The following is a 61,858-nucleotide window of genomic DNA, read 5'->3' as shown; positions in this document are numbered from 1 at the left end:
CTTATTCGAAAATCAAGTGTTAAATTTCTGTTCTAGCATAATACTTGTAATCTTGTAAGTTCTAGTCAACTTCTCTGTGGATTGACCTCAGACTCCTGAGATTTTATTACTTGAATATAAGCTGCACTTGGGTTGTAGACCTAGAAAGTCACAATCAAGTTTTTGGCTCCATTGCCGAGGAATGTAAGATTTAGATCACAAGTTTATATGTATTCTTTTTTCTGTACATTTATTTGGCTGGTTCTACCACCTAATTTAGTTATGCATATTTGGCATTGTGATTTTAATTCTCGTCATTTAGTTGGTAATTTGATTGAGACACCTCCACATTCACCAATCATGGATGAAATTGAAAGAGCTCCTGATGAAAATGAGATTCGACAATTGTAAACCATGCATGATTACGTGCAACCTCCTCAAAACTCAACACCCTCTTGCTTTGTTTTACCTTTGAATGCAAATAATTTTCGGTTCAAACTTGGTATGATAACTTTACTTCCTAATTTTCATGGCTTAGAGTCTGATAGTCCTTACTTATATCTTAAAGATTTTGATGAAGTATGTGCTACCTTTAATGATCCACCTTGTGCTAATGAAATTGATAAACTCAAAATATTTCCTTTTTCTTTAAAAGATAAGGTGAAAATTAGGTTTAACAATTTAAAACCAAGATCAATTGGTACTTGGCAAGAAATGCAAACTAAATTTTTAAAGAAATTTTTTCCAACACAAAAGACCAATGCTTGTAAAAGACAAATTCAAAATTTCTTGCAAAATTCAAATGAACCATTTTTCAATGTTGGGAATGTTTCAAATATTTGTTAACTTCTTGCCCACATCATGGTTTTGAAAATTGGTAGACTTTAAGTTTCTTTTATGAATGTTTAACTCTCGAAACAAACAATTTGTTGAGATAATGTGTAATGGTGAGTTCCTTGATAAAGAACCTGAATAGGCCTTTGACTACCCAGATCATTTGGAAGGAAATTCATAATCTTGACACATAGTTAACCCTTCTGAAGGTTACATTAAATTGAATCTTGATAATAATAAAAGAAAATATCATCTTAGTCAATAAGATGATCTAAGTGCTAGGATGGCTAGTTTAACTAGAAAGGTTGAAGCCATGGAGCTTAGGAATGTACAAGAAGTTAAACCAGGAAAAACTAAAGAAATTTATGGTATTTGTGAAATCAAAAGACATTCTACTTTGGAATGCCCAAACATTTCACTTTTCAAAGAAATGTTGCATGATCAAGCAAATGTTGTGGAAACATTCAAAAAACCTTTTCATTCTCCATACTCAAGCACTTACAACCCTCAACGGAGAAACCACCCTAACTTTAACTGGCAGGATAATAGTCATGCTCGTTTCCCTCAAACCCAAAACCTTAAAACACTATGATCCAATTCGTCTTCGCGTGTTAAAATTTTAGAGGAGACATTGCAAGAATTCATACAGACACAAACAAATGCCAGTAATTAGACTTCACAAGATATAAATGAAATCAAGAGCACATTTTCTATGGTAATAGCCTCATTGCACATTCAAGAAAAAGGTAAGTTTCCTGTTCAACCTCAACCTCAACCTAATCCTTCTACTCAATGTCATGTTTCTTGTCCAAAAGAAATCCAAAAAAAAAAAAGATGTAAATTATATCACGACTCTTCAAAGTGGGAAGGCCATTGATAAAAGCATTCCTTCCAAAGCCCAAGAGCCCTCTCTTACTCCACAAATTAGTGGTCAGGATGATGGTAAGCCTAAATGTTCTGACAACCTAGACTAGGAAAAAGTGAGATTTCTGCTCATTTCCCTCAAAGATTGTAACCAATAAGGAATTTGAATCAAAATGCTAAAATTTTAGAAATTTTCAAACAAGTCAAGATTAATATTCCTTTATTGGATACGATTAAACAAGTTCCGTCATATGCTAGGTTTTTGAAAGATATGTGCACAGTTAAAAGGAAACATAATATGCAAAAGAAAGCCTTTTTAACTGAACATGTGAGTTCAGTCATTCAACATATCATTCCACCTAAATATAAATGTCCTGGTTGCCCTACAATTTCATGGATCATTGGGAACACTATAATAGAGCGTGCTTTGCTTGACCTTGGTGCTAGTGTCTATCTTTTACCTTTCTCTGTTTATTAGCAGTTAGGTTTAGGTGAACTTAAGCCAACATCTGTCACAGTTGAGTTAGTTGATCAACATGTCAAAATTCCTCGAGGGATAGTAGAAGATGTGTTGGTTCAAATTGAAAAAAAATATTTGTAACACCTCAAACTCAGCCTAGACGTTATGGCTGTATTTGGCAATGTCACATGATAGTGTTTTTGAAACCTCGTTGTTACGATGAAAACATTCATGTTATTATCTTTAGTAAACCTTTGTTAGAACTTAGGAAGTTTACTTTATTCATTTAGAACATTTGTTTTGAAACATCCATCATTGCGGAAGTTTTAATAAAACAGTCTAAGTGATCATGCGTTTGGAAACTACTTTAACTTTTTGAAAACTGAATTTTCTACGACCAGCAAGTATAAATCCATAAAGTAAAATAAATAAGAACCCAAAATTTAAAACCTAAGTCCCAGAGGGTCCTTAAATTACAACCCAAATAATCAATAATAATTAAATCATAAAACGTAAATTGAAAACCATAAGTCCAAAAATTATTGTGGTCACCGCTGAGTCCTCCGTCGCAGCGATTTGTCTAAGTCTGGGATTTCCTGTACATGCTAAACAAAAAAGGGTGAGTTTATGTAAACTCAGTGGGTAATCTTGCAGAAACAAACAAACAATCAGTATTCACAGTGCATAGTGGAACAGTCTTGGGCCTAAGCCCTTTTCAGTATCAATGACAATTTGGGTTTTAACTCATCTCAGTACAGTGTCAAAAATGCAGTAGGGCCTTAGCCTATCACAGTATCAGTAGCAGAGACAGTTATGCAGTAGCAAAATCCTACCCAACCAGCCTCTACACACTATCTCCATCCAAAATTACACTCCATGTGGGGATATAATCAATCCACCCATCCCTACACTCCAAGTGGTACTTAATGCGGCACAAAACAGTAGTTTGCAGCTGAGCTGCTAGTAAATTAGGCTTCAAGCCTTTCAGTACACTTCCTCCGAGTAACAACCCCCAACCCAATACAATGCAACATACAATGGATGATATGCTATTATGCAATTTGAGTACATATATTCGGTTCAGATATTAACAGGCTCAGTACAAATCTCATTTAGTCAATTTCACACATTTAGGGGTCTAAGTAGCGCTTACCGACCTTATAGTAGGTTCACAGTCAACTTGGGTGACCCGTGCAACCTTAGAAACATTATGGTAAAAATGGGCCCACAAGCCTGTGTGTGCCCGTATGGCCCACTCGGCCCAAATTGGCCTTGGTCATGTCATCCATTTTTAATGTAACCCATGCTAGCTAGATATTCATATATGTTTTCACTATTTACTTATATGTTCATTCAAAGTTGTCTACTTGAGTTATTGTGGCTAAATTATTTATATCTTGAGCTACAAAATTCCAAATTAAGATCTACTTGATGTTTTCGAAACTAGACTCAAATACCTTTCTACCATAAAATTTTAAAATCTTATATTTTATCAAATAAGTACAGTAAAATCTTCAAATTTATCCCCATTCTGCTGTTTGACAGCTTCAACCTTTCCTTACTAAAAAATATTTATCTCTTAGTACGAAATTCAGATGATGTTTTCGTTTGTTTCTCTTGAAAATAGACTTGTTAAGGATTTAAAAATATAAAATTAAGCCTCTAATTATTTTTTTACAATTTTCAATAATTTTTCCAAACTCAGAAAAGGGGAACCTGAACCCATTCTAGCCCTGTCTCACAAAATTCATTATATCTCATAGCTTAAAATTTCATTGCTTACACAGTTTCTTCCATGAAAAACTAGACTAAATAAAATTTAATTTCATATTTTATTCAACCTCAACTCAATTTCTCCTATTTTTGATGATTTTTCGAAGTTAGACTACTACTGCTGTCTAAAACTATGTTAGTGCAGAATGTTGATTTCCAAGTTTATAACACCCTTATTTCCTTTCTCTACAATTTTCCACATCATTATCTCTTATTTCTCTTATTTTTCGACAGCAAGCAATTTCAACTTTTCACCGAATCCTATTTTCTGCGTTTTAGGTACACTCCTGGTATCGTTTCTGATGCGTAAACACTCCTACGCCTCCAAAACCTCGCTTGAGTAAGAACGACTTCGCACAATCACAGCGTCGATTGAAAACCACCAGCCCCTTGATTAACTCCTAAACACCAAAAAGGAATCCCTCTTTCAAAGATTAACCAAGAATGATTAACAATAGACAAAACCGTTACTTACCGAACACACGTAACCAACGATGAATAACCAAATCAATTGGAAAATAAAGAAAGAAATGGAAGGGGAAAAATAATGGAAATTTCGGCAAAAACTAGGGGAAAGAATCGGTAGAGGAAGGAAAAAAGAAGAAGAAAACGTCAGAAAAAGTTTGGGTAATTGGAGAGAAAATCGAAACTCTATTTTTTTCTACAACAAAAAGATAATCAGATTATTTTCTGATAACCTCTCCCCCAATATCTCCTAAAATCACTCTCTATTAACCCACTAAAACACAACTACTCAGAATTTTTCTCCAACATAACTCTTAGCTGAAATTGGAGCAAAAATATTGTCTCCACGCCATCACAGAGAATTGAACACAAGACCTTCACACTAATACTCCACTTATCCACCAAACCAACAGACCTATTTTGTTAATTATCTGCCACATTTTACTTAAAGCCTACTGCCAAAAGATAGGCCTTATTCATAAAAATACCAAAATTTGCCCAAGTCATGGCTTGAACTTGGGACCTCTCACACACCCAGAACATTTAACCACTGAAGAAAATACACAGTTATGTCACACCTTCGTAAGAACAAAAATAAAAATTCTGGGGCATTACAATATTTTCCAGTTGATTTTATTGTTTTGTACACACATCCTATCTCAGATTCTACTATACAAATCCCTATTTTTCTAGGTCTTCCATTCCTTGCAACTTCTAATGCTTTGATTAATTACAGGAAATTTGGAAACATGACATTAGAATTAAATGTGTTTAATGTTTGTAAGCAACCTGCTGAAGATTCTGATGTACATGAATTGGACTTCATTGAACAACTTGTCCATGAACATTTCATCAATTCCAAACTATTCAATCCTTTGGAAAATTATTTAATTGAATTTGAAATTGATGACGAAACAAAAAAATCCATGCATTGATTCTGTGTTAAATTCTTTTCAGGGATAAGATAAGAACTTTTATTGGAAAAAAAGTTTGAGGAACTTCTAGCAAATACAGATGTTTTAACACCATTAGTTGATCAACTACCATGTGATCTAAAATATTCATTTTTGGGTGAGAATGAAACTTTTCCAATCATAATTTCCTCAAAACTTGATGCACACCAAAAAGGTAGGCTAGTGAAAATTTTGAAAATGCTTAAAAATGCATTAGGATGGACCATAGCTGACATAAAAGGAATTAACCCATTGATTTGCATACATAACATTTATTTAGAGGAAAATGCTAAACCTTCTAGACAAGTGCAATGAACGCTTAATCCTAATATGAAAGAAATTGTGAGAAATGAAGTTATTAAATTCTTGGATAAAGGAATCATTTACCCTATTTCTAACAACAAATGGGTAAGTCCTACCCAAGTTGTACCCAAGAAATATGGGGTTATTGTAGTCAAAAATGAAAATAATGAATTGGTCCCAACTAGGACTGTTACTAGTTGGAGCATTTGCATTGACTACGGTAAACTTAATTCAGTTACTAGAAAAGATCCTTTCCCCTTACCTTTCATGGATCAAATCTTAGAAAGAGTTACAGGGTATAAATTTTTTTAATTTTCTATATGGATATTTAGGGTGTAACCAAATTGCAATTTCACTTGAGGATCAAGAGAAAACCACATTCACATGTCATTTTGACACTTTTGCATATCGAAGGATGCCTTTTGGATTATGTAATGTACCAACCACGTTTTAGACATGCATGCTTAGCATTTTTAATGATATGGTTGAACGCATTTTAGAAGTCTTCATGGATGATTTTTCTATTTTTGATGATTCATTTGATGATTTCTTATCTAATTTAGAAAAGGATTTAATTAGATGTAAAGAAAAAAAATCTTGTTCTTAATTGGGAAAAATGTCATTTCATGGTTATTAAAGGAATTTTTTTGGAACACATAGTTTCTTCAAAAGGGATTGTGGTAGACAAGTCAAAAATTGAGTTAATTTCCAATTTGCCAACACCAAAATTTGAAAAGGACATTAGGTCATTTTTAGGACACGCAGGATTTTACAGGAGATTCATAAAAAAATTTAGTGCTATATCTAGGCCTTTGTGTAATCTATTATTAAAGAATAGTGTGTTTGAATGAACTGGAGAGTGTGAAATGGCTTTTGAAAAACTTAAAATTATGCTCACTTCTGCTACTATAATGAAACCCCCTGATTGATCTTTACCATTTGAAGTAATGTGTAATGCTAGTGATATGCTGTTGGTGCTGAGTTAGAAAAAAGGAAAGATAAGAAACCATATGTCATTCATTATGCAAGTAAAACTTTAAGTAGCGCTCAAATGAATTATTCTACTATTGAAAAATAATTACTTGCAGTAGTTTTTGCATTGGAAAATTTTAGATCTTACCTTGTTTGATCATCTATTGTTGTCTTTAGTGATCATGCAGCTTTAAAATATCTTCTCTCCAAAAAGGATGCCAAACTCTAGTTGATTAGGTGGATTTTTCTTCTTCAAGAATTTGACATCACAGTTCGAGATAATAAAAGAGTAGAATATGTTGTAATTGACCATTTGTCAAAACTTGTTTTTGATGAATCTTTTCAAACTTCCCCAATTAATGATATTTTTCCTGATGAACTTTTAAATATCTTTGTTATACCATGGTTTGCTAACATTGCTAATTTTCTTGCGATAGGAAAAATTCATTCTCAGTGGAGTTTACAAGATAAAATGAATTTTTTTGAGGTAAAAAACATTTATTGGAGATCCGTATTTGTTCAAATACCACTTTGATCATTAATTTTTTTTTCTTTCTAATCCATACGATGCTCATTTTTCATCCAAGAAAACTACTACAAAAATTTTACAATGTGGATTTTCTTGGCCAACCTTATTCAAGAATACTAACAATTTTTGCAAATCATGTGAAAATTGCCAAAAATATGGATCCATTTCAAAACGAAATATGATGCCTTTGAATCCAATTTTGGTGATTAAAATTTTTTATTGTTGGGGTATCGACTTCATGGGACATTTTCCATCAATTTTGGCTGCAATAGATTATGTTCCAAAATGGATAGAGGCGATTCCATGTCGAAATAATTATCACAAAACAATGATTAGGTTTTTAAAAGAAAATATTTTAAGTCGATTTGAGATTCCTCGATCTATTATAAGTGATGGGGGCACACATTTTTGCAACAAAATTTTTGAATCATTAATGATGAAATATACCACTACACATGCAAAGTTGCAACCCTTTATCACCCTCAGACAAATGGACAAGTAGAACTTGCAAATAGGGAGATTAAGAACATTTTGAAACAGTTAATCCAACTCACAAAGATTGGTCTTTGAGACTTAATGATTATGGGCTTACCAAACTACTTTCAAAACATCATTAGGCATGTCTCCCTATCGATTAGTTTATGGAAACCTTGTCATTTACTTGTGGAAATTGAACATAAGGCATATTGGGCAATTAAAATGCTTAACTCCAATCTTTATGATGCTTCTAAGTTGCGAAAGTTGCAAATTAATGAACTTGAAGAACTTAGAAATGATGCTTATGAGAATTCAAAAATAAAGAAAGAAAGAACCAAAGCTTTTCATGACAATATGGTGTTAAGAAAGACATTTGATGTTGGACAAAAGGTTTTGATCTATAACTCCTGACTTCACTTATTTCTGGAAAACTAAGATCAATGTGGAGTGGTCCATTTGTTATAAAGCATGTGTACCCTCATGGGGCAGTTGACATTGAGAATCCAAAGAACGGTAATGCATTCAAGGTAAACGTACAAAAACTCAAATTATTCCTAGAAAATTAATTTGCTCAAGATGAATTTATTTGTCTTTTCGATCCTTGTTACAAGAATGTTTAGATGTAAATATATATTTTACTAATTAGTAGTTCATATTATTATAAATATTATTATTTTTATTGTTACTATTTATTTCAATTTTTTTACCCTAGTTAAATGGCGAATAACGGTACTTCGTGGCTTTATAGTCGGTCCCATCAGCTACCCATAAAACTGATACGGTATATTCTTACTTTTAAATTTTCTTTAATTCAAATCCTTTCACTCTTCTCTCTCATCTCGTTTACTTTTCTTTCAAAGTACTCTAATCTTTTTCTCAAGCTGTCTTTGTTTTCAAAATGGATAACATTATTTCAAAGTTGCACAAACGATTTTCTTGTCTCCCCAGAAATATGATAGAGAAGCTTTACAATGTTAGATGCTAGAGATTAAGCATGCTCGTGCATAAGGACATGCCTACAGACATTTAAGTGATAATTGAAGGAAATGTACTATTTGAGGAATATCTTCCTTTTTTGCATTTACCTAGTACAAGTAGGAGCAGTTATGCAAGAAAGCGAAGAGTAAAACACCTTGGAGTGATTTTTCAAAAGTGTGCAAGATCTGTAACGGTCAGTGTTGATATATTGGGATGGCATCCATAAACCGAGAAGATAAAATAATATTCATTAAGGACAGATTGTGTAAGGAGAATTTAGGAGATATCTGAATTCTCTTAAAACCCATTCTAGTGGAGCTGTGTAAAAAAAATCATGATTTATGATATCAATTCCAATATGAATGGAATCGTCTTGGGAATCTAAAGATAAAAGTCCCTGTTTGCCAATTTATAAGAAAACTGGATGACAAGTTGATCCTCGACTCATAGAAGGCATTTAAGCCGTTACTGGATGTAAAACCGGAGGAAGATGTGAGCCACAACCACAACTATTGTAAATAATTCTCAATCTTTAATCTTCATTTGAAATAATCATATATTTTGTGCATTTTACATAATGTTTGTATCTATGTTATTTATCTTGATCTCAACTATTTGGAAAAAAAATAAAAAAATAAATAAAAATTTAAAAAAATAATAAAAAACGATTGTTACTATTAATATTTTATTTCTGCCTATTTTTAGATTTTATGTCGTGCCTGATAATTTTTTTTCTTTTTCGTATTATTGTCTCGAGATTCATGTTTTTTTTGTACTTGATAATTAATTGTGGCATGTTCCTTTTTGAATTTTTCTTTTCGAGAAAAAATTGCCTCTGACTTGTTTTATTTTTTTCCTGACATCTTATTTTATCTTTCTATTTTATTATTATTCTATGTGGGGTCCGAAATTTATATAATTCACTACACCCTCGTTCATATTCAGACACTCAAAAAAAACATGGCAAGTACTTCAACTCAGAAGTATGGAAAGATTTGTGTTTTTTTTGTTGATCTTATCTAGGAAAAGATAAAACTTTTACAGATATGGCTATAAAATTGGGGGAAGTGCTAGCCAATGAAAAAATTAAGTTAATCTATGGAGGAAGAAGTATGGGTTTAATGGGATCAGTAGCTACATCAACATAATGTTAAAGGGATTTCAGTTTTGGGAATAATCCCAAGAATGTTCAAAGAAAATGCATTATTTGGACCAACCATGGATAAAGAATTACTAGTTTGGAGTGTTCCTGAACGGTTAGCAAAATGTTTGACACTACTGATGCATTCATTGCCTTACCTGGAGGTTTTGGTACATTAGAGGAAATATTTTTCGTAACCTCTTGGTCATTTTTCTTCAAACATAAAAAACTCTTTGTTTGCTTAATGTTAATGGTTATTATAACAAATTTCTCTAATTTTTAGATAATGTTGTGGAAAGTGGATTTGTGTTTTCAAAGGCAAGGAATGTCTTGATTGTTGCTACAACTATTGATGAACTATTCGTTAAGCTTGAAGCTTTTGATTACCATCAAGATCTAATCACTCAACAGATTGTTGAATCAAGGAAAAGGAAAAGAGATTCTGACAAGCAAGAAATGGATTTAACTTTGTCTTTGTGACATTATCCAACTTTTGGGTTTAACTTATATTTACATTTATATATATACATATTGTCGTGTTTCAGTTGTACCAATCTTGACCAACTATCATAGGTGATATCCTCTAAACTTCACTTATGATTTTGACATTGAGGACAATGCCCTAATTTGGCAAGGGGTAGGGAATACTTTTGTGAAAATCCTAAGTCTCTTTTAAAAAAAAACACTAGGGGTTCTTATTGTAATCAAGGTGACAGAGTATGTAAAATAATTTTGAGACTGCACATTATTAGAATGGCTACCTTTATTATTATTTTTAAATATATATATATATTTGTAAAATGCAAGTAAGGAGTGAATAGCATTCTTGAATTGCATCATTTTATGTTCAAATGGAGGATAAGGTGTAATCTTGACACCTATTTTTCACTTTTTAAAAAAATTCTTTGTCAGTTTTGTTTTCTTTATGTGTGATGTCAGTAAATGTTATGCATGATCATTTAATATACATAGTACTTTTGATATTTTAACATGCTTGCGAAGTACTAAAGTATGTAAGCTTGAATAATTGATGATTAATGAAAGATTAGTTGCTAACTTATTATAAAATGTGTTTAATGGGTTTTGTGTAATTAGGTTTTGTTAGGACTTAGTATTTTCCTCTTTAAACTTTATTTAACAATATTATCTTTTGAGTTTTCTTTAATACATTGTCATCTTAGATGATATGCATGACTTGTAATGGGTTGTAAGTAATATCTTAATCATGATCTTAGAATCAATTGGCTTATTACCCTTAAATATAATGAGTAGTTCCAAATGCATGATAAATGAAGATCTAGGCAATTCCTTTTGATCATTTGAGCCTTTCGAGCCAACCCTTGCATAAATTTTATTAGTACCCTGATTTTGAGCCTTTTAAGATTTTTTTCTTTTAATGTTGTTATCTTAGCTTATAAAGCCTTAATTTCTAAATCTCAATCCTTTTGTTTACCCTAAGTATTTAGTGCTTACAAGACGTATTCCTTTAACTTAAGTATTAAATGGGATAAGTAGAAATATTAATGTGGATATTTTAGGGTCAGAAAATGAATAAAGCATGGCTTCACTATACTTTGTATATACATCATGAAAAAAATAAAAGATAAGGACTATTTTTTGTCTACCTCTTTTATCCATGCTTTATTTGAAAGATGGAGAAATAAGGAGATAAAAATAAAAAAAATAGATGGAGATGAAAATATAATTAGTGCTCATACTGAGGAAGTAGGGAATGATACTTTAAGCTTTTTATGATTCGTAAGTAACTAATGCTTAAGAGTTAAGTCTAAATTGACTTTTCATCCTACCTTAGCCCTAGCCTAATGTTACAAGCCAAAAGACCTAGTGAACTTGTTATGCATATTGGAATCAGATTAAAGGAGAGGGGAACTATTAATAGACTTATGAAATCATGATTATTATGCATAACTTACAACTTATTACTATTTAATGCGTGGATAAGATTGCACACAGGTAATTGCATACAAGCACGGAGGTCCAAGATTTCTAATTTTGCCTAATTATATAAATATTCATGTGATTATTTATATTTTGACTAGCATATATGATTTCTATTTTCATCATGACTTCTTGTTTTATAATACTTTTGGATTTTATTCACATGTTATTTTAATTTGTGTACTATTTTTGGATAATAGCATTTTTCTTTTTGTTTTGTTTCTTAAGGACAAGCAAAAATGTAAGTGTGGGGTATGATGAGTCATCATTATATGATTATTTTGGACTATATCTTACTTACATTTGCTTGGTTTCTGAGCATTTTATATGTTTTAAATTTATTTTAGTGATTTGACTTTTTTTGTTTGTACTGTAAATATCGTGTATTTTTAGTGTTTTTTATGTATTTAGTTTCAATAAAATATTCCATGTGGGGTTTGCAGGTAAAACAAGTTTGGGAAGAAGACATCAATACATGAAACTATGAGATTAAATGCACTACGCCTAAAGTTGATCCAAGATGATGAGTGAAAGCTCAAAGCTCGAAAGATTAAAAATTTGTAATTTCAACACATTCAGAACTTTCAATCGGAACACTACTTAGTGTTTCGATCATGTCTTGAGCTTCAGGACTCCATTTTGGGTGTACCTTATATCTTCGAAAAGAGGAATTGAATATCTATTCAAATATTGGAACACCAATACCAAAATGCATCAAGAAGAAATCCAAAAGTAAAGATAAAGTTACAAGTTTCACGTTGATGGATAGTTTTGAAGTATTTTCGTGTTTGGCTCATATCTCCTAACACAATTGGATTTTGGACTTGAAATTTTTACAGCATATAGACAAGATGTCCACCATCAATCAAATCTATTAGACTATTCCCATTGAGAGTCGTTATCTTGGACAAAAGGAGTCATCTTTTAACATGTGAAAAATGCCTCAAAAGATGATAAAGAAGTAGGCCGATAAATTTATTATTAACAAGTCCTTTGTATTGCCATTTTCCTCTTCACAAATCTTTGTAAATAGATTTTTGTTTTAACATAGGAGGCATCTTGAAGTTGAGTTCAAGATCATTTGCTTGTTAAGTTTTTGTTTGTTTCATTATTTGTGTACAATTTCAAGTTTCTTATTTCTAATATGTCTATTTCACCTAAGTTTGAGTTGTTTACTTTTGCTATGTTATTTTAAGTTTTCAATGCTGAGGTGAAAGGGTGAAACTCTTGGGAAATATTAAGGTAAATTACATACTCATCATTTGAGCTAAAATTAATTATCAATTACTTGTTATAATCATACTTGTAAAGTAAGATATTTTATTTGTTATAGACAATATATGGCACAATGAATGCTTGGATAAATTAGCATTGATTTGCTGTAGACATAAAAATTAGCATAATAAATATTTGAAATTTTTTTATAAGTCTTGAAGTTATCAGGTGATTATAATACCATATGGTTGGACTGAACTTAAACAGTTGAACTGTCATATTGCACCATCATTTGCTTATAGATCCATTTGTTCAACTCTTAGACTTATTGGACAATCATTTTGGACACTTCATTAATGGACATAAATTTTCTCATGGATTCATTTGCTTAATTAGTGGGCATACATTGCTAGAATTTAACACCCCATACCCCACCAAAACATAGAGGTTGTATAATTTTGAAAGAAACCAACTTTTAACGAAAAGATATGTCACTTTGAACGGCTCTTGAAAAATCATAGAAATTTCCAAATCACAACTTAAAATAGTTTTACCAAAAATCAAGTCCAATTTGCTTAAGTGTTGCGAGAAAAATCTCTTAGTAAACTTCAATTTATTAAGTTGCGGAAAACCTTATAACTTATCAATTTTAAAATTGTGATTCATTTTTAATTATCTTAAGTTAGGCGTCACTCAAGGTAAAAACTTTTGTGAGATAAATACCAAATAATCCAAACATTCTAAATAAAACTTAAAATGTCTCAAAGTCCAAAAAATCAATGAAAAGTCTAAAATGTCCATATTAAACAAAAAGAAAGTCCAAAGTACTTAAACCAAAAGAAATGTGAAATTCGAGCTCCAGAGTCGCTTTCCAATCCTAAGTTGAAAGATCACTTGAAACGAACCAAAATATAGGCATGAACTTTAAGCACAGTGTGTGATTTAACCCATAATTTCAATACAAGTAATCACAACCATTAATTTGTCTCATAGCATATCAGATTTCATATCAAGATATATCTTATTATAACATAACATGTTGTATCATATCATACCATTTCGTAACATAGCGTAACATATCATAGCATATTATGTCTTACCCCCATCTGTTACACACCATCTTCATCCAACCAATCACACCATATAAGACTAATAGAGTTCATCCATCCAATCAGACCAATAGGTGGCGATGTGCCACTCATATAATTGTAGCTAAGCTGCCATACTTAAATTTATAGTCTAGCCGCCATAATTGCAGTATAAATTGCCATATAGCACTTCCTCCATCATATCATAACCTACCCCGAAACACAAACAAATCATAATCATATATCATACTTACATATATCATAAAGCATATGGCATGCATACATACATATTTTCATAGAACTCATAACATAGCACATGATTTAATGGTAACATTTCCTACTTAACATATCTTCTAAGCTTATTCGTATACTTTTACGTACTAAAACCTAGGCCTTTCTAGCCCCATACGATGTCTGCGGACCCAAATTTTGAGTCCCTCAAATAGCCCCTAATTAGCCCTAAAATTTGGTAAAAAGGCCCACGCTGCCCAAAAAACTAACTCGTGTGGTCCACATGGCCTACCCACACGATCTACAAGGTTTCACATGACCATGTGCTCCACATAGCTTGTAAAAACACACACGGTCGTGTGGCGCACACAGTCCACCATACGGCCATGTGGTCGCTGGGCAGTTTCGAAACCAACCCCTGTTTTCACAATGTTTTCAAATTCTGATGAGCTTTTTGAGTTAGATCACACACCTGATAACGAAATTGATCACCTACACGTGAGAAACTCACAAAACCTACATTTGTTCCACAAATTACACCAATTAACCATCACAAGATCCAGTCTAAAAGCATATAATAATCAACACTTCAGTCTCTAAAATCAAAATCGAGTCCTTACCACTCGAGTAACAACGCCCAAAATGTGACTTACTCTACTGGAGGTAATCGATCTTTGTTCCCTTCACCTAACGAAAACACAGTAACGTTTAAACTACTAACACACGAATTAATCATTACACGACCCCCAAAGTTGACTAAAAACAAAACAAAAGAAAGCAACATAACGGAAAATAATTCAATCGAACTTACACCCCAATTACAATGATCCAATACGATTGCCGAAACAAACACAAAAGAAGACATAATGACAACAAATGAACAAAAATGATGGAAAGAAAGATAAGATCACTTCTATGAAGAAAAAGAAATAATAAAAGAAGAAAGCAAAGAAAGTGAAAAAAAAAAACAAAGAAACAACAACCAGAAGGGGGTATGGACGGTTAGGAGTAAGAGCTAATTTAGGAAATTTTGAAATTCAATTTTAGAGTAAAATATAATAAAAAGATATCCACTAGATTTCCTAGAGTTTAATTTAAACTCTAATGCCCAACCAAAAGAGTAAAACTAATCAAAAATACTTCTCCCTTACGTACAACAAAGCTCGAACATAGGACTAACAAAGCTTGAACATAGGACTAAAAGAAACAACGCAAAGAACTCAACCAACACACCATAACAAATTACTTTGCAATTTTACACAATTAAAAACTAAAAACTTTGGGGCGTTACATAGATCATCCGATTGAGACCCCATTTATGTGTGGATTCTAATTGAGTAATAACATTGAGTATTAAAATATAATCTTAATATGACACCAAGAGTTGATCCTCTAACCTCAGCATATTTTCTTCTTTGCTTTTTATTATTTTTAGTTAATTTCTTACATTGACTTTTTATTTCTAGTGTTTTTAGCTACTACTTTCATTATCAATGCTTTTTCCAAAATTAAGTGTTAAATTTCTGTTATAGCATAATACTTGTAATCTTGTAAGTTTTAATAAACTTCTTTGTGGATCGACCTCGAACTCTCGAGATTTTATTACTTGAATATAACCTACACTTGGGTTGTAGACCTAGAAAGTCACTGTCAGTAATACTTTGAAGACTTCTTCCATAGAAGTCAATCCCCCTCAACAATAAAAGGCACCTTTTATTGTTGATGGTGGATCGTTTCTTCTGGGAGAAGTCTTCAAAGTGTCATCCTTAGGGACACCGTCCCGGTCTCTCAACAACAGAAGGTATTTTCTTTCAGGAGGATTTTGCCCCCTCCCTCCATAGAGAGTCGTGTACAGTTCACAGAGAGAGGCGTCTCGACTATACATGGACATACAACCACCCACCAAGTAGTCATGTGGACATTTCGCCTTTAATGGGATCGAACCTCTAACCTATTGTATATAAATCAATTGCTGAGGTATAAGGTAGCACTTAAAAAATTAGAATTGAAGTCACTAAATTTAAATACCAATAGACTGTCGAACTATGTTTACCAATTGAATTATGTCCAACTTATCACTGGGACGATTGAAGTGGACCTAGTGAATTAAATATTATATTAAATCCTAATAAGCAATTGCGAGTAAATGATAAATGGCGTTGAAAATTTATCAAATAAAATTATTAGTATATTCTTTTAGATATTTACGAAATGATTTATACTACATCAATAAATTTCATAATTTTAAAGATATATAATTTTTAATTAATAGTATATGATGTATATGATCGTAAATAATAACATTTTATAACCAATAATAATATAGAGGTAAACATTAGAATAAGTAATTTATAATATACAAATAAAACATTTTTTTCGGTGGCAGTAAATAGTCAAAGAATAGCAATTACAAGACTAACAAACAGATGAAGTTAGAACAGCCATATCCTAAATTAGAAAAGCTTTAACCAAAACTGTGGATACTTATAAATCTGTAAATTATAATGGTGAATGTCTGCAAATATTATGAATAAAATAATAGTAAATGATATGTGATAAAATAAATAATTGATAATATAAAAATCGTAAAATTAATTACATGTGTACAATTTTGTATAAACTAAGTAAAAGGTTATAAATATATTTGTATTAAAATTTTAATTTCGAAAGCTTAACTTGCAATTAAATTATAAATTATATGTTTTAAAATTTACATCAAATTAATTAATAAAATTTATTATAGAATATTATAATAATTATATTTTAAATACTTTATATGTAAATTTAGATAGAAAAACTAAAATAGAAAGATTATATATTTAGTTTCTACAAATATTAAGCCTTAATTTTTTTTTTGTTATATCTATTTCTAATAATGTAATATAATGAAGATTATTTTAATTAGTTTTTATAAAACATTAAACTATCATGTGACATTTGGATAATATCACATACATAGTATATGATATTAAAATTAGTATGTATTATGAACTGGAGCAGTAGGTTCATTGGTCGAAAGAGAGTTCACCCGTACTTGAAATTAAAGTTCGCCTGTGTGGTAGTATGTGCCTGTGTACGTGTGAGTTTGAGCCCATGTTGTAAAAAAAAAAAAAAAAAACACCAACTAGTATATATTATAGCAAGGAGATGTAAATTAGACTTATGTTTTTACATGTTGCTCAAGTTTTGTTCTAATGTCAAATTTGCGACAAAAAGCAGCACATTTCATGCAACGTAGAGAATTGGCTTAGTTGGAAAAGTCCATAATAATTCCAGGATCATATCAACCCACTTTCTCAGGTTCATATGAGTATTGCCTTTAAAAACAAATCTGAAATCTGAATTTAAAGTGTTTCAAATCTAAGGCGTAACGCCACATGTTTGCTCGACTATAGTCTACATACATTCCAAATATAACAACATATGTTTTTATTAGTAAAAAGCGGAAAAAGATTTTGCAAATTACAGTTTATCAGTTTGTCCAAAAGTTTAGCTTAGTTGATGATGAGTTTCCGACCTGAAGAAACAAAGTTAATGTTTTTCAGGTTTATATAATTTGATCTGGTGGAACAAATATACACTTACCTCATGGAGATTTCAAGACTATTCATGGTCAAAATATAAACTTGGGGGAAGAAACCTCTATATCATGTTGGGGAAGCCAGTTGAATCCAAAAGTACAGCTTTGATATTCCCAGGATTGATGTCCTGCCCTTCCTTGCATTGCTGGAAATTGGAAAAACACAACAATTAGTATGTTAAAACTCAAAAGCAAACTGTGAATTCTCGATAAGAATATAGAAGATACCCCTGCTATCCTTTACTTGCATGACAAACCAGATAGGAGAAAGCTATAATCCAAACTGCAGATGCTTTTCTCATGATAACAGAGTTGGCTAAGAGGGAAGGCTACATATATTCGTTTTTCTTTCATGTCATGATCATGTTAAAGTTTTCATGGTCACCACCGTTATTGCTGTCATCAACTTTTGAAAAGCAAAATGGGAAGTTTACAAGGAGTCAGAAAATGTACCTCAGCTCGAAAGATATCCATGGAAAAACCGTTGAAACAGCTAATGACTGCTTGCTGGGCGTCAAGTCCAAGGTTGTCCAAAGCCCTGATTATGGAGAGCAAAAGACCTGGTCTCCGCCCACAGAACATGTGGATATTTACAGCTTTTCCTTCTCTCAGCCGTACTTCAACCTATATAAATACAGTCACACACACACACATTTGGCTAAATTTACAATGTGACTCATATCTAATGACGCTACATGCAAACCATTTCTATGTTACTCTCTGACTCTTCATTTTTCTTCAAGTACCCATGTACAACATATATATGATCAGTTAAAAACTGATATTTTATAAAACTCAGAAAGACCTAACTAGATATAATTGCAGAAACAAAGAAAAGTAAAAGGTGAAAGTATCTTTTCATGATATAGATATGAAGCTTACTCTTGCTGGCTGTCCATTCAGACCTGGTGATGAACTGGGGCCAAGTTCATCCTTGATACGGCTAGGAAAGGTAGCTGGAGTGGGTGTCAATGGATGGAAACTGCTGGTTGTAGGTGTCAGTGAGGAGCTTGGAAGGGTTGACTCCAATTCATTGTGGAGGTCATTGATTCTCTGTAGAAGTTCCTTCAGGTACTCGATAGCATCCCCGAGAATTGAAGCTCTATCCATCTATAAGTAAAAGGAGAAGGTAAATCATACTATTTCTAAGAAGCAAAACTGAGAAAATACGAACTTCCCAAAACCCTTCTTTTGCAAGTAAAGCAACATGCTCCTTCTTCGAGGTTAGTTAGATTAGAAGTTTAACTACTCTTCATTTGACAAACCCATGGGTATGGGGTACATTCAAATTTTTTAAAGTTGTTTCCATGAATTTAGAGAGTCGGCTTCGTGGGCGAGCTAAACATAGATACTTGAAGAAAAATATAAACACAGAGCACATAGGATGTATGTTGAGAATTTGCCTTAGACTTGCTTAATAATAGGTCTGTAGACCAAGTCTTTAGGGATTTTTAATTTTTAATTTTTTGTCACATGATGTTAGGAGTAAGTTAAGTGTTTGTGGCATGATTTTAGGAGTAAGTTTAACAGGTTTCTGTTTTTTTTTTTTGCCTATATAATCTGAACAATACAACAGATTATTGTGTGCTTCCAATATATCTTTCTTTCATATTTTATGTGTTTTATATTGTTGCTAAAATACCAACAATGTAACTATTTACGGTGCTCAAATATAAAAGTATAAAGACATGATAAGAAAAGATTGCAAGTATTGAACTTTACTTATGGATGAGTTGAAAGAAGTTACTGAAATGTGGTCCAAAGAATTATGGTGAAATTTGAAACACACAACCAGACTCCATGTGAGAGAAATTAATGCTAACTTTCTCACAGCATTTTGAGAAGACATAAAAACAAAAGATTGCCAGTGACTCACATATAATCCAAAAATGCCACCAGAAAACAAAAACACACACACCAAAATAAGAAAAAGTAAGAAAATTTGATGGTTTTCTGAGGATCAAAATGAACACAATAGTTCATACTTGAATTCACAAGATAAAAAAGAAAGTCTGAAAGAAAATTCTTACTTTGCTAATCTTTGGAACAACAGAGCGCAACATGTAAAGCCTATCATTGAGTTTCTTTCGACGGCGCCTCTCAGCCATCAAATTCTTAGCAGGAAGCCCTTTCCTTTTACCCTTTTGGTTTTGGTCTCCTCCAGTAGCATTAGTGTTTGCATTTATGGTATTTCCCCCATTTTTAAGAGTTTCCTCCACCTTGGTATTCTCAGTAAACTCATCTGAATCATAGTTCAGAGCTGACTCATCAATGCTCACATCTTCTACATCATCTCTGTTGTTAATTTTCCTCTTCTCATTCTCTTCTTTACCCATTTCTTTCTTCCCTTTATCTCCCTCAGTACCACTTGAAACACTAAACTTTCCTCCATCCAACACCCCGAAATTTGGTCCACTATCAGCTGAATTCTTCCTCATAGCTGCTCTTTTTTGGAATAAAGTAGGTTGTGCTCCAACGGAAGGACAACTTTCTAGTGGCCTTAACAACTTAGATCTCTTTAAAAACAGAGCATTTCCAGGATTCTCATCAAACCCTTCAAAACCAGCAAACCCGGTACCATTTTCTGGTAGCTGAACTATCCGAGAACTCGAAAACTGAGCCTCAGGACACAAATTAGCAGGGTCTAAATGATTATCATGACCTAGATCAGTTAAACTACCCAAAACCCCAGCATTTCCCCTGTTCAACAAAGTAGTACCAATTGTTGCTTGGTTGTCAAGGAACCCAATTTCACTCAAATCAAAACCATGGTCTAAAGGGCTATTAGAAACAAAATTAAGGATTGAAGATAAGTTTGGTTTTGGTTGGCAAAAGTACTGTACCTGAGATGGGTCAAGATGGTTGAAAACGGAGGAAGATGGTGAACATGAAGATGAAGAATCCACTGAAGGAAGAGAATGATGATGGAGCAAAAGATTATCTTGATGATGGTCACCAAGATTTGAAGTAAAGGAAAGGTCTCTAATATCTTGATGGCTTGAAATGCTGTTGTTTCCTACGTACCATTCATCATCTAACATGGATTTGAATGTTGAAAAAGTACCCATATCTTCTTTGTTCTCCATTATAACACCACTGTTATTGTTGTTATTATTATTGCTGCTGTTGTAGCTGGTTCGGTTCCATGAAGCTGAGTCTTCATCTTCTTTATCTTCCATCCAAATAACACCGCCACTAACCCTTGGAAGCATGGGTTTCGGGAGAACTTCTTGATTATGCAGGACTCAAAATTTTCTTTGTTTTCTTTGAAAAGAGAGAGAATCAAAACCTGACTTTGTTTTTTGTTGAGCGCTTATGAACTTAAAATAGTGGGGGGAGGGGGAATGGGGCAGCTTTTGAGAGAGAGAGAGAGAGTTGCAGAAAGGGCGAAAGCTTTTTGATTGAATCAGCTAAAGGGAAACACAATCAAATTGTCGATTTTAGAGGGATTAAATGATACGTGGTGAAATAAATAAAAAGGTAAATAAAGTTTTAGGTAGGGCTGAGCAAAATTCGATTCGACTTAAAAAATTTGAAAAAAATTCGAATTTTGAATTAAACGAATTGAGTTATTTGAGTTAATCGAGTTATTCGAATCAACTCGAATTTTTTTTTTGAATTTCGAGTTCGAATCGAGTTGAGTTTTCGAATTCGAATAACTCGAATAATTCGAATATCAAACTATAATATTTTACATTTTTACCCCAAACTCCCAAACATTTTTACTTTCCTTCAAAACTTTTACTCTTTCCCACTTCCCCAAAAACTTTTACCCCCTCCCTTCTCAACCCCCAAATCTATTCAAAATCCGTTTCCCACCAAAATTTTACTCTCCCATTTATTTTTTCTCAAAATTTTACTCCAAAAAACCCTCAAAACATTTTATTTTCCTCCAAAATTTTTACTCCCTCCCACTTTTCCCCTAAAACTTTTATTCCCTTCCCATCCCACCTCTCATTTATCCCAAACTAGAGGTGCTCATGGTAGGCGGCCCGACCGACGGCCACCAAAATATGGGAGGTTTGGGTAAAAATATAGGCCGAAATATGGGCTTGGGCAAAAAACGAGGCCCGTTTAGAAAGCGGGCAGACCTCGCACCACTTTTTGGCCCAGCCGATATAATAAATATATTTTTTAATTTTTTAATTTTAAAATATTTTAAAATACTTTTTTTTATTAATTTTAATTTTAAAATACTTTTAAAATACTTTTTAAAATTTTTTTAAATTTTTAAAATAAATTTTGGTATTTATTAAAAATGGACTGGCTGGGCCAGACTTATGATTTTTTCCAGTAGGGCACTGGCAAAATTCAGCCCATATTTGGTCGGGCCGAAATTTTTTATGGGCCCTACCTTATGAGCACCTCTATCCCAAACCCTCCCCTCCAATTTTTTTAATATTTTCCTCCAAAATTTTACTCCCCTATTTACTTTCCTCAAACTTTTATTACCCAAAACTTTTATTTTTCCCTAAACTTTTACTTCTCACCCTTTACTCTCAAATAAAAATCAAAATTATCCCAAAAATCACTAAACATAAATAGTAATAATTTTATTTATATCTACTATTTATATTATTAAATTAAATTTCACATTTTATATTATTTATATTATTGAATTGTTTAGTCATATTGAATATTTATATTAAAATTAAATTATTAATTATGCCATAAAATATTCGTGTTAAAATTTTATATTGGTATCAATTTCACATTTTATTTTTAAAATAACTTTTATTAAAAATCATATTTTTACATTTAATATATTTTTAATTCCAAAATACATAGTAACAAGAATCAAGATAATTGAAACAACTAAGCAAGCAAAGAAGCTAACCAAACATATAAAAAATTAATAAATAAATTATGAGGTGATGAAAGTTAATAAAAAATTTGATTAAGGTAGACAAATTTTATTACGATGGGTGACAATGGTTACAAGGACCCAAAATTATTTTTTTAAATTTAACTCGAACAAATATATTCGATTCGATTCGATTCGAATCGAATTCCATCTCACTCGACTCGATTCGAGAAAACTTCAAATAAAGTTAGGATGATAAAATGAGATTCGAAAACTCGATTAACTCGAAAATTTTCGATTCGATTCGATCGAATGCTCACCCCTAATTTTAGGTCACTTTCAAAATCTTCCTATAAAACACACAAAATGCTCAAATTAGGCTAAAATTTGTTAAATAAACCTTTCAAAAAAAAAGTTTAAATTCAAATATCTTATAGATTTTAAATTATACTTTTATTTTTTAAATATTATTTAATTCAATTTTCATGTTTTATTTTAAATACATCAACATTCACATAATTTTTATTACAAAGTAGATTAAAATGCCTTTTTAAGCCCTTACACAATTATTTTTGAAAGATTTAACAATTATGTGAGTAATCTAAGCTCTAATTTGAACATTTAGTGAATTCGTAATAGGGTTGTTTTAAAACTTAATATATATATATATATATATATATATATATATATATATATAAAAGCCTATGTAAAATAATTTAATAGTAAATTAAGACATTAATTGAAAATAACACTCAATTGAGCCCTTGATCAATTTAACTAATCAATTAAGTTATTAAAAAATAATTTTAATATAAATCCATTAAGTCCGTTAATTTCACTATGTGGCACGTTAAGGTTGTGCCACATGATGAAATCTGGTAATTTCCATTTAAAATATTTAAAAATAATAAAAATTTAAACTTATAAAATAATTAGAATTTCAAAAAATAGAATTTTAAAATTATAAAAATTTAAAATATATGGAAATTTATCTAAAAATAATAGAAAATTATTTAAAAATTAGAATTTTCAAAAATTATAAAAATTGTAAAAGAATTAGAATTTTCAAAAAATTATAAAAGGAAAAATATAAAATATATTAAAACTTATTTAAAATAATATAAAATTGAAAAAAAGTATAAAAATTGCAAATAATATTAAAAATAGAAAATTATTAAAAATTTTATAAAATTATGAAAAAGAATCAACATGGTTCACTAATTTGTGACATAAAGAGTTGACCATCAAGAAAAAGAACCAGAATTGAGTTAAGGTCAAAGAGGAGAGGTTCAGGCTCCTTAATGACAACACCATGTTGGTGTTTATATTGATGATATTGACAAGTTAATCAATCTCAAAGATGGCTCCATAAAAAAAATAATTTGTTATATTTTCATAATTTTTAAATGATTTTTTGTTGTTTTTTTTATAATTTTTTTATAATTTTTGAAAATTCTAAAATTTTCATAATTTTCTATTATTTTTTTAATAATTTTATAAATTTGTAAAAAAATTTATAATTTTATAAATTTTAAATATTCTATTTTTTAAAAATTTTCAAAGCTCTAATTCTTTTATAATTTTAGAATTCTTTTAAAATTTTTATAAATTTGTATGCTTTTTAAACCTTTTTCTAGGGAAATTACCCGATTTTGCCACATTGCACAACCTTAGTGTCCCACGAGGCGAAGTTAATAGAAATCAAAGGCTTTCACATGTTAAACTAGCTTTATTTAATAATATGTTTTGATATAGCAAATTAAAGTGTTTTTGAATAAAAGTTAAAGTTAAACAAAATTGGCAAAATGATAAAATCAAGTTAAAATAGTTTCAGTTGAGTTAAACATTTTCAATGAAGTTAAAATTGTTTTAAAACAAGTCAATATTGCTCTAGGCCAAAAAGTATCAATATCGATAGTTTTCAAAATATCGATTCCCATTCTAAAATCGATACCAAATTGACATTCTGTTTTCAACCAATTTAGCTAAGTATCGATCTAGTATCGATACTTTTCATATTGTATCGATAAAAGTTCATTGGTATCGATATCTTTAGCTTCAACGGTCACTGAACTTTGCATTAAGTGAAAAAATTATCAATACCTTTTTAGTTGGTACTGATACTTGTTGTTGCAGGTGAATTAAATGCACTAGTTTTCACATCCCCAATGACTCTATTCATATCTCCAATAACCACAACGGTTAGAAATCAATTAGGGGGTATAAATATCAGCTTCCAAAGATCCTACAACAATAAAAGAGATCATCAAGATTAAAGATCAATAAAAAAAAACCTTATTACTTAATTCTTTCATACCTTTCTTGTACACACTTGTGAGCTTTCATTGTTATTCTTTAGCTCAATAGTATTCTTGTTTATTTGAGTTTTATTGGCAAACATTTTGACCGTTTAAGGATTATTTCTTTGTTTACTTCTTTATATCTCTTTGAGAGGGTTGTATCTTAAGGTTTAGGTAGAAACCATAAGGAAGTTGCAATCTTAAGGTTTGGGTAGAAACCTTAAGGGAGTTACGATCTTAAAATCTTAGGTAGAAATCTTAAAGTAGATTGTAAGGTTAAACATTATCCTCAAATGTTATCAAATTATTAAATTTGGGAAAATCCTTAATTGTGGAAAGCTAAGGTAGTGGAGTAGGTAATTGGGGCTAAACCACTCTAAATTCTTGTGTTCATTGTTTCTTATTCTTTCATTTCTTCCACCATTTTTCTTAAAGGTCAATTCTCCTTCCCTTTTGGTGATTTTGAGTTGAATTATCGAGCTAAAAATTAGTATCAGAGCTAGTCTCTAAAGACTGTTTAACAACCAACAGAAGATCCTCAGAGAAGCTAAAATGATCATCAACTCATTCTACAACAATGACATTTACTTCTGGGTCAATTTTCTTTGGTGATTCTCAATCTATCTCCAAACCTCCTTATTTCAATGGTGTTAACTATTCCTATTGGAAGATAAAGATGATGTTGTTCATCAAAGAAAATAATCTTGTCGTATAAGATATTATTATGGATGGTCCTTCAATTTCATTCAAATAAGGAGAGTTTTTAGTTCCAAAAAGCAAGAATGAATGAAATGAGGATGATAGGAGAAGCATTCAATTCAATGCCAAAGGCAATGCACATTCTAATTTGTGCACTTAGTCTAGATGAGTATAGTAGAGTTTCGTCTTATTCAAATGCCAAAGAGATATGGGACAAGCTTGAATTCACCCATGAATATCCAAGTGAAGAAGTCTAAAGCCTGAATTCTTAAACTCAAGTACGAAACTTTCAAGATGAAACTCAAAGAGGATATTAAAGACATATTTGATTGATTCACAATCATCATAAATGGATTGAAGTCTTACGGAAAGATTTATCCAAATGAATAGGTGGTAAGGAAGATGCTTCGAAGTTTACCTAAATCATGGGAAGCCAAGGTGACTGTAATTGAAGAAGCAAAGAATTTAGAAACATTGACTTTGGATGAGCTCATAGGTTCTTTGCTTACAGATGAGATGAGACTAAATGAAGGGATTGAAGAAGAAAAAGTTGTAAAGAAGAAGGTTGGTATTGCTCTAAAATCCACCACAAATGAAGATAGCGAATCAAGTGAAAAGGTGGATAAAGATACAGAGATGGAGATGTTTTCTAGAAGATCCAAGAGGTTCATAAAGTCTATTAAAGGAAGAAGATTCCAAAACATGGATGAATTGAAGCTTGAATCTACCAAGGAGAAAGATCACATTATTTTCTATGAGTGCAAGAAAATGGGACACATCAAGTTTGATTACCCTCAATGGAAGAAGAAGGGATCAAACAAACAAAATGTAACACCCCTAACTTGTATCTGACGCCAAAACAAGGTTACAGAGCATTACCAAACTTACAGATCAACTAAATAGACATTACATTTCATATCACATTCAAATAAGAAATCAATCAAATTGATTCATATAGTCCCTAATATGAGCTCTTGAAGCCCAAAATAGTCATTAAAAATAATTCGGGACTAAACCGAGCACTCAAAATTTTTCAGAAAAACATGGAAATTTTTCAATGTGCAGGGGACACACGCCCGTGTGGTTAGGCCATGTGACTCACACGGTCAGGAGACACGCCTGTGTCTCAGACCGCGTGGGCATTCAAATTAGGAACACACGGCCGTGTCCCAGCCCGTGTTCATACCCGTGTAACTCACTGACTTGTGACACACTGCCAAGCCACACGTCCGTGTGCTAGACCGTGTGAAAACTAAAAGGTATACTAACTTGTGTCACACGGCCAAGTCACACGCCCATGTGCTAGGCGTGTGAAGCTACTGACTTGTTTTCTAACGAGGTTATAGGGGACACACGGCTGAGACACACTCCCGTGTCTCTGCCCATGTGGACAAAAACCATGATGCCCATAGGCACCTTAATTGACCATTTATAAACATGCCAATTTTGTATCCCAAACATACCTAAATGGTTAAACACTTATATGCATCATTGTACCAAAACTTGTCATGTATGCCACTTATCAAGCTCAACTAATTGTTACCAAATTACCAACTTACACACTAACACATTCACATGATAAACATACACCAATATGATAAGGCCATTTACACATATATACATAACAAAATATACCCAAAATATATGCCAAATCAAATGGCTAACAACATGACAAAATATATAGGCTACCATTAGCCAAAATGACCTATACATGCCATTAAAACCAAAATTTATAACCAAAAGTACCAAAATAGCCGATTTATAGTTGTGATGAGATCTCTGACAACTTTCAATTCGAATGAGCTTTCGAAACACTATAAAACACGAAAAATAACACAAAGTAAGCAATTAAGCTTAGTAAGTTTGTAATACTTTAAAATACAACTTATCAATCAACCACAATTTAGATAAGTAAAATTTAGCCACAATACAAATTGATTTGGCCCAAAAGCCTAACACATAATCATCAACCATGTTAGCCATGAATTCATATGCCAAATATATACTACTTTCCATATTTCACATAAATACCTGTACTAGTTCGTATCAAACTCGTATAATCCTCGTAATAACACTGTGCCCGTTGAACCACTTGGAATAATATCGGATATATGGGTATCACGCACACTATGTGCCAACACGTGGTCGAAACACTACGATCTCATATCACATGTTAATGCTCTCTCTCGAGCCATAACTGGGTCTACTTACACAAGCTAGCAGTCAAGACATAGCTACACGGTGCTGCTCACACAAGTTCTAAAGTAACCGCAACACATGCTGGATACTCAGCCACCGATAGGACGTACGAGACCAGCATCTAAAACACGGTAACCCCTAATGACATGTCATTTGTATCCTATCTATTCCTAAGGTTCAAACGGGACTCGAAAGTCGTCAAAAATTCATTGGATATTTTTACGTGGAGTTGTATCATCAAGAATATAATAATAAAGCATTTAAATAAAACATAATTTAATGTTTTTTGAACATACGAACTTACCTCAAACTCATATGGAGAAAAACGATCATTACTCCAACACTTTATCTTTTCCCCGATCTAATTCTGAATGTTGCTCTTATTGATCTATATAATCAAATTTAACTAATTTAAACATCATTATATTCAATTCAATCCAAAAATAATATTTTGGAAAAAATATCATTTTGCCCCTATACTTTTGACTTTTTTACAATTTAGTCCCTAGGCTCGTAAAATGAAATTCATGCAATTTCATCCCTACCCAAGCCTATCCGAATATCATATATGTTCATAGCAGCCCATTCTGAATATCATATATGTTCATAGCAGCCCATACATTTCATTAATTCACAATTTATCTTTTCAATTTAACCCCTAATTGACAAATTTATCAAAAATCACTTAACAAAAGTTGTTTATCTAAAAATAAGGATTCATTTTCTTCCATTAAACATCACAAACAACTAAAATGAATTCATGGTAAAACCCTAGAAATTCAACCATTTTGCAAATTAGCCCCCGGGTTAGCTAGATTAAGTTATAACAATCCCGAAAACATAAAAATAATTAAAAACGAGACAAATTTTTACTTACATGAAAAGGATTTATTTTGCTGAAATTTTCAAGCTTCCATGGCTCTTTCTTGCTGAAATTTTAGGTTGAAAAATAAAATGAAAGATGATAGCTTTGTTTTGTTTTATTTAATTTATCATATATTACTTATTTACAAAATTAACCTTAACTAATCTTAATAATTACACTATTGCCAAGCCAACATCTTCCACTATCTCTTTATTGGGCTATTTAGCATATAATGACCTCCACTTTAAAGTTCTATAGCTATTTAATACCTTTTAGCTAATAGAACACAAATTTCGCACTTTACGTGATTTAGTCCTTTTCATCAAATTGAACATATAAACAGTAAAATTTCTTAACAAAATTTTTATACTATAATATTATCATACTAAAGATCACAAAATAATATTAAAATGAATTTTTCAATCTCATATTTGTGGTCCCGAAACCACTGTTCTGATTTCACTGAAAACGGGCTGTTACACAAAAGCTTAAAGCTAATGTTGCTACTTAGAGTGATGAGGATTCCTCCGATGATGATGATAAAGAAGTAGCCAACCTTTTTCTTATGGCTATCAATGATTCTAAGGTAACTTCTAACTCATGTACTTCAAATTCTTATTCTTTTGATGAGTTGCAAGATGCCTATGATGAATTAGGCTTGCAGTTTGAATTAATGGTTTCTGAACATAGGAAAACTATTTCAAAACTAAAAGATGAAAATAATTCACTCTTCAAAGTCAATCATGAACTTGAAAGTAAAATAAATGATATGCAAGCTATTATAAATGATTTTGAGAAAAATAATTGTGACTTGCATAATTTAGTTTTTAAAGTAACTTGAGTTGTTTAAGAGTGAAAAAGCTCACTCTAACAAAGTTTTGAAAAAGGAGAAAGTTTAGAAAAAAACTTTGTTAAAACTAGCTTTAATTTCTATAAACATAGAGGTCCTCCAAGCTTTTACAAAGGAAAATTTGTTAAAACTATATGGGTCCCTAAAGGACTCATAACTACTAAAGATAATGATATCCTTTATAAATGGATACCTAAAAGGACTAGAATCTTGAAAACTAATGCTTATGGACCCAAAAGAAATTGGGCACCACAAACAAAAATTTAATTCTATCTTTGTTGGAAAAGGTGCATTGCTTCAAGGAGAACATCATTAATGCAAATTCTATGTGATTGCCCCTTAATGTTTACTTGGTATAGTTCACTTGTTCCTTGTTTTGCATATCTATCTTTGGACTAACCAGTTTCTTTTCCTCTTAAGCTTTATTTGATTATTTTTAATATAACAAAAAGGAGAAGAAGAGAAAGGTAAATTTAATGGTTGATTGATTATGATTAATTTATTTTATGTCAAATTTAGTGACCATATTTTCAAAGTAAAATGAATGTCAAATTTGATCTTATTTCAATTTTTAAGTCTTACATTGAAAATGAATTTATATAAGGGGAGCAATTTATTCAAAACAAATTTACAAAATGTTTTGTTATATAGAGATTGTTAAACTAGCTTTATTTGATAATATGTTTTGATATAACAAATTAAAATGGTTTTGGATAAAAGTTAAAGTTGAACAAAATTGGCAAAATGATAAAATCAAATTAAAATGGTTTCAATTGAGTTATACATTTTCAATAAAGTTGAAACTGTTTTAAAACAAGTTAGTATTTGTATCGATACTTATCAAAATATCAATACCCATTTTAAAATCAGTACGAAATTGACATTTTGTTTTCAACCAATTCAGCTAATTTTCTATCTAGTATCGATACTTTTCATATGGTATCGATAAAAGCCTATTGGTATCGATATCTTTAGCTCAAATGGTTACTGAACTTTGCATTAAATGGAAAAATTATCGATACATTTGTAGTCGGTATCGATACTCATTGTTGTAGGTGAATTAAATGAGCTGGTTTTCACATCCCCAACAACTCTATTCATATCTCCAACAACCATAATGGTTGGAAATCAATTAGGGGGTATAAATACCAACTTCCTAAGATCTTACAAGAATAAGAGAAATCATCAAGATTAAATATCAATCAAAACAACCTTAGCTTAATTCTTTAATACTTTTCTCGTACACACTTGTGAGTTTTCATTATTATTCTTTAGCTCAAGTGTATTCATGTTTATTTGAGCTTTATTGGAAAATATTTTGATCTTGTAAGGATTATTTCTTTGTTTACTTTCTTGTATCTCTTTGAGAGGGTTGTATCTTAAGGTTTTGGGTAGAAACCTTAAGGGAGTTGCAATCTTAAGATTTTGAGTAGAAATCTTAAGGGAGATTTTAAGGTTAAACCTTGTCCTTAAAGGTTATCAAATTAATAAATTTGGGAAAATCCTTAGTCGTGGAAAGCTAAGGTAGTGGAGTAGGCAATTGGGGCCGAACCACTCGAAATTCTTGTGGCCATTTTTTCATATTCTTTTATTGCTTAAAGGTCAATTCTCCTTCCCTCTTGGCAATTTCAAGTTGTATTATCAAGATAAAAACACAAAAATTAAATTTTTAGGGCTTAATTGATTGCTTATAGTCGATTAAAGGCTCAATTGGGTGTTGTTTTTAATTACGGACTCAATTGATTATTTGGCGGTGTTTGCATAGCTTTGTGCCATTAATTCAGTTCTAGTACGTCGTAGGATTAACATCTTGTTGGCTTGTATGTGATGTAGGTCTACTAAGGGCCTTGAGCACATTCTTCTCAGTTGTTCATTCACCAAGGACATCTGGTGTAACACCCATAACCCATTTCTGTCGCCAAAATAGGGTTATAGAGTATTACCATACATATAAGAACTTTTCATATCAATTGGCATCCAATTATCAAATAAATTTCATAAATACATATATGATTCAGAATGAAATAGAACATAAATTTACGGGCATTAAATCGAGCCTTCGAAGCCCTAAAATAGGTTAGGAACATTCAGGGACCAGATCAAAACAAATCAAAACATTAAGGGAAAAATTGCAAATTTTCACTACAGGGGTCACACGGCCATGTGTCCAAGCCGTGTGACAGAGCCTAGACCGTGTGGCTTTAAACATAGTCGTGTGGCTATCCCACACGCCCTTGTGGTTACTCCACACGCCCGTGCGCTCACCCATGTGTCCACCTGTGTAACTCATTGACTTGGGTCACACACCCCTATCTCAGCCTATGTGCCAACTTGTGTGAACCCTGCACCTAACACACTAAGGGCACATGGCCGTGTGTGACACATGACTGTGTGTATCTAAAATTTACCTAAAACATGCTTATTTTCACCCAATTGCATATGTACCTAAACCAATTCATAACACATGATCCCAAGGTTATAAACACACTTAAAAGCAACCAAAACATGCCAACTTCAACCACCTAAGACCCAGCCATTGTACTATACATGAAACCATAAAAATAATGCTCATATCCAATCATTATCATAGGTATCACCTACAAGCCATGACATACATACAAACCAACCTATTTCACATTCATCATACCATATCTTGAACATGACAATTACCATTTCGTATTAGGTCATTTAAGCAAAACTTTAAATTAACCATGCATGCCACCTATAGTTGTTCAAACAAATTATATCAAAGGATAACACTTACACCCAAAAATAAATTATGAACCTTTGCAAACATAGCCAAATTATCCTATTACATGCCATATAAGTCGAGTTAAATTTCAAAATCTAACAAAGAGGTCCTCGGAAAGTGTAATTCTTTGATTTGATTTGATCTCCTAATCCACAAAATGTATCTACAATAAATAAGACAAATAACACGAGTAAGCTTTCGTAAAGCTTAGTAAGTTTGTCAATTGAACGGTAAAGCTTACTGAATCAAACATAATAATAATTCAAATAAAAGATTAATGAATAGAGTTCTTGTGAACAAGTTTATTATCAAAAATTCCTGTCAATCACAACTCACAATAGGTGAGAAATGCTCAGTATAATAATACAAATTAGTTTCCACATTTCAATAAATTTTCAGAGATCAATAAAACATATCTCGATGAACGATAAGTAGATACGAGTACACGGTTAACCATCCAGCACAACAGATACTCGTATGAGCTAATCCATCCAGCACACTAAATAACACTGTAATGTATCTCGTTAGTCCGCAACAAATGCAAGACCTAGACATATCCAGTGAACAAAGAATCTATTGTAATCATCTCTATTACTCCCATCAACCCCGTACCATGCGTAACATAACCTATTGGCATGCCAACCGTACTCTATCCTACATTCATCGATTTAGAGTATTCTAACACAAAAAAATATATGAATAACTCACTATCTTATATTCTATATAAAGACATTAGGTCAACAACCAAACATTCATAGGCTAAGAATATCTCATCAGTGCTCAATGCTACAACTGTCCACTATTTCATTACTCATAAACATAGCATCATTATACCATAAAACCAAAACAATTTAATTCATTTAATATGCATCTAAATGTATTAGAATAAAACCAAATGAACTTACACGATTGATTTGCAGTAACGATCCAGAGGAGCTCAGTTAGTGATCGATGTTGTGTCAATTCATTATTTCCATTTTCAATTACACACATCAATATAATCCAAAATTTTTGCAATTAGGTTCATATAATGCACTTAAAATGTACTACAATTAAACTGCACGAACTTACAGAACTAAACTGCAACAACGACAAAGTGTAGGGGCTATTTGGTAATTTTCTCTTTTTCTCAGTTTTCCACTCGTTTAGGATCTAAAATAATAATTCCATTCAATTCACTTATTTTTAAAAAAATTATTTCATTTTATTCAATTAATTCTTTTTTGACTTTTTTCCAAATTGCCCCCAACATTTTACTTTTATTCAATTTAGTCCCTAAGCTCAAAACTTGCAATTTAACCAAAGTTAAAAAAAATCGAATTTCATTCGAATTATTCATTATTTCTCTTCAGCCCATTCATGTTGTTATTTCATATTAAGTCCTCTTAATTTTATCACTTTAACATTTTAGTCCATAAACATTAAAATTACCAAAAATTACTTTACAAAATAGTCCTATTTAACAATCAAGCTCAATAATCTACCATAAAACTTCAAGAATATCCAAAACTCATCAATGGAATAATCCAAAACATTTGACTATTTTAGAAATTAATCCCCGGGTTAGCTAGATTAAACTTATACAAGTTCAAAAACATAAAAATTACTAAAAACGGGCGAGGTTTACCTCCTAAATCAAAGAACCCTAGTTGGCCAAAAGTTTCTTCTCCCTTCTCCCATGGCTATACGATTCTTGCAAGAAGAAAATCTAAAAGATGATAGTTTATTTAGCTTTTATTTTATTTACATTATGTTTAACTATCCAATTACCATTTTACCCTTTTAATTTCCATTCAATTTTAACAATTTTAAGCCCATTACCATCAACAATCATCACTTATGGTATATTTACCCCTCAAGAAGGGTTTAATTGCACAATTAATCCTTTAATTATATTAAATTCCAACTAAACAAACACAATTTCAATTTAACCCTAAACTAATTAGGACTAAATGAGAAATAGCCCAATAGTTTTTGGATTTAATCGTGTCACCACCGCTTGGACCTTTTTACCATAATTTAATTAACATTTTGGTCCTTTTAGCATTTTAAATCTATAACGATTAACTTTTACCTCTTTTACAATTTAATTATTTTACCTTAATTAAGCAATCAATCATTAAAATTACCAAACCAAACTTCAATTCACCTATAATACGACTCTATAAATATTTAATAAAATATTTACAACCCTAAATTATGGAAACGAGGTCCTAATACCTCATTTTCAATAACCACTTGACTTTTGAATCGAACCACTTATATTAACTTTTAATTCAATTAATTAAATTCATCAAATCAAAATTCAATATCAAAAATTATTATTGACTTGTATAATTTAAATACTAATTATATTAACTTACTTGTCAATTTTTGGTCCCGAAACCACTATTTTCAACACCACTAAAAAACGGGCTATTACATTTGGCATCTTCATGGATCACAACTTCCATTCTTTTTTTCTTTTCTTTTTTTCCATGTTTTGCTGGAGCATTTTCTTTCGCTTTCAAACATGTCGATGCCGAGTGTCCTTGCATTTTATGGAGTTTATGGTTCGATAAATATCTATTTTTTTGGAAGAATAAGCATGTGTCTGCTTCTCATGTTGTTCTTTTTGTTTCTTCCTTTTCACAAGATTGGGATGCCGCACAACAAACTTTTGATCATAAGTTGCTGCTTTTTGGCTATGCTATTGTTTCGGAATCTTGCTAGTCCAGGCCACCTACTAGAACACTGAAAGTTAATGTTGATGTGGTGTGGTTTGGGGTTGAGCAGACCATTGGTTGGGGAGCTACCATTTGGGACGCTAAGGGTCGATTTTCCAAGGGTATTTTGGGGTATATTATCAGAGCATGGCCTCTATAATGGTTGAGGTTTACGCCATCAAAGAGGCGTTAATTTGGATCGATTTCTTGCTCTTGGATAATATTATTATTAAGACAGATTATTTACAAGTTTGGAGAGCTCTTATGTCTTATAAAGAGGATCACTTGGAATTTAGTTTGTTAGTTGCGGATAGTCTTCACTTTTGTTCTTGTTTTCAATCTTTATCCTTCCTTTAGACTCGTCGATTAGCTAATAAGGTAGCTCATACGCTTGCTAGTGTGGCCTTGTTACATATGAGCCACTTCATATGGGAGAATAATCCCAATTGCATTTCTCATATTTTAAGTTTGGATATTTTGTTGAACCGGTAGAGAGGGTACGTCTCGGGTCAGGTGTATGTTGTAAGCCTATTGGTGTGGGTTTAGCTTGTTTCTCTTTTTATTAGTTCTTACTTACATGTTTTTCTTGATTTTTTTATTAATATATGGTTTTATTTTAAAAAAAAAGAATCATATGGCAAAAAATTAGTTTGCAAAACAATAAATTAAAGTAAGGAACTTGTAGGAACTAAAAGCTAAATCATAAGGATCCAATTATAAAAATTTACAATTGCACATAGATATTGAATCAAATAAATTAAGACTTCAAATTAAAGATTAAATTGAAAGAAATGAAAAAAATGTGGGACTTAAAATAAACTTACACTAAATAGTAAATCATGTAATATTTTAAAATGTAACTAAAATGAGACTAAAAGCGAAATTAATTAGTAATCACCTAAAAATGAAATGTGTATATATATAAAAGGCTTATTTATATAATTAAAAAAAGTGAAAATGATTTTTATCATATAATATTCTCAAGTTACAATGGAACAAATAAAATAAATACACAATACCCACATAATTTCATAAAAAAAAATGTGCTCATGTGTCCACTATAAAACATGCAATGTGTCCAACAATTAAAGCATACTTGTAATGGACAGTTTACGAGACAAGTATCGGAGTTGGATCCTTGGCTATAGTTGGTTTATTGAAATATGTTCTACAATAGATGCGAAATTATGTGGCATTTGGAATAATTTGATAATTTTTTTAGACAATCAAGAGGTGATACAATCTCTACGGAGCAAGTCTTCAAAAGGTTCAAATTACGCTGTCACATCCCAAAAATAAGGATAGAAGGAATAGGGATAAAATTTTGAAATTTTATTTTTTTTAAAGCATAGGGTAAGAGAATTAGAAGGCCTTAAAAATTATTTGTGTTAAAGAAAATAAAAAGAATGAGTTTACTAATTTAGCGGTAAAGCCTTAGCGAACTTTTAGGTCTTAAGTTCAAAACCTCTTCTGTGCATTTAGATAATATATTTTATTTTCCTAATTTTTACCCTTAAAGTGCCGAATTTTCAAAATAGCCCAGCCAAAACCGTTTTTTTAATTTAGTTCTTATTTTAAAATAGTTCTATTTCTACATAAATTCCTAAAACCTATTCAATTAGGGAAAATAGTTTATAAATAGGAAATATTTTCAAACCCTAGAATTATTATCATGGAAAATTTTCAAGAAAAATTCCCACGTTCTTTATTTTCTCCACCATTACCAAATCAACCTTCACGAAAAAAGAATTCAAGGTTTTCAAACCGTTCCTCTCCTCGCAAATAGATCATTAATCTCCTCATCCAAATTAAGGATTTTGTGTCCACAAAATCAGGTGTGGGATCTAACTTAGACCATTGTAGCCTTGGCATCTTCTCTCGTCCTCTATCTTTCTAACATATCACACAATCAGAGGCATCCGTAATAAGTTTACAAGAACTTAGTGAGGTATTATAATACATTTATTCATAATTTCACATAAAATATAGAATATAGTAATTTACTATGGAACCAAACAGGTACTCATCAAAATTAGCAAGAACATATGTTAAACCTTTACATACTTTGTATTCTTTAACATTTTGTAGACATTCTTACCTCAGTCGGTATCATTCAACTTACTTGTGGTCTTGAACTCATAACATGCTTTCATTCAGAGTTTGCCAATTCAGCGTTGCAAACAATTTATGCAGATTTATGCAACTCATGCAACTTATCCATGCAAACTCCTCATGTAGAGACTCCATCATGCTTTCAAGTGTGTTTATGCATGTTCAGACTTCTCAACAGAATAGAGACTTATCATTCAACCCATGCTTTCTTGCATATTCATCTTTTTCATACTTTTCTTTTCATAACAGAGACATATTTTAATTTAGGCATTAAGCTATACATGCAAGCTTATTAGATACATATTTTCAAAGAATCAGCATATCACACATGCACAACTCATGTTTTTGTTTCACAGATCAATATTTTAACACATGGAGATCAACATATAAACATGCAAAAGTACATGTACACACAAAAAAATAAGTTAGAGATTCGTGAGGTGCTCACAGAACCTTCATGATTTTCTCACCTTTTGCGGCTTCAAACATCAAACATAGGCTTCCATCGAGTAGATCGACAGCCCCTAAATGTTAGAACACAAAAACTCATTAATACCTATCATGTGACTTACTCTTCCTTTCATTTCGGACACTAAAATCACATAGTAAAGCTCTACCAAGCTTGCGCTATCAAGCTAACAAAATTTCCCTCTGGCAATATAGCATGCAAGGTCAGGAGACTTACCTTACAAGGGGCATTTCAGAGTTGATCCTCTCATTCCCGAATCATTCTAAAGGATGAGAGGATTTTCCCCCTCAACACATCCTTATATAGATGACGAATACTTCATGAGGAATGAATGAACAGTTCCCAACACTTATCTGGCCCTCAGATATTTTCTTTTTGTCCTATTAGATGTGTGGAACGCGTTTTAACCCATGTGATCACCAGATAAATGCACGAAAGCTATAAAGCAATGTGTACTAACATACAAACACATACATAACTTATGAATGGGTTTTAGCCCATTCTTCATTAGGGCATAGCTGATAACTCGACTGATCATGCGTTGGTGCATCACACCTTATTGGCAATGACTCCACTACTTGAGTCTGATATGTGCTTTACTGGGTGTCCTTTCCTAATGGCATCTCGCATCAAATTTCCTATCCTATAGGCTATCGAGCTCCCCATTTGCCAGGCCTTACTCTTAACCTAGAGGAACTTTCCTATCTTTCTTTGGTTTTGCTCTCCCGAAGAGAGAGATAAGATATCTTTCTTGTCTTACATGATTTTACTTGTCCCTTGACTTTATTGGGACTTAGAAAATGTCACATCAATCAATTGGTGGTCTTATCCAAAAATTCTTAATTCCAAGAATACTAGTCAAGTACTTTCCTTTTGTTCTTAACTATTTTAGTTTATGTTTAGTTAAGCTTTAACTATTGTTTCCTTTTAATCTAACTGACTCAAGACCATCATTACCAGATGCTCTCTATTGTTGAAACAACCTTTCCATCATAGGGTTTTATTTCTGAAAATGAATTTTCCCCAAACTATGCGCGCCCACTAGATGCTTCTAGGGCAAATCCTTCCTCATCTGGCACTTTCCTGTTCATTACATGCTATCCCAATGTTTGCCAATCTCTCAAGGTGCCGCAGATGCATTTGATTAGTTTTTATACCTAGTATTGTTCTAACACTTATAAGCTTTTACACTTATCATATCCTTCTTATGTTTAGAGCAATATTTAAGTACTAAGGTTTCGTTGGGCAGGATTTTACACTATATGTGTGACTTGTACATTTTGATGTGAGTAAAAGCTTCAGTTTAGATAGATGAGGAACCGAAAGTTGGTGCATTGGGTGTACGACTTCTGTAGTATGTAGCGTCATTCACAATAGTAGAATTCATTGCCCAAAACATGGGCAAATGATATCGTCTCATTGTCATTGCATGGTTGATGAAAAGTAAATGTGGCCACGGGTTGTTCATCTTTGTGATAAATGACTTGATCACTAACTGATAGCGATTGACTTTTCATGAAGGAAGATGTAATGGTTACCATGAGATAAATAATATCATATTGGGAGAATAGATATTATCCCAAAGTGATCAAGGATATCCTATAAGGGTAATACACATATGAAAAGGTTATTGGACGAGCACTAACTAGTTGCTTTTGTAATAATATGTCGTTGGGGAGAGCTCAGTCACTATACTATAGTGTAATGACTTCGTGACTAAATGATTTTATATTTAATAGGAAAAAATCTGAAACTTAATCATAAATCATTTGAAAATCAACTACATATGTCCAATCGATCCCTCAGCTAACTCATCGAAACCAAAATGAATTGTGTGTTTTAATAGAAAAAACTGAATGAATAGAGAAAGAGAAATGTGAAACATTCAAGAATGATTATGGTTTTCTCTGAAATGGAGAAATGGAATGATTTGAAAATTAATGTAGGTTTCCAAAAATAGAAATAAAAATGAAAATAAAAAATGGAAACTTGCAATCCTATATAGGATTACTTAAAAAATGATGGAAGAATGAGTTTATGTTCTTGGATTGTTTTGAAGCCCAAAAAAGAAAATAAATCATTCGGTCATAGTGAACATGTTAAGTTGTGACATATTGAATGAATTTTCTCAAAACTTTATCGAGGGGTAAAATCATCAAAATTATATTGGGGGTAAAATCGTCAAAAATTTTACTGGGGTAAATTTGGGATGAGAAATTTATTTAATATGTAAATATTAAAGTTTATTTTGGGAAATAGAAAAATTGAATTGGGTTGGATCATATTACAGAGTATTGGATCAAAAAGGCCCAAGAAGTACTCGTACTTGGACCTGATGTGAGAGAGGCCGAAAACCCCTCATATAACATGAAGGGGGTGGCAACCTTAGTAGAAATACAATGGTGAGTCATTCACCTCTCTCCTACTCTAAGTAAAATGTTGTTTTTCTATTTAAAATAAACCTCTATAACTCTACAATGATTCTATGTTCTATCCTATAAATAGATGGTACCGATAGAGCTACTAATAAAACTTTTAAGAGATTGTTATTCTACCAAAAAATATAGAGAATTTATTCACAACTTATAAAAATATATTTCAAAATAACAATTTTACATGTGTCTCATTAAAAAACGGAGAATATTCATTTTACCCCAAAAGAATATTAATTTCCATGTCTTTTATATTTTGGAAGAAACTAATTAATATAATTGTTTATATTAATAAATTCGTTAAAATATATACAATTAATATTTTGTATGTATCAAATTTATATATTAATTTTATCTATGTTCTCTATTTGTGTATAACCAATTTGTACATATAATGTGTTTAATATTTAATTATCAAATTAAATTAATTCAACAATTAATTTAATTCATGTGACAATTAAATACAATACCAAATGTATTTGGATTCTGTTCGTTTCAACTATAGGGTGTGACCCCATAGGCTCTTGTAATGTTGGTAGTAATAATAGACCGTTTCTAACATTACAAGCAATGAGTGGAATCTAGCAGTGCATCATTGCCACCCAAGTTAGGAGAAGTCGTGATTCAACATAACCTTTCTGTGATAATTTTTTCATGTATTATATCATTTTATCCATAATATCTAGATTGGACACAAGTCATGGAATAGTCACACTTGTATAGTCAAATCTCATATTTCTTGATTTTCTTAGTAGACTACAATAAAAAAATATGTGTGATATCTCATATCAACTTATTCAAGCATGGCCATGCATTTCTAGTCTCACTCCATCAAGAGGCCCAAGATATTGCTCCCATTATGTAGGAGGGGTAAATCCTATCTTGTTCAACCATATCTAACTACATGGATTGTGCTATAGCCAACATCAGTCTTTATAGTACAACTTGTTACGGTAGATATTTTGACTGTATATAAATATACGACTCACGATGTTGGGACAATGATGATCTCAAGTTTAAGGATCATATACGTAGTTATCACTATGAGTAATATTGTGACTATTACATAATAATCCAAGAAACATACTCATATCGAGTCAGTCCAATATGTTATTCTCTAACACATACTCATGTATTGATTTTGGCATCCTTATGTCAATGACAACTCTTTGTCATCAATCAACTACACATTAGTCTCAATGCATTATTGTTGTCCAAGACCAGAATAACACTTGACTATGGACCTTTTATAAGTAATCATATTCTCTCAGAAATTTATTACAATTCAGTATATTTATATGCACAAAAAAAGAAACTGAAATAATAATGGCAATGCCTTATATTAATAAATAAGGTAAAATGAGTATGTGATTACAATCATCTCATGATTAGTCTTTGGGCATATTCTAACAATCTCCCACTAGCACTAAGACCAATTAATCATATCTAATACCGAGTGGCTTAGTGTGACGATCATGCTTCTGTTGTGTTGGAGGCTTCATTAGTGTATCAGTAATGTTGTCATCTATTGGTACTCTGCATATTTCCACATCTCTTCGATCAATGATTTCTCAAATGAGATGAAAGCATCTAAGTTTATGTTTGGATCTCTAGTGAGATCTGGGTTCCTTTGCTTGTGTAACAGCTCCCTAGTTCATATATGAACTTCTTGATCCAAACAACCTCTTTTGCAGCCTCACTAGCTACAATGTACTCAGCCTTAGTTGTAGAATCAACTATTGTATCTTACTTTAAACTTTTCCTGTAACACCCCAAAATAGGGCGTAGGAGTTTTAGGGGTAATTTAAGAATTTTAGCCTTAGAATGTTCAGAATTTTTGCGACATGGTATATTGATAATGTTTTTGATTATGATTTTTAAAAAATCAAATCAATTTTTGAAAAAATATTTTTTGAAACCTTTAATTTTAGAAAAAGGACTGATTTGTAACCAAGACAAAATTGTGAGCATTTATGTTACAATTTGACCAATTTTTAAAATTGAACCTAAAAATCATCCACATCTACAGTTTTCAGGTTATTTATTCTCTTTTGCTTGTTAGTGTCACCCCTTACTCTCCCAACCTCTCATCCTCAATTTTCTTTGTTAAATCTTCACTCCTTTAATTTCCATCATTCCCTAAGTATTAAACCTTCATAAATCTTCAAAAAAATCCCAAAACTCCTTAGATTTCATCATCTTCTTCACGTGTGAGTTTTTTGGGTTTTCTTCAAATCTTCATTTTTCTTCCATCTAAGGTAACCATTCATCTACCCATTCATTTTTAATGTGAATTAGTCTTTAAAACTGAATTATTAGCCATTAAATACATGTTTTGATTAATAGCCATAAATAGAGTCATTAATGGTGAATTTTGGGATTTTGAGTAAAAACGTGGTTTCAAAGTGTTTTTAAATTAGTTTGACATGATTAAGATGTTTCTAAACTTGTTTTGAAGTTTCGATAAATATTTCTTTAGTTTTAATGGATATTCAAAAAATAGCCATAAAACATGTCAAAAAAATCGATAACATGATTTGAATATTTTTTTTATAATTTAATGGTTAGGAATTAGTCGTAGGTGAATAGTAAGATGAACGGAATTGGTTTTAGGTGAAAAGACTGAATATAGACTGAGATATTCAATTTTGAAGTTTGCTATGTTAAAAGTTTCGGTTACATGAGAACTTAGTTTAGGCTTATGTTTTATATTGCTTGTGGTGAGTCCTTGGCTGATTTTTGAATGTATTGTTGTGTGAATTTATTGTGTTAAAGCTTTAGATTCACTAGGACCATCTACGAGTTAGAAAAGGCTAGTTGAGCTTTCGGCTTCTTGACAAAAGTGTATTGGTGAGTGTTCAAAATCATTGCTCGTAGACACGAGTCATGTGTATTTGGGAATTTAGTAGTAGCTTAAACCCCTGCTCTAAATTCTGAGTGTAAGCTTTCTCATACCTATGTTATCTTGTGAATTATGTGCTTATGTGTTTGTGAATATGTAAATTGAGATGAGATGCTATAACATGTGAAATGTGGTTATGATAACTGTTGTTTAAGTGAAAATGTATACATGTTATGTATATGTTAAATGTTAGTGAAACTATTTTGTTAAAAATGCAAATATGCAGTGATAGTGCACGATAATCGGTAAGTGATATGTGTTTGATTTCAGATATTTTGGCCTTGTGATCTTGAAACCGTTGGATATAGTTGGCATGGCATAGGATTGTGAGTACTTGCCTATATATATATAGTGATTTTGGGCGTTCAGGCCCTGGGACATGTTGGAGGGATAAGGGAATATGAGCTAAGCTCTATTCAACGGGACATGTGAGGGGAAATAATGAGAGTGTTAGCTATATGGTTCACTTATGGGATATGTTCGACTCTATAAGTCATTTGGTGTGACTGGAGATCTGTGCATCTGACGTGTTGTGATAGTGCCCACTTTATGTTTCATACCTCAAGTGTCAATTTATCATTATACGTGATTGTGTGAAATGTGATACATGATTAATGGAACATGTGTTATGTGATATATGCTTGAATGAGTATGTAAATGCTATGTAGATGAACTAATAAATAATGCATGAAAATGTATTATATGACACTAGACATAAGAATATTGTAATTATATATATATGGTTGTGTTGTGGATGCATGATGACATGTTTTTGTAGTGTTTATTCTAATCATTCACTGAGCTTGTTTAAGCTCACCCCCTCTTTTTAACATATACAGATTTAGTGACGTTTCGGTGTGAGCAAAGTGGTTTTTTCAAGGGAGTGATCCAGGAAAGACTTGTTAATATTTGGTAGGTATTCATTATTTATTTACATTTTGGAGAATAAGGCAATGTGGTAGACTTGTTTTTAGCCATGTTAGTTCTGAACATTTTGCTGGTTATTGCTTTTTTAAAAGGTTTATGAGTTACAAATATGCTTAGGTTTATGAACATTGATGATGGCATGATGTTGCTTGCTTGGACACGTTTCTGACGTTTTGAACTATTAAATTTAGCCATTTAGATGATTATTTATCAAAGTATTTGATGCATGATGTTTAGGAACTAATTTGGAACGGACTAAATACTTTTATATGTTGTACTTTTGTGGTCTGAGGCAGAGGTATCGATATTCATTTTTTTAAGACGATACATCTATGTTTTGGAATGTGCAGGAAAGTCAAAATAGAGATTTGGTATCGATACCTTTGCTTGAGTATCAATACTTGGGATAAATATATTAATACTCTATGACAAGTACCGATAATTTTTAACGATATGATTTTTTTTGCGAGAAACATAATGCAAGTTTAGTATCAATTTTCCCGGTGGTATCGATACCACTTAAAGAAAATATTGATACCCTAGGGTCAGTATCGATACTTAAATGTTTAACTTTGAAATTTTCTAAGTAGTCCAAATGTTTGAATTTTTAACACGGTTAGTTACATTGATGTATGTCTAGTAGGATTTAATGATGATTAATGTATATATGTCTTCAAATTTGTGCAAATGTGAAGAATAACATGTGTTGGTTTTAATAAAATAAACACTGTAATATACAAGTAGTGAGACAATGGTGTGGCATCTTTATATTTGGGCTCGGCGATCGGGTCAGGTATAGGATGTTACATTTCCAGCTCATAGTACCACCATTAAGGCAAAACACAAAACCCAATTGCGGTCGTGAATCATCCTTGTCGGTTTGGAAACTAGTATCAGTGTAACGTTTTACAATCAGCCATTCCTCACCTCCATATATAAGGAATGTATCCTTAGTCCTTCTCAAGTACTGAAGGATATTTTTAACTGCGACCCAATGACCTTTACTTGGATCCACTTGTTACCAAATCCTCATGCTTAAAGCATACGATACATCTGCATGAGTACATAGCATGACATACATGATAGATCCAATAGCCGAAGCATATGGAATCTTACTCATACGTTCTCTCTCTTGTGAAGTTGAAGGACATATTTACTTCAAGAGTGAAATACCATGTCTCATAGGTAGGAATCCTCTGTTAGATTCTTCCATACTGAACGTTTTCAGTACTTTATCTATATATGTACTTTGGCTTAGACCTAGGAGTTGTCTTGATATATATCTATAGATTTTTATTCCTAATATATATATAACCTCGCCCAAGTCCTTCATAAAAAAAACTTCCTAACCAAGTCTTAACAGACTATAGGGTAGATATGTCATTTCCTATGATAAGTATGTCATCTACATACAGTATCAAGAATTGAATAGTGCTCCCACTAATTTTCTTGTAAACATAAGACTTATCTTCATTTTTGATAAAAACAAACTATTTGGTTGCATCATTAAAACGAAGATTCCAAATTCGAAAAGCTTGCTTTAATCTATAAATGGATCTCTGTAGCTTGCATATCTTACAAACATCTTTTGGATCTAGAAAACCTTCAGGTTGTGTCATGTACACATCCTCTTCCAGTTTCCCATTAAGGAAAGTCATTTTGACGTCCATCTACCAGATTTCATAAACATGAAATATAGCTATTTCAAATAAGATTTGGATGAATTTAAACATAGAAATAGGAGAAAAGTTTTTATCATAGTCTACACCATGAACTTGTCGACAACCTTTAGCGACTAATCGCCTTTTATATGTTTGTACATTACTATCCATGTCGGTTTTCTTTTTGAAAACCCACTTGCACCCTATGGTTTTAACCCCTTCGGGTGGGTCAAACAAGATCCATACTTGGTTTTCTGACATGGAATCCATCTCAAACCACATGGCCTCAAGCCATTTCTCAAAATCTGAGCTCACCACCGCTTCTTGATAAGTCCTAGGCTCATCTGATCTGTAACAGCTCGATTTTGACCCAAATCAGAACAGTGGTTTTGAAACCACACATCCGAGGTCAAAAAATATTTTAATATTTTTTTCTGTGTTTATTATGTGTGAATTTATATGTGTGAAAGTTTCATGAATTAATTTTATTGTTTGAGTGCTTAATTTGAGAAAAGGGCTTAATCGCGTAAAATGAAAATTTAGTGGTTAAATATGAAAGTTCCTAATTGTTGTTGCCTTTTTAAATGAGAGGTTTAAATGTGTAATAAGACCAAAAATAAGATAGTGGGTGGCAATAGTCAACATTAACCTTATATATTATATGTTTATTAAATTAATTAATAAAGGTTAAATAAGTAAAATAACAAATAAATAATATATGTTATGTTAAAACATAAAAAATGGCCATTTCATCATCTTCCTTAGCGAAATGAACAAAGAAGAAAACCATTAAAGCTTATTAGGATTCGCACTTTACAAGCTTGATTAAGGTATGAAATTGTTTTGTTTTGATAATTTTACGTTTTTATATCGTTCCTTTGAATACTTCAAAACCCATGTCTTAATTTTGTGAATTGTGGATGATTTTGAAATGTGTCATTGATGAATGTTTGAGTTTTATGATGTTAGTAGGTGAAATATGAAATATATTTGTTAGATTAACATTTTTTATTTTTGAATTTTTGGTGAAATTGAGTAATTAGGGTTAAATTATGAAAATAAATTTTTGAGGGACTAAAATGCTAAATAAATGAAAAATATGGAGTTGTATGGACACTAGGAATATTCGGCCCTTAAAGAGTGTAGTCAAATTTTGTGTATTTTGTGTTTTGAGCAAAAAGGATTAAATTGTAAAAAATGTGAAATGTTAGGTGAAAAATTTTAATTTGCCCATTCATGTGTTTTTAGGCTAAATTAAATAGAATGGTGTTTAAATAAGCTTAATTTGAATATGTTTAGATCAAGAATTAAAGAAATCGGATTTGGATCGAGGAAAGACAAAAGTGGTTGAGTAGTCGATTTAGCAGTCGACAACATCCGAGGTAAGTCTGTAAACGTTTAAATGTTGATATAATTATGAAATTGTAATTGATATTTACCGAATTGAATTTTTTTGGGAATTATTTGGGCTATGGCCGAATATGGTATTATGATGTGGCTATTTTTTTTCGAGTTTGATTCGAACGAGATCTGACGTCCGTAAGCCCCGTATGAACCGTAGGAATAGTTAGGATACAAATGTCATGACATAGGATATCTGATCTGTGTTTTCGTGTAAGACCACGTCTGGGACGTTGGCATCGACTTATGTGGACATGAAAGACCATGTCTGGGACATTGGCATCGTATTTCATTTGTGTAAGACCCTGTCTGGGACAGTGGCATCGATATATGATTACATGTAAGACCACGTCTGGGACATTGGCATTGTACGAGTTTCCGACCATTAGCGTATCCTTTTTAATTCTGAATGGTTCAATGGGTAATATGAAATAAAGTCCGTTCATGAAAACGCATAACAGTTTCAAGTATGAATTAGCCATTTAATTACAAGGGAATAAGAAGCTTACTTTGTGTGTGTATTTTGCTTGTGTCTGTTTTATAGATTTTGGAGTCGCGTTACGAGCTCGGGGATTGTCAGCATAGTCTATCACACTATCGACATCTTTTGGCATTTTGTTAAATTTTGAATTCGATCGTATGGCATGTATAGACTAGTTTTGGAGTTTAGCTTAATTTGATAGTGTGTGCATTAAAGTCATGCGAAAATGGCTTAAGTATTTTATCTATATTAAGTTTTGGTTGAATTATGGTTTAAGTATGTTTTGTTCATCATAAAAAATTTAAATAGACAGTACTTGGGATAAATATATATATATATGCATATGGTAGTGTCTTATTTATGAGTTCTCAGCATTTAAGTATTTGATGTAGGTATATTTGATAATTGTGTTAAAATAGCAATGGAAGTTAAGTGATATTGGTTGGTGGTATATTTATATATATATATATATATGTGTGTGTGTGTGTGTGTGATATGGTATGTTTTGTTTTTGGTAACTAAGTAAGTAAATGTTAGGTTTATAAATTGAAATATGATGTAATGATGTGTAGTTATTATTTGTTTGGTTATTATTTGGGTAGTGGAATAATTTTAAGTTTGAGTCATATATAGAAATATAAATTATGTGATTTTATATAAAAGGATGGTCTATAATAATATACATGATTTCGTGTTATAGCATGATCCAATTATATCATAGAATGAATGATGTTTATTTATATTAATATAACCGAAAATGCTAAGTTCAACTAGTTATGATATATAAATATGCAAATTTAGAAATGGATGATACGCAAGTTTAAATTTATGTTATTCATAATATTGAATGATAGGTTCCATAATAGATTACCTTTAAGGTTAAAAAAAGAAAAAAGAAAAAATTATTTAGGTAAATTATTAAGCATAAAGGTTCATGGAAAATATATCTATTCTTTGATTCTTTTAGTAATATAATATATTATTATGATAACATTTGTGATTTTAATATGGTACAAATTTTATTTGGATTCAATACTATATTGTTAATGTCGTATGTGTGTTTAAATAAATGAAATTGAATCAATGGATGTTTTAATGCATGCTAATTATGAGATGATTATATGTTTGAATATACATTAGTTATTTTGATTTAGTTGTAATGGCAAAGTATGCAACTTTATTATGCTTAAATGGTTCGGTATATGTACTTGAATTCAATTGAATGTCTGTTCTGAGTTGTGTTTTGTCCAGTAACATCTCGTAACCCTAGTTCGGTGACGGATACAGGTTAGGGGTGTTACATTTGTTTGGTATCAGAGCTACGGTTTAGTCGATTCTAGGACTAACGTAGCGCGTATGAGTCTAGCTATACATGCCATAATTTATACTAAGATAGTGTGATGACTTTTGACATCTGAAAATGTGTTTTCGTATAGTAATAGATCCCAATCGAGCCACAGCCGATGATGTTGAGAGTACAGGGCCTGCTCCAGTGCAAGGGACAGAGCCGGTAGATTCTAGACCGACCTCGAGTAACCAGGAGGGAGAGGCTAAACAAGCCTTCTACCAAATGATGAATGACTGGTTTACTCAATATATCCGGACTAATCCGGCTGCACAACAACCTCCACCCTCGATTAATCCATCTTCGTTCCTGTTATACCTCAAGTGAGTGATCTGATGAGAATACTTAAGCCTCCTGTTGATAAAATTCGAAAACACGGGGCTGAAGAGTTCAGAGCCACTGATGATAATGATGCTGAGAGAGCTGAATTCTGGCTCGATAATACTATTCGAGTGTTTGATGAGTTATCTTGCACCCCTAATGAGTGCTTGAAATGTGTCATATCTTTGCTACGGGACACTACATATCACTGGTGGAATACACTAGTATCGGTGGTTCCGAAAGAGCGAGTGACCTGGGAATTCTTTCAGACTGAGTTTCGTAAAAAATACATCAGTCAGAGATTCATTGATTAGAAACGCAAGGAATTTTTTGAATTGAAACAGGGTCGAATGACAGTGACAGAATATGAGCGGAAATTTATGAGACTTAGTAGGTATGCCCGAGAGTGTGTTTTGACTGAAGCTATTATGTGTAAAAGATTTGAAGATGGGCTGAATGAAGATATTAAACTATTAGTTGGCATACTTGAGATAAAAGAATTCGTGGTACTTGTTGAACAAGCTTGTAAAGCCGCGGAGCTCGGGAAAGAGAAGAGAAAATCTGACTTTGAAGCTAGAGATTCCCGTAAAAGATCATTAAGTAAGTCATTTCAGTCGACCTCAAAGAAGTTTCGAGATGATACTAGCCATTCAAAGACTGTTGCGGGGTATTCACGACGGGATCGGGATAGACCACCTGTGAGCTCGAGAACTACCTCCATAGCGAGTATGGGTAATGTCAGATCAAATCAACCCGAGTGCGAACATTATGGTAAACGACATTCCAGCAGTTGCAGATTGTATGATCGAGCTTGTTTTAAATGTGGATCGAAAGATCATTTTATTCGGGAGTGCCCAGAGTTAGTGGATCAAAATCTGGTACAGAATATGAGATCGGGTAACACTGCAGCTAGAGGTAGACCATTTAAAAACACGGGTAATATGAGTTCCAGTCAGAGAGGTACTAAAGATACAGCTATTAGATCCGAGGCCCGTGCACCGGCCAGAGCCTATGCTATTTGCGCACGTGAGGAGGCTTCATCCCCAGACGTCATTACTGGTATTTTCACTCTTTATGATACTAGTGTTGTTACATTGATTGATCCTGGTTCGACTCATTCTTATGTGTGTGAGACTTTAGTATTCAGTAAGACTTTACCTGTTGAGCCTACAGAATTTGTAATTAAAGTATCGAACCCCCTGGGCCGGTGTTTTGGTTGACAAAGTGTGAAAGAATTGTCCGTTGATGATTCGAGATTCATGCTTTCTGGTTGATTTGATGTTGTTACCATTCGATGAGTTTGATATAATTCTGGGTATGGATTGGTTAACTTTGCATGATGCTATTGTGAACTGCAAATGGAAAACTATTGTTCTACGGTGTCAGAATGATGAGATTATTCGGATTGAATCTAATGATCTGAATGGTTTACCGACAGTGATATCCTCGATGTTGGCTCAGAAGTATGTGAGAAAATGTTGTGAAGCTTATCTTGCATATGTTCTTGATAGTAAGGTGGCCGAAAAGAAGATTGAATCTGTGCCAGTTGTGTGTGATTATTTAGATGTGTTTCTCGAAGAATTGCCAGGTTTACCACCTATTCGAGAAGTAGAGTTTGGTATTGAGTTAGTACCGGGGACAACTCCAATTTTGATAGCTTCGTACCGTATGGCACCGACCGAATTAAAAGAATTGAAAGTACAGTTGCAAGAGTTGACTGATAAAGGTTTAGCACGATCGAGTTTCTCTCCTTGGGGTACACCAGTTCTATTTGTGAGAAAGAAAGACGGAACGATGAGAATGTACATTGATTATCGGTAGCTCAATAAGGTGACAATAAAGAATAAGTATCTGTTACCACAGATTGATGATTTATTCGATCAGTTGAAAGGGGCTATTGTGTTTTCGAAGATAGATCTGAGATCAGGCTACTATCAGTTGCGGGTTAAATACTCTGATGTGCCAAAGACTACTTTCCGAACGAGGTACGGACATTCTGAGTTTCTGGTTATGCCTTTTGGACTTACTAATGCACTTGCTGTTTTCATGGATTTGATGAATCGGATCTTTAGACAGTATCTGGATCAGTTTGTGGTAGTGTTCATAGATGACATTCTGATCTACTCCCGTGATGAGGCAGAGCATGCTGAACATTTGAGACTCGTGTTATAGACTTTGTGAGATAAACAGTTGTATGCAAAATTCAGTAAATGTGAGTTTTGGTTACGCGAAGTCAGTTTCTTGGGCCATGTTATATCAGCATCAGGTATTCAGGTTGATCCGAGTAAGATTTCGGCTATACTTGATTGGAAACCTCCGAGAAATGTTTCAAAAGTTCGAAGTTTTCTGGGACTTGCTGGTTATTATAGACGGTTCATGAAAGGTTTTTCTACGATTGCGACCCCGATGACAAAGTTGCTACAGAAAGATGTTAAGTTTGAGTGGTCAGAAAAGTGTCAGAAAAACTTTGATCAGTTGAAAGCCCTTTTAACTGAAGCTCCAGTACTAGTTCAGCCAGAGACAGGTAAAGAATTTGTTAATTTTAGTGATGCATCTTTGAACGGTTTGGGCTGTGTGTTGATGCAGGAAGACAAAGTTGTAGCTTATGCCTCGAGACAATTAAAGGCACATGAAAAGAACTATCCGACATATGACCTCGAATTGGCCGCTATTGTTTTTGCTTTGAAAATATAGCGCCACTATTTATTCGATGAAAAATGTCATGTTTATTCTGATCACAAGAGCCTGAAATATTTGATGACTCAGAAGGATCTAAATTTGAAACAGCGATAGTGGTTAGAGTTGCTAAAAGATTACGAGCTTGTGATTGACTATCATCCGGGAAAGGCTAATGTTGTGGCTGATGCTCTAAGTCGAAAATCACTATTTGCTTTGTGTGCAATGAACGCGCATATAACTATGTCTGATGATGGTGGGATAGTAGCTGAGTTGAAACCGTTATTTGTTCAACAGATTTGTAAGGCTCAAACAGCCGATAGTGATTTAATTGCAAAAAGGGCCCAGTGTGATTTGAAAGTTGATTTAGAGTTTCTAGTTGATGATGAGAATTGTTTGAGATTTAGAAATCGACTATATGTTCCGAAAAATTCAGAGTTAATTTAGATGATTTTGAATGAAGCTCATAATAGTCGATTTTCTATTCATCCGGGTAGTACGAAAATGTATAACGATCTGAAACAGCACTATTGGTGGCACGGTATGACATGAGACATTTCTGACTTTGTTTCGAAATGTTTAATATGTCAGCAAGTAAAAGCCAAGCATTAGGTACCTTCTGGATTGCTTCAGCAGATCATGATACCCGAATGGAAATGAGACAGAGTCACGATGAATTTTGTATCTGGTTTACCGTTGACACCGAACAAGAAAGACACAATCTGGGTTATTGTTGATAAGTTGACAAAATCGGCACACTTTATTCCGATTCGCACAGATTTCTCGCTTGATAGTTTGTTGATAGTTCGAGTTATATATAGAAATATAAATTATGTGATTTTATTTAAAAAGGATGGTCTATAATAATAGACATGATTTCTATGTTATAGCATGATACAACTATATCATAGAATGAATGATGTTTATTTATATTAATATAACTGAAAATGCTAAGTTCAATTAGTTATGATATATAAATATGCAAATTTAGAAATGGATGATACGCAAGTTTAAATTTATGTTATTCATAATATTGAATGATAGGTTCCATAATAGATTACCTTTAAGGTTAAAAAAAGAAAAAAAAGAAAAATTTTATTTAGGTAAATTATTAAGCATAAAGGTTCATGGAAAATATATCTATTCTTTGATTCTTTCAAGAATATAATATATTATTATGATAACATTTGTGATTTTAATATGGTACAAATTGTATTTGGATTCAATACTATATTGTTAATGTAGTATGTGTGTTTAAATAAATGAAATTGAATCAATGGATGTTTTAATGCATGCTAATTATGAGATGATTATATGTTCGAATATACATTAGTTATTTTGATTTAGTTGTAATGGCAAAGTATGCAACGTTATTATGCTTAAATGGTTCGGTATATGTACTTGAATTCAATTGAATGTCTGTTTTGAGTTGTGTTTTGTCCGGTAACACCTCGTAACCGTAGTTCAGCGACGGATACGGTTTAGGGGTGTTACATGATCCATGAGTAGAATACCACCAAGTGTTATAATGAGAAATCCATATCTCTTACATGGTGTTCTCTTAAAGATCTTCACGATAGTTGTATTTCCAAAAGAGTTTATTGTTCCGCAACAACTTGTGGAACCTATTGTTGCTCAATCTTTGGTTTAGTGATATGTTATTGTTCTCGAATTTCTTTAAGTTCTATTCGTCTACCACTTCCCTTTTTAAAGACAAAATCTCTTTCAAGGAAGACTCATGTCTGAGTAATAAACATTTTTTTCTCTGTGGGATTGAAGAAATAACATCTTTTAATTTACTTAGGATATCCCACAAAGATACACTTTTGAGATTTGGGTTCGAGCTTAGTAGATGTCTAAAGTTTAACATAAGCTTCACAACCCCAAATCTTCATGAAATACATACTAGGATACTTCCCAATCCACATCTCATATTGTGTTTTTTCAACCGATTTAGATCAAACACAATTTAGTGTAAAAGTAACGGTTTCAAGTGCATGTCCTCAAAAGGAAGTAAGAAGATCAACCTGACTCATCATTGATCGAACCATGTCTAACAGTTTTCAATTTCTCATTTCAAAACTCCATTCTATTGAGGAGTACCAAGAGGTGTAAGTTGTGAGACAATCCCACATTCCTTCAAATACTCATCAAACTCTAAGCTTAAGTATTACCCTCATCGATTTGATCGAAGTGCCTTAATACTTTTATCTAGTTGGTTTTGTACTTCATTTTTAAATTCCTTAAACTTTTCAAGGGCTTTAGATTTATGGTGCATAAGATAAATATACCCATATCTACTAAATTCATTAGTGAAAGTAATGGAGTATTGAGAACCTCCTCTAGATTGTGTGTTCATTAGTTCACATATGTAACAGCCCATTTTCAGTGGTGTCGAAAATAGTATTTTTGAGACCACAATTCTGATGAGTAAATTATTATTTTAATATTTATTTAATTTCTATGGTATTATATTACGTTCGTAGATTATTATTTTAATATTTATTTAATTTCTATGGTATTATATTACGTTCGTAGTGAAATCTCATTAAGAAAATTTGATGTTTAAATGGTTAATTAGTGAAAAGGACTAATCATAAAAAGTGTAAAAGTTGAGTTCTATTAGTTAAAGGGTCCAATGGCTATGAAATCTTAAACTAAGGGGATTAAATGCTAAATATAACATTTAAGGAGATAGTGGATGTGCATGGAAAATGTTTTATTTAAGTTTTGAAAGATTTTAAAAGTTAAAATGGTAATTGAATAATTAAAACCTAAATCATATAAAATAAAACTTATTTCATCTTCTTCATTTGGTCTCTCCAACTGAAAATTACCATTAGAGAAGAAGGTTCAGTTTGGCCAATCTCTTTTTGGTGCATATCAAGATAAACTACATTCGAACTTAAATTGAGGAAAATCCAAAGCTTTGGATTAGCTCACTTTACTTCTACGACTTTAGTTATCGACGTAAGTTCGTATGAACTGTAATTGTTTTAATATTATCTAAATTGAACATTTACTAACTTGTGAATTTGATGATGTTGTATAGGCTTAAGCTAATCTTATGGTATTGGTAATGTTTTATGCCTAATCTATGAAATGTAAAAATGAAATGGTAAGTTAAGTTTAAGTTTATACAAGCTTACTAAGCACTTGTTGCTTACGTAATTTTTTTCCTTTGTTCTATAGTTTATCGAAAGCTCGACCGGTTGAAAGCCTTTCAGAGACCTATCACACTATCCAACAATCATTTTGGTAGTTTTTGAGCATTTTGGCCAAGGTTATTAATGGCATGTATAGGATCTTTGTAATGGTAGTTCATGAAAGTGTAAATGGTAGATTTAGTATGCTTATGTCTTTGAAGTTTATGTTTAGTTGATGGACTTGTAATGCTTGTTAAGTTAGGTCATCTTGACCACCTTTAGGTAATTGAAATGCATGGTCTTTTGGTATGTTTGTGATGGCTTGAAAATGGTCATTTGTGACATGATTTGGCACATATATGAAATAGATCTTTATACATGAAATAAGGCAATGTTGACATGTTTTGGTATGTAATGTTTTCGTATATTTATGGTGCCTTTGAATGGCATATTTTTTAGGTAAATTAGGATGTTTGAACCCCTTGATTGTGTGCTCAAATGGAAGGGTTAGTTATGCTTGAATTGGAATTGAAATGACTTGTTTTTAGGTAAATTTTGGGTAAACATGGCCTGGGACACGGGCTGTCACAGGGTCATGTGTCATTTGAGAGTTTCTTAGTGTTTCAAGTCAGTGAGTTACACGGCCTAGCACACAGCCTGGCACACGGGTGTGTGGGGCAACTCAGTGAGTTACACAGGTGAGGACACGAGCTGGGACATGATCGTGTGTCCCTTGTTTGAATGTTACACGGCCTGGGGTGATGTCACACGGCCGTGTGACCTGTATTTTCCAAATTTTGCAACTTTTTCTCAAAACTTCTATTTTTTTTTCAAATTAGTCCCGAATTGTTTCAAAGATATTTTTAGGGCCTCAAGGGCTCAATTTAGGGAAAAAATGCATGAGATTGAATGGATTATAATATGTTTAATTTATTTAACTATTACGATGTCAATGTTTTTTATTGTACGGTAATGCTCTATAACCCTAATTCACTAACAGAGACGGGTTAAAGGTGTTACATTTACTGGTATTAGAGCTACAGTTTAGTAAGTTCTCGGACTAAACATAGCATGTATGGAGTCTAGAAATACATGCCATTATATAAATTGTGATAGTGTGATACCTCTTGACTCAAATTGAACTATGTTTTCATATAAATAAAATGACATCCAATCAAGCTAATTCCGATGAGATTGAGAGTAACGTGCAAGCCTTCGTACACAGAGCAACTAGTAGTGGTAGTGGGCCCGTAGCTGAGGGTCAGGGAAGTGAGGTGAGAGAATCATTTTTTTAAATGATGTCTAAGTGGTTCTCTGAGTTCGTGAGAATGAACCCGATGGCTTAACAACCTCCCCCCTCCCGTACCTCAACCTATCCCTATTAACCCTCAGGGTTTGGAACAAGTACGTGCAAGGAAGTCTCCAGTTGATAAAATTCATAAATATAGGGCTAAAGAGTTTTGCGGTACAGTTGAAGAATATCCTGAAAAAGCTAAGTTTTGGTTGGAAAACATTGTGAGAGTATTTGATGAATTGTCTTGTACACCTGCTGAATGTTTAAGGTGTGCAGTATCCTTGTTGAAAGACTCAGCGTATGAGTGGTGGAATACCTTGATAGCGGTGGTACCGAAAGATCTGTGACTTGGCTCAGCAAATATGCTCGAGAATGCATACCATCAGAAGCTGTTATGTGTACCCAGTTTGAAGACGGTTTAAACGAAGATATCATGTTGTTATTTGGGATTCTATAGTTGAAAGAATTCGTGATTCCAGTGGATCGAGCACATAAAGTTGAAGAACTCAGTAAAGCAAAAAGTAAGACAGATTCTAAGGCTCGTGATACAAGTAAACGACCTATGGGAAAGTCATTTTCTTCTCCATCAAATAAATCATAAAAATTTCATAGTCGTACATTAGCTTCAGTAGGATTCTCGGGGAGAGATAAAGGGAAGTAGCATTCGAGTTCGAGACCTTAGGCTACATTTGTAGCGAGTCTGGATAGCGTCCAAAATAATAAACCTGAATGTCAACAATACAATAGACATCATTTCGAGGAGTGCAGATTGAGAGACGGGTCGTGCTTCAAATGTGGTTAGAAACTGCCCTAAAAGATCAGATAAAGAGAAAGCTTAGAACACTCGTTCAAGTAACACGACTGCGAGAGGGAGACCACCCCAAAATAGTGGAAATGCAGGTAACAGTCTAAGTGGAATGAAAGATTCTACTGTTAGATCTGAGGCATGGGCACCAACTAGGGCTTATGGATTCAAGCTCGAGAGGAAGCTTCAGCACCTGATGCAATCGCTGGTACATTTTCTATATTTGATGCTAATGTTAATTCTTTGATTGACCCAGGGTCAACGCACTCATATGTATGCACAAATTTAGTGTCAGATAATAAAATACCTTTTGAGCCAACTGAATTTGTGGTCAAAGTAATGAATCTTTTAGGTCAGTATGTGTTAGTTGATAAAGTGTGTAAAAACTATCCTTTGATGATTTGGGATTGCAGCTTTCCGACTAATTTGATGTTGATGCCATTTGATGAATTTGATGTGATTCTGGGTATGGATTGGTTAACTTTGCATGATGCTGTTGTGAATTGTAGACAAAAGCAAATTGTGTTCAAATGTCAAAATGGTGAAATAATCCGAGTTGAATCAAATAGAATTTATGGTGTATCTAATGTGATTTCAGCTATGGTGGCACAAAAATATGTCAGAAAGGGCTATGAGGTATATCTAGCTTATATATTTAATTCTAGGGTTTTAGAGTTAAAGTTAGAGTTAGTTCTGACTATATGTGAATTTTCAGATGTGTTCCCAAAAGACTTACCAAGATTACCACCGGTCAGAGAGGTTGAATTTGCTATTGAGTTAATATCGTGAACTTCTCCGATATCGATAGCTCCGTATAGAATGGCACCTATAGAGCTAAAAGAGTTGAAAGCACAGTTGCAAGAGTTGACAGACAGAGGCTTTGTTTGGCCTAGTTTTTCTTCATGGAGTGCTCCTGTATTATTTGTTAAGAAAAAGGACGAGTTAATGTAGTTATGTATCGACTATCGACAGCTTAATAAAGTCATGACCAAAAACAAATATCCCTTACCACGTATTAATGATTTGTTTGATCAGCTGAAATGTGCAACAGTATTTTCAAAGATCGATCTCCGTTCTGGATATTATCAGTTACAGGTTAAATATTCGGATGTGCCAAAAACTGCTTTCAAAACTAGGTACGGACACTATGAATTTCTTGTTATGTCTTTTGGTTTGAATAATGCACCTGTTGTATTTATGGATTTGATGAACATAATATTTAAGCCGTATCTAGATAGATTTGTTGTTGTGTTCATTTATGACATTCTGATCTATTCCTGAGATGAAATTGAACATGCCCAGCATTTCAGAATAGTTTTGCAAACTTTGCGCAATAAACAGTTGTTTTCTAAATTTAGCAAATGTGAGTTCTGACTCTAAGAAGCTAGATTTTTGGGACACGTTGTATCGACTAATGGTATTAGGGTTTACTCGAGTAAAATATAGGCTATAGTGGACTGGAAGCCTCTGAGAAATGTTTCAAAAATAAAAAGTTTTCTAGGTTTAGCTTGGTGTTATTGGAGATTTTTTAAAAGATTTTCGATACTTGCTATGCCATTGACGAAACTACTTCAGAAAGATGTCAAGTTCGAATGGTTGGAAAAGTGTCAAGAAACCTAGCAGTTGAAAGCGTTGTTAACCGAAGCCCTTGTGTTGCTTCAGCTAAAGTCTGGTAAAGAATTTTTGATTTATAGCGATGCTTTCTTGAATGGTTTGGGTTGTGTTTTGATGCAAGAAGGCAAAGTGGTAGCTTACACGTCTCGATAATTGAAACCGCACGAGAAAAATTACTCGACTCATGATGTAGAGCTTGCAGCTATTGTTTTTGCTTTCAAGATCTGGAGACACCACTTGTACGGAGAAAAATTTCATATCTTCACAGATTACAAAAGCCTGAGGTATTTGATGTCATAGAAAGGTCTGAACTTGAGATAACATAGATAGATTTAATTGCTAAAAGATTACGATTTGATCATCGACTATCATCCGAGAAAAACTAAAGTTGTTGCTGATGCTTTAACTAGAAAATCCTTGTTTGCTTTGCGAGCTTTGAACACACTATTAGCATTGATTGATGGTGGTTCTATTGTAGCTGAATTAAAAGCTAGACTGACATTTCTGCAACATATTTGCAAAGCTCAGAAAGATGACTCCGAGTTGAATGCCAAACAGAAACAAATTGAGTCAGCACCTGATTCAAAATTCCAAATTATTTCAGATGGTAGTTAGTATTTTTGCAACAGAATTTGTGTTCTGAGAAATTCAAATGTCATTCAAAAGATTTTACAGGAAGCTCATAGAAGTAGCTTATCGGTACACCCTAGTAGCAATAAAATGTACGGTGATTTGAAACAGATATACTAGTGGCCAGGTAAGAAACGAGAGATTTTAGAGTTTGTATCGAAATGTTTAATCTGTCAACAAATTAAATCTAAGCATCTGGTACCATCTAGTTTATTACAGCCTATGATGATTCCAGAGTGGAAATGAGAATGATTTATGATGGATTTTTTTATCAAGATTGTCTCTATCTCCATGAAAGAAAGATATTGTTTGGGTCATTATGGAGTGGCTGACTAAATCCGTGCATTCATTCCAGTATGTACGGATTACTCACTTGAGAAATTGGTAGAATTGTAAGTTTCTAAGATTGTTAGACTGCACGGTGTACCAATGTCTATTATCTCTGATAGGGATCCATAATTTACTTCTTGATTCTGGAGTAAATCACACTAAGCTCTAGGTACTTGACTGCATTTCAGTACAGCATTTCATCCACAGACCGATGGTCAGTCTGAGTGAGTGATTCAAGTACTCGAGGATATGCTCCGATGTTGTATTTTAGAGTTCAAAGGTAGCTGGGAGAAATTTCTACCGTTGGTTGAATTTGCTTACAATAACAGTTATCAGACGAGCAATTAAATGGCACCATACGAAGCTTTATATGGTCGAAAGTGTTGAACTCCGTTATATTTGACTTACTTGAGCGAGAAAAAGATATTTGGTGTTGACTTGATTCGAGAAATCGAAGAAAAGGTCAAAGTAATACGTGACAGTTTGAAAGCTACTTCTGATCGTAAGAAATCTTATGCAGATTTGAAAAGAAAAGATATTGAATTTCAAGTTGGCGATAGAGTATTTTTAAAAGTATCACATTGGAGAAAAGTTATCCATTTTGGTCGAAAAAAGAAGCTTAGTCCACGATTTATCGGGCGTATGAGATCATCGAAAAATTTGGATCAGCGGCTTATCGTTTGGCTTTACTATCAAAGTTAGAGAAAAATCCATGATGTGTTTCATGTATCGATGTTACAGCGATATTGATCAGAACCTTCTCATGTGATTTCACTTGTAGATGTTGAGATTCAGCCAGATATGTCATATAGTGAAGAACCGATCAAAATTTTAGCTCGAGAAGTTAAAGAGTTAAGAAATAAATGAATAGCTCTAGTTAAAGTTCTCTGGAAATGCCACGGATTTGAAGAAGCTAGTTGGGAACCGGAAGAATCTATGAAAGTGCAACAGCCGAATCTATTTTTTGGTAAGATTTTCGGGGACGAAAATTCCTTTGTGGGGGGAGAATTATAACATCCCGTTTTTAGTGGTGTCAAAAATAGTGATTTCAGGACCACAATTTTGATGAGTAAATTATTATTTTAATATTTATTTAATTTCTACGGGATTATATTAAGTTCATATTGAAATTTCGTTAAGAAATTTTGATGTTTAAATGGTTAATTATGTGAAAAAAACTAAATCATAAAAAGTGTAAAAGTTGAGTTCTATTAGTTAAAGAGGCCCAATGGCTATGAAATCATAAAATAAAGAACTTTAATGCTAAATATACCATTTAAAGATATAACGGATGTCCATGGTTAAGGTTTTATTGAAATTTTGATAGATTTTAAAGGTTAAAATGGTAATTGAATAATTAAAACCTAAATCAAATAAAACGAAACTTGCTTCATCTTTTTCATTTGGACTCTCCCACCGAAAATCACCATTAGAGAAAAAGGTTAGATTCGGACAAGATCTTTTTGGTGCATATCAAGATAAACCACATTCGAACTTAAATCAAGGATAAGCCAAAGCTTCGGATTAGCTCGACTTTACTTCTATGACTTTAGTTATCGAGGTAAGTTCGTATGAATTGTAATCATTTTAATGTTATCTAAATTGAATGTTTACTAAGTTTTTTTAACGTAAATGAATCAATATATGAATGTATTCATGCTATGATGAATTGACAGATATCGAGTCCTGGTTGAATCTTTAGAATTCTTAGGATACAAATGACATGCCATTAGGCATTTCATGTTTTGGGTGCTTGTCTTGAATGTCCTACCGATGGCTGAGGTCCTGGATTTGTTGCAGATTCTTCACAGCTCGGGTAAGAAACATCGTGTAGCTTACATTTCGACCCACAACTCGTGTGAGCAAACCCATTTCACAGCTCGTGTGAGCATTGATGTAAAGGAAAGGTTACGGTTATACATAAATGAACACTATGTGTTAGCTTTCCTGAGTATCCAGTGTAATTCTAGATGGTCCAACGGGTAAGAAAAGGGAACTAAATGGTAAGTATGCAAATGGATTGAATCATGATATTATGAAAAAATTTGTGACACACACAGCCTGGCGACACAGTCGTGTGTCATTTGAGAGTTTCTTAATGTTTCAAGTCAGTGAGTTACATGGCCTAGCACACGACCTAGCACACGGGCATGTTACACGGGTGAGGACACGGGCTAGGACACGGCCGTGTGTCCCTTGTTCGAATGTTACACGGCCTGGGGTGATGTCACACGACCGTGTAACCACCGTTTTCTAAATTTTTCAACTTTTTCTTAAAACTTCTATTTTTTTCAAATTAGTCCCGAATTGTTTCAAAGCTATTTTTAGGGCCTCAAG

At 32.6% G+C, this 61,858-nt stretch overlaps 1 protein-coding gene across 2 annotated transcripts; it reads right to left on the bottom strand.

Annotated features, from left to right (window-relative positions):
- Positions 1 to 17,539: 17,539 nt before the first annotated feature.
- LOC105788636 (transcription factor ICE1) lies at positions 17,540 to 21,236 on the bottom strand. 2 transcript variants are annotated; one of them, XR_001132106.2, is made up of 5 exons: positions 19,832 to 21,236; positions 18,684 to 18,911; positions 18,255 to 18,425; positions 17,807 to 17,947; positions 17,540 to 17,738 (listed from the first exon to the last, which is right to left on the bottom strand). XR_001132106.2 is itself a non-coding variant. In XM_012615596.2 (4 exons), exons 1-4 carry the CDS (start codon positions 21,011 to 21,013, stop codon positions 17,864 to 17,866), a joined length of 1,665 nt encoding a protein of 554 aa, XP_012471050.1. In that variant the 5' UTR covers positions 21,014 to 21,236; the 3' UTR covers positions 17,540 to 17,863. The 2 variants fall into 2 exon arrangements, 1 of the variants encoding a protein (XP_012471050.1); XM_012615596.2 differs by having other exon boundaries at positions 17,540 to 17,947.
- Between the last annotated feature and the right edge of the window lie 40,622 nt (positions 21,237 to 61,858).

Source organism: Gossypium raimondii, chromosome 2 (genome assembly GCF_025698545.1).
Source record: "Gossypium raimondii isolate GPD5lz chromosome 2, ASM2569854v1, whole genome shotgun sequence".
Classification (NCBI taxonomy): Eukaryota; Viridiplantae; Streptophyta; class Magnoliopsida; order Malvales; family Malvaceae; genus Gossypium; species Gossypium raimondii.
This window is presented reverse-complemented; position numbering and strand designations above follow the sequence as displayed.

Bases quoted from the DNA above. Each gene is read 5' to 3' on its own strand.
- LOC105788636 (XM_012615596.2), bottom strand. From the start codon at position 21,013: ATGCTTCCAAGGGTTAGTGGCGGTGTTATTTGGATGGAAGATAAAGAA. The intron at 18,912-19,831 runs GTAAGAATTTTC...TTTTACTTATAG, and splicing joins TTGTTCCAAAGATTAGCAAA to ATGGATAGAGCTTCAATTCT. The intron at 18,426-18,683 runs GTAAGCTTCATA...GTATTTATATAG, and splicing joins TGAATGGACAGCCAGCAAGA to GTTGAAGTACGGCTGAGAGA.